Genomic DNA, 67,590 nt, shown 5'->3' with positions numbered 1-67,590 from the left:
TTGAAGTTTTATTTATTTATTTATTTTTACTAAGCACATGTATTCTTTTATTAGAGAAATCTGTTCAAGATATTAACGGTTATTAAATATGGATACCTTTTTAGCAAAATTTTCAACATTAACTCAATACTATTTATTGATCACTCATGTTCATGGGACTGCAATGTCATGTCTTTTGTCCTATGAAGGTATCAAGTTTGACTGTATATTGTACAACATGTTTGCAGATCGCTTGACTTGATATTTTAAGTCATCGTCTGTGATATATGTGGGGATATATTAATTATTTTTAATTAGCAAAACATTGCCTTTGACTCAAATTATTCCACGAAACATAAATTAACTATTTCTAATAAACAGCCAAACATTCCATAAACATAGGGAAAGGCAACGGAATACAAAGAAACGAACAAGGCGCAAAACAAGAAAAATACTTGATTCAAATTACTTATATTTATTTTGTCTAATTATATACTCCTCTGGTCCTTATTATAAGACCCCATTTGACTTTTTATTTGGTCCTAATTATAAGACCCCAATCCATTTTGTCTCTTATATTTATGCATTTTTTTCCAAGATAATCCTTCTAATAATGATAGTTTTAGCCAATATACTTAATTAGCAAGGATATTTTAGGAATGACAACACTTATTTATTATAAATAACCAACTTAACTTGCTTCCTTAATCTCCTCAAATAAGTCAATTGGGTCTTATAATTAGGACCGGAGGAGTATCATCATATGCTCTATTTTTTTGATATAAATTTATAATTAAATGATATTAAATATTAATGTTTTAAAAATAAAATATATGACTATATGTGATCGGAGAATTAAATATAAGAAACCCGACCAACAAAATTATTCACAAAACAATTTCTAGGGACACGTCATCAGAGGCGAGGCCAGGGCTTGGGGGGGGGGTCTGGCTATAAAAGCAGAGCATGAAGAGTCTTCAAATCAAAAGCTGTTTATATATAACTGAAAATATGTTATACAGATTTGAAGAAGAATTATATTGTAACTGTTCAAGTCCTATCCGCCAATAAAATTTCTACAGGTACTTCTAAAAGAATTTTCTGGACTGAGATGTGAGTAGTGCTAAAATTGAAAATCATACATAATATAAATTTTGCATAAATTGTCTGCGATCCGTTTGGTATCCTATAGATATTTTTTTTTAGAAACTTATACCTTATATTTGAAACATTATCAGATAATAAATATAAATATTTTTCCTAATTAGACTGTGAGAAATTGAAAAAGAATTTCTAATGGAAGTGGAAAATGAAATGGAAGTGAATAAGGAAATATTAATGAAGGTGACCCATCCTAATGCTTTTTGAAAAGTCACTCATCTTAGTCCTTTTTAGGAGGTTATTTATCTTAGTATTTTTCAATAAGTTATCCATCTTAGTACTCTTCCGGTCTTTAATATAGAACCCAATTCATGAGTTGGTTTTGGTCTTAAATATAAGACCTATTTTTCATATTTATCAATTTTCTCTAAAATACCCCTATGAATACCCTCAACCATAATCAAGTAGAAGAGGAAGAGGGGGTATTAAGAAAAATGATTATGGTGTTTTAGGAAAAATGTGTAACTTTTCTTATAATTAACTAACTTACCTAACTTCTTTAATCTAATTAAATTAGTTAAATGGGTCTTATATTAAGGATAGGAGGATTCCTATTTTCATCCAAAAATTTCATAGAATGTCACTTGTCATATACAGTACTGTTCTCTCCTAATAACTTCACAGGAAGTCAACCCTATTAGTAAAACTTCAAAAGCATTTAAAAAGCTTGGGAGCTATAATTACGGATGAAAACAATCTAGCTCAAATTTTAATTAAACAGGTCTGTGCTCGTAATAAGAATTTAAAACCTGAACCTGTATGCGGGTTTTTTTTTTTTTTTTTCCGGTTCAAACTCGAACCTTCAAAAGGCCTACAAGCCTAAAGCTTTTTTAAATCTATACAAATGTAGGCTTTTAGTTGACTTTAGATTTAAAAGCCTAATCCTTCTATCTTAAAGGATCGTTAAATAAATTTTAAACGCGATCTACTACCTTTGCTCTTTAATATAAGACCCTATTTGATTTTTATTTTGGTCCTAAATATAAGACCTCAATCCACTTTGTCTTTCATATTTATATATTCTTTTCCAAAGTAGCCCTTCTAATAATGATAGTTCTAGTCGATACACTTGATTAGCAAGGATATTTTAAGAAAGACAGCACTTATTTAGGACAAATAACTAACTCAACTTACTTTCTTAATCTCTTTAAATTAATCAACTGGCTCTTATAATTAGGACTGGAGATAGTATTTGTTAAATAGGTTAAGCCATTCCAAGCCCTTAAAGTTATGGGCCCTAGCCTATTCCAATCTTTAGGTATGAACCCTCATTAATCGCCCCTCTTGCCCCGCTGCCCATAATGAGGAACGTGCAAACCCACACTCCACGACATACTCAGACGCGCCCGTGTGTTACAAAACAAACATATGGTGATGCCAGTGTCAAATACTAATTCCGACCTTTAATGCTCCTCTACTGCTAAATGTAAAATATTTTTTATAGTATAATTTATATTATAAAAAGGGTCTTATATTTAGGATCGGAGGAGTACAAGAATTAGTTAATTAATTTGAGTAAATTAAAAAAATTAGTTAAATTAATTATTTATAATAAATATGTGTTGTTTTTTTAAAATATTCTTATTAATCAAGTATATTAGTTAGAACTACCATTATCATAAAGACTATCTTGAAAAAAAAAGGATAAATATGAAAGACAAAGTAAATTGAGATTTTATATTTATGACCAAAATAAAACTCTAACGAGCTCTTATATTAAAAATTGAAGGTAATGGCATTGATCGGTTGAAATAGCAATCGGCATTTTAGGCTAGGATGCTAGAGGTGAAAACATAAATTAATTAAATAATTTCAATATAAATGTTTGATCAATTTTTTGATTCCATACTCAATTCAATGTTTCTATCATTTTAAAAAAGTTATAATTAATTACTATTAGTAATAATGAGTTAGTGACAATCACGGTAAGGAAAACCATGAGGAATGAATATCTTTCCGTCGTATAAAAAAGAAAAATTTCATGAGGAATGAAGCAATAAGAGGGATAATGACCGCACAATAACAATGTGCAGCCAACTTAATCAAAGCCAAAAAGGACGATGTTTTCCCATAAAAAAAAATGCTATTCTGATTTTTAATATAGAACCTAATTATTAAGTTAATTTTAATTTTAAATATAAAACATATTTCTCATATTTATTTTTTCTAAATTACCCCTACAAATACTTTCTCAACCATAATCAAGTAACTGATGAAGGAAGGATATTAAGAAAGATGATTATGGTGTTTTAGAAAAATCATATTATATTTCTTATAGTTAATTAATTTACTTAACTTTTTTAATCTAATAAAATTAGTTAAATAAGTCTTATATTAAAGATTGAAGGAGTACATTTATTAATATAGCAGTGAGATGGCGGCAACATGATAATGAAAGGAATACGAATTTTGCACGATTTCTTCAAATTATAAAGATGTAATTTAAATCATTTAAAAATTTGGACGATTCATCTTATATTTTTTTTCTTTGAAAAAAATTATTTTTGTTTTAATTATAACTTCTATTATATCAAAATATATTATAATCATAAAAACCAAAATAAAATTGAGTCTTTTGAGTTTTAATGTGAATAATTTAGGTGAAGGGTGAGTACTACCCGAAACTCCTGACAAATGATTTATTCTTTTTTTTTTTTTAAACAAGTCGGAGAAAGTGATAGATAATTTATCCTTTTAACGTATAGCAAAAAGTAAATTGATATTCATACCTCTTGGTAGAAATGAAAGGTTAGTTTAACCAAAAAGAAATGAAAACTTGATTGAGAATGCTACGATTTACTGAAATTGTGTTTTTTGGACTGGCGCAAGAAACATGGAAATATTAGAAAATACATTGATGATTGTTGAACGGCAAGAGTTGACGTACTTTTCTAATTTTTAATATAAAGTCTAATCATTGAGTTGATCCTCATTTTAAATTATAAGACTTATTTATCATATTTATTATTTTTTTAAATTATCCTTTTTGATACTTCATGAATTATAATCAAATGGGAAAAGGAGGAAAGATATTAAGAAATATGATTATGATATTTTAAAAAAAAAAATTCATGTGATTAGCTAGTGAATTGGATCTCATTTATAATCTTACGTCGTTAGTGCTTAATATTTTAATTTCCAAAAAAGAGAGCAGATAATTAGCTAAAGAAATAGAAGCAGACCAAAAAGGATACTAAAAGAAAAATTATCAAAACGAATTTTTTTTTTATAGCTCACGCATTCATTATATTTTATAGAGATTTCAAACTCATAATCTTATACTTAAAACAAACTTGAAAATGTAGTTTGAGCTAGCTTAGACACAAACAGAATTTATTGGTAAATAATATATTTAAATAGTTGAATTTTAAGAAAGTATAATGGCATTATGTAATTCATGAACTCATCTTAATTAGTGATGAGGATTGTTGTTGTTATTTTATATTCTTTTAGTTATTCATAAGATCAAACAGTATAGTGAGCATAATTGCGTAAATAAGAATAATTCATGTAATTCAGCTAAAAAAATAAAGAAAAATTTCATGTAATTAAAATGTTGAGCTTAACTGTGGACCGCCTATAGTGTCCTAGTCTCTAATATTTCTCATAATGACCCAAGCTCTAAATAGTGCAGTTTTAAATTATTTTTTTAATGATTTTTCCGCAAAAAAAAAAAAAACTGCGCACTTTTAAAACATTTTTCTTTGCAAAATGAAAAACAAAATTCAAAACCGCACCATTCCGTGTCCATGAGATATTAAAATATTACTTATTTTATATAGAATTTAATGAACAGAAAAACAAAAAAAGCATTTGAGGGCGCTTGTCCATTATTAATACTACCTCCGGTTATTGATATAAATACTAGTTAACTAATTTGAGTACATTAAGAAAATTAATTAAGTTAGTCATTTGTAATAAATAGATATTGTCTTTCCTAAAATACCCTTGCAAATCATGTATATTAGCAAAGTTATTTTAACATGTATAACTACTATAAGAAGCACATTAGGAAAAAAAAGATCAATATAAGAAATAAAATAAAATTGAGTCATATATTTAAAACTAAAAGTCAAACTAGCATTTATATTAAGAATTAGAGATAGTACATCAGTGACTAAAACGTGCAATCAAGAAAGGAAAGGTTGGCCAAATTTTCAAAACTAGTTGTCATTTAAATTGACGTCTTGGATTAGAGTTTGTTTTACGTGTACGATAAATTTAATGCTACTACACAGTCGAGCAATACCATCGCTCTTAAAAGGTACTCTCATATGATAAACGGTAAAAATAATTACAATTACGATAAGCACCTTCAGTGGTCATTATTATCCATCCATTATTTGATCCAAATGGTGTTATCGTAAGAAACAAAATTTTAATGGAATATGATTATCATGAAATAAAAATTCAACTTTATGAATTAAGATTCAAATCCAAGTAAAAAAGATATTCACATTTAGTATCTAACAAATATATCGGATTACCAAAAAAATATCCAAGGGCAGTGACTCCCTGCAAATATATCATCAAATATATGATTTAAAAATAATTGCAAGTTCGAACCTTCTAAAGGATATAATGGGTTATGACAAAAAAAGATGACACACCCATGCAAGTTTCTAAAATTAAAACTAGCGCTTGCTTGTACTCGCTTTTGTAATCTCATGTGCTCTCCGAAAATCAGTTTAAAAGCCTAAAGGCCAATTTGAGTCTAAAAATTCTGGGCCAAAAAAAAAACTTTGAGGCTAAAAATTATGTTTGCATTGGCGTTAGAGTTAAATGAATTTTTTTCCAAAGGCCAAGTTAAACCTAGAACCACATTTTGGAGCTTTTGAGGTTATCAAAGCCAAATGAGCATCCAAACTGACCTGTTTTTAACCCAAACTTATTGAAACATAAATTAAATTACACTAGTTGACTTTTAGTTCAATTTCAGTTTGTAAAATAAATGGACTATTGAACAGCTCAATCTTATTTTGTTTAAAAAAAAAAGGAAAAAAATTACTTTTATGAAAAAATGAATAATATTTGGATGGGCCGGCCCAAACTCTTAGAAGATTACACAAAAAAAACTAAAACAGCAAAAATCTCTGAGCAGTGACTTCAATCGTTTTGTTTTTTTCCGGGTTTCTGGCTGAAATTTATGTCAGTTTGTTCCAAACCACTATGAATTGTTCCTGAGTTCCAAATTCATGATCCTAAGCTTAAGCTTCCAGGGTCATAAATTATGGTTTATCACCAGAATTTTATGAACCAGACATGGATGATAATTAATATATTTGATTCCAACAAATAAAGTCAAGTGATGTTAAATCAAGCCAAATCAGGAAGAAAAGTTTGGTTAATATGACAAACCAGGGTAAGCCACAAGCAAGGGCCTTTCAATCATTCAAACTCAGTCCCATCTTATTGTATTTGATTTATTTTATACAAGTTGAAAAAAAAAAGAATTTAACTCAAGTGTTTTATAAAGTTTCTCATTTTTGACTAACAAACTGATAGTTGAGATAGTGAGAGGTCTCACCCTGCAAAGAAGAAACCATAAATTCAAATATCAAAAAGCGCACTTGTTAAAAGAGGCGAAAACCCTTGCACTCTAAGCTTCCAAAGGGAAAACCCTTAATCAAATAAAAAGAAAAGTTCTCATTTTTCATAACATAATTTGTTTATGAAATTCTTTTTCGATGATAACATATTCAAAAATTATGATGTGATTAGATAAAATTGAATAACATAAATCTTACCATCTGCCAAGCATGGGTTAATTTCAAGTTTGAAAAATAAATCACATTGTTCATAACATGTGATAAAATAAATGGATGGCTTAAAATGTCAAAGTAAAGACTATCTGACACTTTTAGTTTATCATTTTAATTATTTATTTATAAATACATTTTAAAAATACAGTAAATATGAAACTCTCATACTTGAATCTTTTTGGCAACAAAAGAAAACTCTCTCTTACCCTATCCAAACAAAGCCTTGGAACATTGGGAGCAGTTTCGTAACACAAAATCTCACTTTTATTTCAAAAAAAAAAAATGATATGTTACAGAATCAAATTCAAAACTGAACAAAAATCTTTGCAAAAACCCGTAAACACTTTGATATATGTTCATTGCTATATGTGAATGATGCTTTTTATCTTTTCTGGAAATTGAGGAACCTGATGCCATAGGCAAACACTAAGAGGAAGATAACAACAAAAGCAACATGAACCACAGCAACTTGACCGAGGAAGTCATACTTAAACCCCATTTGCTTCTCAAGATATGCTTTAACTGATATGGGTTTTCCTCCGGGTATCTCTACTAAAGACTCTCTGTCTCCCACTTGGGAAGTCACAAGCCCATATATAGTCCAAGCCACTGGGGATGCCCAGTAATACCATCTCCACCATATTGGTATTTGCTGCACAAGTTAGATCAACCCAAGTTTCAGTTCAATGGACAATGGAGCATGATAAAAAGTACCTATTTGGAAAGTAATTATACTGCCTACGGTCTTAGATGTAGAAGCTAGTTAACTAATTCATACAAACTAAGAAAATTAGGTAAGTTGGCTATTTGTAAAAGTTCATACCGGTTTTCCTAAAATATCCCTCTTTTAATGATTTAAATTGAAGTAGTATCAACATGGCCATATGATGTTAAACTGTAATTAGTATGGCATTAGGTAGTTATGGTAGTTATAAAAACTAGGAGTTAGTTATGGTTGTTATAAGAAACTAGCCGTTGGGGGATGAAGACTATATAAAGGGGGACGAAACTGTAACTCGGATGCCACGCCTATTGTGAACAATTCAAGGTAATATTCAGCCTAAACTCCTCTATTCTCTCTCCTAAATTGTGAACAATTTAGGGGTATATAAGCTCATTGTTAATCCTAATCAAGTAGCTCAAACTGTTTTTGTATGATGGATGAGTTTTAAGCAATGATATTTTGCTTGAGACATAGAATTTCAAAATCTGAATTGAATTTTATGCACAGTAAGATGAAGGATCTTTTAGTTGTGCTGGACATACCGTTCTTGGGATGAGAAATCCAGAGAAGAGGTTCCAGAAACTGATGAAGAATGACATAACAATTGCAGCAATTTGGTGGTTTGGTGTGAGAGCTACGGTCATCATGCCATACAGAGTGAAGTAGACAAAGCATGTGAAAATAAAATAGTAGAACCACAAGAACTTGTCTGCCTGAGGTTGGAACCCGATCATTGAGTAGAGGATAGCAGAATAAGCTAAGGTTTGGATGGCAACATAAATTATCTCTATTGCTACCTGCAAGGCAACAAAAAAAATACCAATTGTGTGAATTTGCTTTGGCATTAGGCTTGTCAAGTTTTGTTTCTCATGCTTTTGGCTATATTTTAAAAGTTTGGTTACATCAGGAGGCTTCTTTTACCTGAGCTATTGCATAAGGCAATTCTGAATACATTCCGGCTGCTCTTTCGCGATAGAAGACAGTTCTCTCTATTGCAACAACTGGCTGTACAGAGTTGGTGTTAGTGGCTCCAAGGAAAATAACAGCTGAATACATAGCTCCCAACAGATTCAGAAGATCTTGTTGCTTATGTCTGCAAAAGGAAAACATTGATGATTAAGACATACATGTTAATAATGCCAACGAGATTTTTAATTGTTCCCTTATTCTTTGAAATTTTGAGAGAATTAAAAAATGATGTCTTTTAGGTGATCTTGCAATATATCAGTAGAAATTTTTTGTCAGATTGAAACATAAGTGGACTTACGTTTTGTCTCCTTTATTCCAAAATATAAGGCCAAACATGACACCAACAATTATTGTCATGAAGAACCTGACAACATTATACTGTGGATTTCTCCAGTAAGACCAGTACTGTTTCCAGAAGCAAGCTTTGCATTGAGTGATGAAGGACTGGGAGTATTTTGTTGGGAAGTAAAGGTCCTTAGTTCCAGGCACTTGTGTGCTTAGCTCCTTAATAAGTTCTTCATTCTTGCTGTAAAATAGTAAATATGACAAAATTCAAGTCTCTGAGAAATTTAAGATTAAAAAGGCAAGCAGGAATGCCCAGGAATGCAGCACTTAGTGCCCCTTACTGATATAATTCTGATTTTGTGTATAATTCAGCAAAGTCTACATCAAGTTGAGACTCAGCTGCCGGAGTACTTATCTCCAACATCCACGTGGCAGGATTATGCCCATCTCTAATCTTAGGAACTCCTGGAATGGCCTGCAAAATATTGTGCAGATAGGTAAGATTACAAACAGCTTATTACAAAATTCGAGAACTTTTTATGCAGAGACTAGAAGTGAGACTTACTTCAAAGTACTCTATAAGGTTCTGAGAATGTTGACCAAGAGGTCCACCATATATGATCTGACCTCCTCTCTTCATTAAAAGTAGCTAAAGGAAAGATGATTTTAAAGATGGTAAGAAATTTTTTTTTTTCAAAGCAATCATGGAAAAAACAGTGTCATCTGATAAATTTTGATATTGCACCTCATCAAAAGCTTCAAATATGTCAATACTTGGCTGATGAATTGTGCAGACGACAGTTCGTCCGGTATCAACTGTATTTCTAACTGTACGCATGACAATCGCTGCAGCCCGAGCATCCAAACCTGATGTTGGTTCATCCATGAAGATAATGGAAGGATTGGCAACCAATTCTACTGCTATTGTTAGTCTCTTCCTCTGCTCAGTTGATAAGCCATCTATTCCTGGAAGGCCTACTAGAAAATTCCTTATTGGTTGTAATTCCACGAGCTCCATAACTTCCTCAATAAACATCTATAACAGAGAAAAGAAACCATAAATAACGGGAATAAACATCTATAATTTTGATTTTCAAGTCAAGTAGTCTAAATGGAGAAGTTATTGGTCATTCATACACTGGATTATCTAACTCAATTGGTGTATTTCAAAGTTGTTTTCTTGTGTCATGCGTCTTTAAGCCATTTGAATGATGTATGATCCTTTGTTCTTTTTTCTTTCACAGACAGAATAATTACAAATGGCAAGTTGTACAACCTAACATTCATTTACACATCCAGTGGCCAAAGAAGAAATACCTTTCTTGTTTCTTTTTCAACTTCTTTACCAAGGCGCAGCCAAGCAGAAAAAGCAAGAGATTCATAGACTGTAACATTTGGAGAATGAATGTCATTTTGTTCACAGTAACCACTAATCCGAGCAAAAGTCGCTTGGTTCTTCAGGTAACCAGATATGGTGATGTTTCCTTCAATATATCCGCCAGTTTTTCTACCTGCAAGCACATCCATTAAGGTAGTTTTTCCAGCACCACTCACACCAACTAATGCTGTCAGAACTCCAGGCCTGAAAGCACCACTTGTATCTCTTAATAGTTGCAGCCTAGTCTCCTCAATTCCTTGTTTTTTCATTTCCTGACATAAAAGTTGAAATTTTCTGTCAAATGAACCTTTTACAGGAGCAGAAACTATTGTTGCAAAAGCTACTAAATTTTGTTATGGTTCTTAGCATTACTGCAACCTTATGTTGAAAATGTTTCAGTATGAGAGAAATCTAACCACCGCGAGTTAAACTTGACAATATCAAACTGTATTTTATTTGAGTAAAATGATGATGAGATACAATATAATTTAAAAGAGAGAAGAGGGTATTGAGATATACACGTGGCATATTGATGTAGTAATTGACATGACTAAAAGCCAGAGACAGGGGTTGGAATGGCAGCACCATCCCCTTCTTGGTTCTTGCATTACTATCTGTTGCTTTAGGAGTGTAAAGATCTGGGACAACATATAACACAAAGGTTCAAGAAGCTAAGTATTTAATTATGCCATTAAATGTGAGTGGATAAACTAGAAATATATGCTAACGAAGTTGAAATCCATTCATTGAAGGAGAGAACGAATTCTTCTAGTGGTCCTCTAATATTTGAAGGGCAAAAAGTGAAATTCTATACCTTCAAATTTGGCAGCTTTTGTTGCAACTTTTTTTTCCTTGGGGGATGAAGAATTCATGCTTGCATTGTTGTCTTCTTCTTCCAAAATGATAGATTTAGAATTTCCCAAAGCTGCAATTTCATTTTAAACAAAGTTTAGAGAGTCGTTTCAATTTATGGATTATTGTGAAGGCTCTCTTTGCTTTTGTGATGTGTGTCCTTTCTCTAGTATAGAAACTTACGGTTTAAATATGTCAAAGCCAGAATGAATAATATGTTGAAAAGTAAGGAAAAGCCTAGGAGGGCACCAACAGATATCCAGTACCAAGACTCTTCTGTGAACAAGCCTCTTGACTTGAGAAGAGCCTTCCCAACTGTAGGCTCTGAAATTCTTGTGTCATTATTGGGCTGTGAAAAAAGAAGAAGAAGCAAGAATTAGCATTTAGCAATAAACTGTACTAATGGAATGTCATAGACTAGAACAAGAGGTGTATCCTTAATCCTAATAGTTAACATCTTACATTGCCCCATCTTTTGTCTAGAAACTCATTGATGGCTATGGCATTTTGTCCATACATCATAGGAGAAATATAATATCCCCATATCATCCATGGTTCAAGGTCATCTGCAAATGGGGGAAAAAAAAAAGAAGCAGAGAAATAAAAAAGTTTCATAAGAAGCATCAATTGATACGTGAAGAGTCTCATTCTTGGATATATAGTAATGTTAGAGAGAATTATAAGATTATTAATGAGTTTTCACTTGACAGCTTCAAATGGTGCTTGATCATATGTCACCAAGTATGGTTATTATGAGTTGAATTATGATTCTTTTTTTTTTGGGCTTTTTTTAGTCTCTTTAGATTATTTTGAATATACTAGAAGAAACATTGAAGGGATTAACTTAATTATTACCTCTAGAAACAATGAATCCACCAAGGACAAAAACAATTAGTAATGTGAAGGTGCCAAGTGTATTTGCCACAACTTGTGTTCTTCCAATGGCGGCAATGAAGCGAAAGAGAGAGAGGGCCATTTGATGCACACTGAAGAATGCCAATAATTGACGGAAAAACCTGTAGCAAATAATTTTTATTGATTGTTAGACAAATAATCTTTATTTTGAACAGAGGGGGGAAAAGAAGTAAATTGCAATTTTCCCCGTGATGAAATTGTTTTATCACTTTTATCACTTTAGATTAGGCATCAGGGATGGACCAGAAAGTGTTTTTTCTTTTTCTTAATATTAAATTGTATGTGTGTTGGTTGTCCCAATATTTGAAAATGTTATTTTTAATATCACTCAATTTTTATGCTATACCAGCATTAATCAATTACACTGATATTGCAGAGGGTACACAAAGGTAGCACAAAGATTTTATATAGATTACACCAATTGCAGATCAATTTTTTTTTTTTTTAAAAACAAAGTCAGAAGAATAAATTTTAAACCCCACCCTATTACCAATTAAGGTATGTTTTACTTATTTACTTGTATTTTCTTTTTGTCCATTTTACTCTGGTTTCTAGATAATACAATTTTTAAAACATTTCATATAACAAAGAAAAAATTTTGTTATTTTTCAAATAAAAAAAATGTAAAGTATTGAATAGCCTATAATATTTAACATAAAATTCAATTTTTTTTTTCAAAACAATAAAACTCACAAGAGAATAAGCATGGTATGTATTCATACTTGGAATACCAGCATATTATAGGTATAAAATGAATCGTAATTTTAAAGAAATGACTTGTCTGAGAGAAGACAAATAATTGAAATCTCATACATACCTACTAGCTGCTGGAGCAAAGCCTATGGTATAATAAGTAAGAATGATCCATAATCCTGATTCCATCAAAGAGAGGGGAATCCTAAGGACCCAAATAGGCAAAGCAAAAGCCCAAGCTGGATAAAACATGAAGTCTCTTTGCTTGAAGAAAATTGGGAGTCTCATAATAGTCATTGCAAGTTCCGCCATTCCATTGAACATCACATTGATAAGACTGAAGAACAAGGCACCCAAATATTTGCCTCCATCTTCCATATGTCCATGCTTCATTTCTGTTCTCAGAAACACTGTCATGGTTATCAGAGACATTATTATAATCTGAGAAGTCTTAAATATGTATATAAAAGAGTTTCTCTTCATCAATAGCCACTCCCTTGAAAAGCATGCCTTAAAGAGTTCCACTTGAGAGATCCCATATTTTTCTTTCACTAATGCAGCTCGATGGGTTTTTGTACGATCAAAAGGAGCTTCAAGTTCATGATAAAGCCTTTTACCAATGGTATAGCTTTTGAAGTGATTTACAAACTCAGGCACACTAATATACTGGTAAGGTATGTCCCTTCTAAACCAGTATTGTTGCTGATCTTTTCTTGAAGTAACTTCTTGTAAGAAATCTGCAGCTCCTTTTCTTTCTGGGCATTTGAAGCCAACACTGTGGAAGAAATCCAGAATGTTCTCACGTGGGCCTTGATAGACTATTTGGCCTTCAGAAAGTAAGATTATGTCATCAAAGAGGTCAAAGGTTTCTGGTGCAGGTTGCAGAAGAGAGACTATCATAGTAACATCCATGATATGGACCATCTGTCTCAAGAACCTAACAATTTGGTAGGTTGTGGAACTATCTAAACCAGTTGAAATTTCATCCATGAAAAGAGCTTTTGCTGGTCCAACCAGCATCTCACCTACATCAGTGTAAGAAAAAAATAATGTTTTGGTCAGATAAACACAAAGGTAACACACTTAAGAGCCATTTGCGCATTTTTACCTGACATTTATTAGTATATAAGATATATATATAGCTACTTTAAGAATCTTATCATGAAGAACAAAACCTTGATTTATGAATACATACCAGTAGTTAAACGCTTCTTTTGTCCACCTGATATGCCCCTTCTCATCTCATCTCCCACCAAAATATCAGCACATATTTCCAGTCCAAGAATCTGTTACATTGTATTATAAAGTTTTATGCAGGGAAAATTTTCTGCTGACTAAAAAAGCTATATATATATATATATATATACATGGACTTCAAAGTTCAAACCTTGAGAATATAATCTGTGATAAGGCTCGTTTCTTGACCTGCCATTGCTGTGGCTTTCATGAAAGCATCTATCTCGGGGTCTGGTTTGATTCCGGCCTCTCTTTCTCTCCTTGATAATTCTGATAGAAGATCATACCTTGTTCCAACCCCCAAGCAACGTCCTGAGAAGTCCAAGGTCTCTCTCACCGTCATCTCTCCATGATGAAGATCATGTTGGCTAATGTAAGCACATGTTCTTTCTGGAACAAATTCTGATAACTCATGACCACAATAAGTAACTCTTCCAGAGACCTGTTGATAAATTGCATCATCTAGAGTTAAATGTTGGAACTGCTTTAGACACAATATCTTACTGGCTTTTGGTTTATTACAATCCATCATGAATGGCTTCAAATTAAAAAAAAAAAAAATTATAACATCATTCACATGGGATAAATGGTAAGAGCCACTTTGTACAATGTGTGTCAAACGTGTTAGGTGGAACTTTACTTTTGAAAGGTGCACATGCATATTTTGTAATTAAAATGTGAATTTAAAAAGGGAACTCTGAAAACGACATAAAGACAGGACAGAAAAGTGGTATATGTTTTATATCACAGCAAATAAGTGTCAAAGTCATACCCTTATATCTTTGCCCAGCTTTGCCGCAAGTGCTTGAAGCAACGTGGTTTTCCCTGATCCTGGAGGCCCTAGAAGTAAAGTCATTCTAGAGAGAGAAACAATTAGCTAATAGAATTCGACTTTTACTGAATGAAAACCCATGAATAATGAAGTTGAAACATGAATTTGCCAATTATTGGTACCTTGATGGTCTTACAATTCCACTGACATCTTTCAGAATCTTCACAACCCTTTTCTTAGATGGGAAAACTTTGATTGATCCCAGAAATCCCTATTGTCCACGATCAAGGAAAAGACAAAATGTTACCAAATTCCAAACAAAGATAGTAGTGGAACAATGAGTAATCTTAAATCTCTCAAGATAGGTTCCTTTCAAATTGAAATACCTCTACCGCATTCATAGTAGAATTCAGCAGTGTTGGCAATGCCCTTGTACCAAGATATGCATCTCCTTCTACTGATAGATTCTCAAATCTGACTTCAATCTTGGGAACCTCAATTGAAACCCTGGAAAAGCAAAACATGAAACTTGGGAGTCAAATTTTACAGAAAACTAACCAGATAACCTCAAAGAAAAGTGTCTTATGGAGATCAAAGTCACCTATCAATTCTGTCCCTTAATCTATGGAGGAACTTCTCGTTGTCTTCATCGACAGTCTTCAGTATACTTTCCAAGAGAATCTTCTTCTCCTGCATGCCAAGCTTGGTAATGTCAACTTCTTCATAGTTAATTCTTCCATTGTCAAGAACTTGCTTGAGAATCCCTTTCTTCATCCTATCATATGTGGGGAGTCTCTCTATTGATGCCCACTTGAGTTCTTCTTCATCATCATCCTCCTTCCTGCTTCTCTGAAACACATTTTCTGGTCTCCCCATCAGGTCAAACAGACTCGAAGATGTCCTTCCAGATTTCGACCTCTTCCTTCCTTCACTCATTGACCTCACAACATCCTCTGCACTCAAAATTTCTGCAGCCATACTGATCAACAATGATTATCTTGATTTCTGATTCTTCTACCTTTTTCTTGCTCTGTTTTGTGAGAACAAGAGTTTTTTCATCTGAGCATTGATGAAGAAGATTCAGAATGAAAGCTCAGAACTTGAAGTAATATATGGAAACTGAGGTCGTTCATGGGTAAGAACTAGAAAAGGTTTCTGAAACTGAAAATGGGGGAAACAATATGAAGGAAGCACTATGGAGTGCTGTGTTATAGGTTAGGAACGAAGAATCTATATAAAGCCACTCTCAGAATATTTTTGTTTCAATCATAAACTTCGAAAACAATGGAAACAATGGAACTTTCCATTGGCGCGGTAATATGTAGATTATAGAGTCTGTGTTCATGAAGTAAAGGAAATGAAAGAAAGCGAAGGTTGAGAATCTTCACAGTTCATAATCATAAGATACTTTTTAATTTAATTAGTGCTGGCAAAAAATTAGGTGCAGTTTTTTCCAATGATAATAAAATTATAAGTTTATTTTTCACTGTGATTTTCACTATTTAATTTCTAAATAAAAGTATAATAATCAGTGGAAATTGTCGTAAATAATACAAAGTCGTTAGCAGCATATGTAGAAAAATATAGCTTTGCATCATTGCGTGTCAAAGTCAATCATGCAGGGATAGGCTAGCAAGTGGTGCCAAAATGTACGAAGATTAATTATTTATGATTTTATTTAATCATAATATATAAAGTAGTTACCAGGTTCTTCAGATTTTGGTGAGAAACACTTTGATATTTCTGTCCATTCATTTTCTTACTTAACAATTTCGTATTTATTGTTATTTCTTTGGCCCCTCATGTCGGCATATTTATGATGTTCCTATATTTAGAGGTGCAAATTAGATTTTATTTAATCATAATATATAAAGTAGTTACCAGGTTCTTCAGATTTTGGTGAGAAACACTTTGGTATTTCTGTCCATTCATTTTCTTACTTAACAATATCGTATTTATTGTTATTTCTTTGGCCCCTCATGTCAGCATATTTATGATGTTCCTTCTTTTGTCATAAATGTAGAGCTTAGATAATTAGTACGTTTCTTTAATATAAAAATTAGTTGATTAATTTGAGTAGATAAAAAAAACTAGTTAAATTAGTTATTTATAATAAATATATGTTGTTTTTTCTAAAATATTCTTGCTACTATTATTATAAGAACTATCTTAGTAAAAATTGAATAAATATGAAAGATAAAGTGGATTAGAGTGTTATATTTAGGACTAAAATAAAAGTTAAATAAACTTTTATATTAAAGACCGGATGTAGTACTTTGTAAAAATTAAAAAAAAATGGTTAAGTTCGTTATTTATAAAGATGTGTGTTGATTTATTAAAAATATTTTTTAATTATTTGTATTAAAAACCATCCCTTTAATTGTTGGCAAAGAAAACTATCCCTTTAATGAAACTGTTTTTAGTAAGCGCAATAAATAAGGATAATTTTAGTAGGAAGAAAAAGATAACTAAAAGTATTTATAAATTTATGAAATAAAATAAATTAAAATATTATATTTATAATTAAAGCAAACCTCTTGATCCAACTCTGAAGTACTTAGAAAGAATTACACATATACTAGGTTTCATGCTGAAATAGTAGGGAGTTTTTGGGTATATAAGCACTTTTATGTATAAAGCCTCCTCCAAATTCTTTCAAGAATATTGCATGGATCGACTCAAAATTGTAGAATTTAGTACTTGAAAATTAAATTAGATTTTTTTATATAAATCTATATATAATTAGAGGCGTAAAAAATTTAATACAACTAAATAAAACTGAAGACTGAAATTACATTTGGAAGCACTTATGCTTTCTTCCTGCGAAAGCACCGAATTAAGGAAGTTAAATCATGGAAGTAATCATTGTTGCCTTTACTCATTAATTAACTAATCCCTATGTTTTTAAAGTTATCTCAGTTAGTTTTAAAAAAATGTAAAAGTTAAAAAGCATAAATCAAGTCATTATAACCACATCAAACGTCTTTTTACAAAAAAAAAAAAGCATGAAGTTCTAAGTTTGAATATTCTATAAAAAAATCATGAGTGCGGAGTTATAGCAAAAATAAATAAAAATAAATAAATTAGTGTCATTGTGCTAATTGAGATTTTAATGGGCCACGCACAAATATAGTTGTAGCCTTGCAGGTCCTAAAAAGATAAAAACAGGAAAAAAAAAATTATACAGACAATAATAAACAAAGAAATTTGAACTGTACAGGGATTTTTTTTTAATTTTAAAAAAAATCAAGCACCTATTATTACTAATTATATTCAGATTTGAGCATTTTCTAACAAATAAAAGTACTTTTCATAACATAATATTTTTCATCCAAAATGATAAAAATTCTGAGATTTGTTTAAAATTTTAAATCGAGTACCCAATTAAAGTACTGATAGCCACAAATTTTCGTGAGTACAACGTTGTCTGCGTGGACATTAGTACGACAATATTATTCAGGTCAATGAAAAATAAAAATTTTAGATTATTCTACTAAATGAAATAAGTTTAAATTCGCACATAAAATTTGCAAACACTACAATTTTTTTAAAAAAATAAAATACATATTTAGTCTTTTAATTCTAATATTATTAATTTTTAATGACAATTCTTCGTGTTAATTATTTGTTATCTTAAAAATTAATTTTAATATATCAATATCAACAAATATTTTATCAATATTTAAAATTTTAATACTGACATTTTCTGAAATAAAATTAACGATACTAGAATTAAAATAATAAAAAAATCACTCCATAAAATTAAATATTAAAAATATTTACCAAACAAAAGACTACAAATACAAGTTTTACCTTTTAAAGAAGACAGATTGGAGTGACGTGGGATAAGGGGAAAACAATGTGTGTGTGCGCGCGCGCGCGCGCGTGACGTGGGATAAGGGGAAAAAAATGTGGGCGCGCGCGCGCGCGCGTGACGGGGGATAGGGGAAAAAACTTTTAATTAAATTCGCCCATCCTCGTGCTCCGCGAGGCACCAACCATATCGTTTCCTCTATTTATTTATTTATTTTTGCCAGCGTTTTCTCTATTTATTTAATTACAACTTATTTTTGTCTCTTAATTACAAGCAATCTTAATATACATATTTAATTCTCTACATTTTTTGCATCAAAATTTTCTAATTACAATATAATTACAATTGCATTATAATTAACAAGCGTATAGCTTGATCATGGACTTTTAGAACATAAGCAAAAAATTTAAAAAAAATCAATATTTTTAGAGAAATAATTATTGCATCGCTTTATAATTATAGTATTTAAGAGTTCTAAATAGTACTACAATTTTTTTTAATTTTTATGTTATAATGCCATAATTTTATTAATATCATTGTTTTCAATAATATACTCCCTCTGGTCATTTTCTATATGAGAATTTTTTTTTTGGTTTCCCTTGATCATATTTATAAGAAACAAAAAAATTTTGTTTGGAGTATTTATTAAAATTTTCATTTTATACCCTTATCGAAAAAAAAGTATCATTGATAAGATCAATTATTAAGTAAGGTCATTTTTTAAAATAAATTTGTATTTTCAACATATTTATTAATCCTAGTAACTTTACATTTTTCATCTTGTTGGTCTCTTATGAAAGGAATGGGAATTAATTTCACATATAGTTCCCTTATTTTTAACTATATTTGTCAAGGCAATTAAGAACGTGTGAGATTTTTTGCTTTGCCAACAAATTGTCAAAATTAGTTATAATGTTGATATAACTGAAATTCAAGTTTGTCCCCAAAACTAACGAAGACCACAAACTCACAAGTCACATCAATTTCATATATTGAAGAAAATAATGACTCTCTCCCCAGTTTATTAGAAACAAATGATTTTTGGCCATAGATTGTAAACATTTTATTAGTATTCGATTCATCTGTACTTTCATAAATTTGTCAAATTAAATCATTGTTCAATAGGAAGTTAAGCAATTTCGATAAATTATTAAACAGTATTAAGACGTCTGGGTAAGAGATTAAATAAAAAAGAATAAAGAAGGGGAAAAAAATGAAATGGTCACAGGCGAGGTTTGATTGTCATAATCATACAGCTGTACATAGTTTTATTTAATTAATTTAATTATGATTAAATTATATAAAAACATGATGACTCATCATATATTATCCTTTGAACATATATATATTTGCGTGTATATATTATTTCCGGTTCTTAATATAAGACCTCATTTGATTTTTATTTTGGTTTTAAATATAAGATCCCAATCTATTTTGTCTCTTATATTTATTTATTTTTTTTAAGACAGTCTTTGTAATAATAATGTTTTAGTCAATTCACTTAATTAACAAGGATATTTTAGAAAAGACAATATTTATTTATTACAAATACCTAACTTAACTAGTTTTTTTGATCTACTCAAATTAGTCAATCAGTTCTTATATTAAGGATCGGAGCTAGTATATATTAGCTGGGCATCATTAGGCATAATGTGGATCAAATTGGAGAAATCGTGGGTTGAAAGAGAGGGCTTTGCCTTAAGAGACACCCCAAACAAATTATTAATTATTTTTATATGTGTGCATTATGATTCAATAATTATATTTTTGTATTAAAGAAGTTTGGGAGAGCTAGATCGTAGAGAGTCAATATTTTTGTTTTAAAAAAAAAATTCTTATAAAAATACTTATAAATTACTTAAATCAATTTTTATATCGATACTTAATATTCTTACTCACATCGCGTGCTTACTTATAGAAAGACTTTCGTTGGCCTAATAACTACTTTTTTGATGTTATACGTATAATATAATAATTAGATATTTAAAAAAAAATTTGGATAGTTGGGTATTTAAAATATTTGCCCGTTTGTCTGTGTTCATGAGTGTTACGGATAGATGTTGGCAGTTTTTTCTTCTTCTCATTTTTGAGAAAAATATCTCAGGTTGTTAGGATAAAGTTTTGGGTTTAAAGTTTAAGTTGTGACATCAATAGCTAATTTAAAGAATAATAATTTTAATTATATAAAATAACAAAAAATTTATTAGGGCTTAAAATATAAACTTAATTTGTCAAAATACTAGTGGTTAAAATTTTTGTTGTCATTTCATATAATTAAAGTTATTATTTTCTTAAAGTGGAGTCGCAATTGAAATCAGAATCACCCCTTACATAGAAAACTCAAGCCAAACTTTTTTAAAATACTAGTTGTTATTGTTAAAAATTTTGTTGCTATTTTAGTGAAGTACTCCTCCGGTTTAAATATAAACCCTTATACTGTATAAAGTCTTATATTTAGGACCGTAAGTATTTTTCCCCCTCAAAATGACTCTCTTCCCAATAAATCTTGGGAGAATTGCAATAAATACATTCACCAACAAAAAAATTTCATGACAACTAAACAGCTTGTAATAAAAAGTTCTAAAATAGAAAATAATAAAATGTTTCAACTATTCACTTGTTATTGAGATTTTTAAATGATTTTTTTTTTTGAGATCTCATAATAATTCTTCATAATTCTTTGGTGGCCGGCAACAAAGAGAATCTATTTTTACATACAAGGGCGGTATTGTGCTTGTTTGGGATCATGGTGGAAATTCTTTATAAGCACGTTTCACGTAAAGTAAGAAAATTTTTATTACATGCTTGTCTCATATTTAGTAAATTACTATTAAAAAACTACTTATAAGTTATTCCAAACGGACCCATTATCATTTGACTTAATTCCAAACAAATCTCTAAAGACTCCAGAAAAAGGCCATTTAAGGTTGATTTTTGCGGCCCACAAGGTTAGTAAATGGATGGGTTGGTTAGTAAAATAAGTGAGCCTGTTTTGAGATGAGTTTTTTCAGCATGTATTGGCCAGCCAGAGGCTAATTTTCTTTATTTTTTTAATTACAACTTTTTATTTTAATTGTAATAAAAGAATTATTATTTTGCCCTCAATTGAAGCACAACCTTATTTTATGAGAGGAACTTATTCAAGGTATGATTTTTTTCTTTATTGATTTATTATTTTTATATTAATAGAATAATTATACAAAATACATGTGTTTATTTAAGGACCATACTCACATCAAATTTTTTTATGCCCGTTATACCAAGTTTTTCAATCACACATGACCTTATATTTTATTTTTTATCATATATATTTATAATTAAATTATAATATTTCAAAAATAGGATACATGACTGTGTGATTAGATAACTTTGATATTTTTATTTAATTATATCAATCTATGAAAATAAAAAAATCAGTTTGAATTTAATCTATTTAAATTTATGATTTAATTTAAAATTTTAAATAAAAAAATTGGAAATAGCACAAGACAGGCCTTTTCTTGCCCCGGGCGCTAAAGACTAGTGGAGGCCCGCCAACCCTTCCCATGATATGTATAGCCAACTGATCTTAAAACAGGCTTACTCTAGCCCGCCCCCCTTAAGACTAGAGGAGGCCCAACATTACCAGCTCTACGTCTTTCTCCCCATCAAATTCCTTCAATTCTCACAATCGTGTTCAGAGGCTTTATCCTCAACGTTTCTAATTCAATAGAAATCAATCTCAAACCCTGACTTGAAAATATTATACCCAAAAAAGATATACATATATTCCTCCAACCCTCCGAAGCTGGAACAATGAACTAAACCGAAGCCCGACTTGAGGAACAATTAAGACAAAGGTCACAAGAGAATCAAAAGAATCAGATTTTTCCAAAAAGCAGGACATTCAGTCACAGATCTTCAGGCCAAAAAAGAAGTCACAGATCAATTTTGAAAATCCTGTATACTTTTCTTTTTCGCATTTTCTTAGAATTCATTCTCTAAATCTACTTAGATCTAATCTTAGTCTAATTGTACAAAAGATTGGGGAGGTCAATATCTTCATACAGAATGTACATACAATAAAAATCTATACAAAATTACATTAAAAAACCAGCATCAACAGATCTGCTGTGTACATTTCCTGTAATAAAAATTGACTGTAATAATTACCATCAGCAATTCCTCTACCCGTCAATCAAGAAAGTATCCGGCCGAGACATCTGTTGATTCTGCAACTTGGGCTGCTTCGGCTATTCTAATTAACACTGTGGCCTTGTAAGTTGCCAAATCAGCGTTCTCCATGAGAATCTGGGCTCTTTTGCGTTTCAGTATTGCTAATTCCATGGATTTGTCTGCAGAAGCCTTAGCCTCTTCAACTCTGAGCATGGCATTCTTTTCTTCCAAAGCATCTTGTTCAGCTGCAATTGCTGTAAATGGATAGAGAAGATGAGACATAGGTTTATGACAAATAGATGCCTGCAATGTAAATGCTAGTCAGGTAAAACCACAAGATGGGAACAAGATCATATCCCAACACCAAACAATATACGCATGGTAGGCTCAAAAAATAGAAATGCATAAAAATAAAACGTTCAAACAGCCAACCAAACAAGACATGCAATCAAACAGCCTTTGCAGCTGCAAAGGGTATGTTCGGGTCAGACAACAATGTTTTATATCTCAGCGTAAACAAAAATTTACGTTATAAAAATTCAACATCAATCATACTGTAAGGGGAGGAAACAAGACAATTTCTAGACCAGTGTGGTCCAATAACAGCACATCTAAAGACGATAATTCAACATCAGTCAACCAGTGACAGAAACAACCCTCAGTCCATCTTATAGCTTGAAACGTATTAAATACCTTGCAGCACACTTGGTTGTTTGCCTCTACCAAATTGACTTGGTTGTCTCTTAAATGACCTCCTCTTCCTTAGCAAAGGCTTTGGTATAAGCGGGGCTTTCTTTGTTTGATGACCCTGTCCGCAAGACATTATCCAGCCAAATCAGATAATGAAGTAGAAGAGCAGTTTAAAACACCATTTACAATCAGGGTTCCAACTTTAAAATACGATCAATAACTAAGACGAAAGAGGAAGTGAGGAGAAAAGCAACTTCTGTAGAACCAATTTTCCAATTGACTCAGTAGAAACCTATCAGTAAATAACCAAACTGTACCAAAGACCCAGTGCGCTTAAAATGTACAGCACCATGCAGTGGAGCTTTCACCCAACCAAAAAAAAAAAAAAAATCATTCTTTAGCCTAGAACTTGTTTCCGCTCTCATGGTTTTAAGTGTGTTGTTCAACCCTCACATAACAGTGGTAAGCACATGAACTGTCATTTAACGGTTTTAGTTATGAAATTATATTTCGCTAAGTAAAAGCATCTGGACACTCAATTTCTGAGATACAGTGAAAAACTTTTGACTATAAAATTTCTCCATTTTTAGCATTGAGGTCATTGTTTCTATAAATGTCTGGATACAAGATGCCAACTTCGTAGCAACACATACCAGAAAAGGGTTGAACTTGAACACTATAAGGAACAAATTAATTAAGGATCAAACTACACATAAGTTGTATCTTACCCAAAAAGAAAGTTGTCCTTTGTCTTCCTTTCTTAGGTTTGTAATTCTCACAACATTTTCCCCTCTTAACTTCCCGTCAACTCTTGTTAGATTATATAATCCTTAGGTTGTTCTAAAGTGAACTATTGAGGCATAATCAAAATCACTGGCTTGAGTTTCCCCTTCCCAGCAGAACAGGCTTCAGGCACACCATAACAAATGCACTGATGTATCAAACAAATTTACATAGAACGGTTGCATCGGCTAAAGTGATATCATCCCAAAAAAATTTAAATATTAAAAAAAAAAGGGGTATGAAAACCTTCAACTGACACAGAAACAAGAAACATAATACCTACAGCCTCAAATCACAGTTCAGAGACACAGGCTCCAGGATGTAATTACATATACAATAATACTTGTCCATGTAAGCAAATTTTCTATGCTGATGTGAAAATACAAATAATAATCCTTAATTTGCACAGGCCCTAAATTTTTCCCACCACTGCTGACAAAACGAGATGGCAACAATAACATCTACAATGCGATAGATACCATAAAACCATCACGGATATACTCTCTGCAAGGAATACATCATCTGAAACACAAGGCAATTTTACCTGGAAAACCCTAAGCAGCAATGAACGTTTTTGCTTCCGTTTTTTCATCCAATAACTATGTACAGCTTCCAAAACTCCATTGGTACCCAGATCCCGAAAAAGATTGGCAGGCAATTTCTCATCAGAAAAATCATCAGGATTACAATAATAAGCCTTCTCTAAAGCATCAATCATTAGCTCAAAATCATCCTCAGAGACGTGCTCTTGAGACTCATTATTGAGCTTTTTCAGCCATTCCTCATCTTCAGAGTCCATGTCATATATTGCAGTCCTCTTGGCCAAAGCTCTAGATAACTCATCACCATCATTCATTGAAATATAGTTATCTGGTCTGTGAAAGGTAATACTATTACTGTCTGCATAGCCAGAGACTTCACGCACACCTGGTACTGGAATGAATTTGGCAACAGGAGCTAAAATATTGCGATCAGAGCACTCTTTATAAAGATTTTTAAAAATAACCCAGTCCTGTCGCCTATCAAACTCTAGCTTCCAACCATTGTCCAATGAAAACATTATCACATGGGTGAACCGATTGGAAGAGCTGGGTCTCATAACTTTTTCTGCCCTGAAAGTGCATCTTGCCAAACCATCTTTCCTTACAGTGAGAAGCCAGTCTTTGGAAGTTGACATTTCAAGAGTAACTACTACTCCCTCTACCCTGTAACATTTGTCTGACTCCGTGACTAATAGATTAGCAGAACATAGAGAGGAATCCAGGTCTTCAATAGAATCAACCATGGAAGAACTAGTCTCTTTAACGCTTCCAGGGGAATAGCTGTGAACCAAACTTCTTAGCTTCCTCCTTGAAGCTACCCGAGTCAAAGGAGTGTTGTTTTTCCTGCCATCCCCTAAATCAGAAGCCAACGCCGCATGAGTTTTGTGCACACCCAACAGCGAAGGATTTCGAGCTTTCCTTTTCCTAAGAGAACTTCTCCTCCTCTGAATTCCTCTAGAATTTGAAATATTTCTGTATTGTCCATTTCGGCCAGCTATTCTGGAACCCCTAGCAGGTGCGTGTAACAACAAATTGTCCTTGATTTCAACGCCATCAGAAGTGATCGCTACGCTCCCAGCAGGTGCTCTCTTGACAGAATGGCATGAATGCTGCTGTTCACTCTCAAATTCTTGGCAATCGCTATCCATCTCATCGTCACTATGCACACTAATTAAATTATTTACAAGTAAAAATGACCTAAAAAAAGATCTCGAAAGCATTGCAGAATGCAAGTGCGTGAAAGAAAGGGGGACGGCAGAGAAATCCACACTGAACAAGGGGTCAAATCCTGTGATCCCAAAAAATTTGCATATTCCAATTTTCGTAGTAGGCGGTCCCTGAAGCAGAGAAAAACAAGAATTAAAAAAAGAAAAGATAAAGTGCCACCCTCCGGACAATAAATAACTAAGCAAAACTTCAATATTTTGATTACGTGTTCCATCCAATTCATTCGAGTAAAAAAAGCCATGAAATTGGCTTACCCAAAACACCACATTTGCAAGATGGCAAAAATTTTGTTTGGCCGATGAAATTGCATTAGTACAGATGTAACATAAATCAGATCATCAAGCAAAGCTCGGGAAAAATTACCTGTAGGAATTGTATACCATGGGATGCATAGGCACCACATAAGGGCTCAACAAGAATAAAGGCCGAGAGATCCTTAAATGTCAACCCAACCCGCCGAATGTACCTAACACCAGAGCCAGGAAAGACGAAAGCCAATAACTGTTGTCACAAGAAGGCCTCACAACAACAAAGCACACTCTGATTCTCTTCACTGAGCTTCCTTCGTTGCCGACGAGAAAAATGCAAGCCCCACCTCTTATTATCTTTCAGACTTTGCTTGGCCCCTCCGTCAGCTGAAAAGTCTGAACTTTCGGCGACAGGTATCTTCCTTTTTCTACTATATACAAGACGACACATTTTACTGGGGACATTTCTGTCGCGTAAAGATCTCCCTTCTTTCACTGACTTCGTCTTCTTCGCACCAGAGTCTGCATGTTTTCCTATAAGTGCGACTTCTTGCCTTCTTTTAACAACTCCACGAGGCCACGCGTCGCCTTTCCCAGGAGTCTTGACCGGCTTCAGCCACTCATCCGCATCGTTACCCCTCCTGATCTTCCCCTCATCGGATTCCGGCCAAAGGCACCTCCCGGACCTCAAGACCCTGGCAGAGTCAGCTCCCTTGACGACTCCAAACACCCTCGTGGTTCGTCTCATCCCAACCGCCGGCATTGCCGTACGGTTTCCAAAAGACACAACTCGAGACTCGATCTTACCTAGGCTTCTGGGTCACCGAGTCGAAGCTGAGTTGACTCACAGTGAAGAACACAGGACAAAAATCGAACCCGGCGGATTCCCCAGCGCCTAATTGTCTCACATACACTGAAAACAACGGAAAATCAACCCACAGACCAACTGTTCCAAAATAAATCGGACCCGAAATTTGACCCGAACAAACCGTATGGGCTAAGCGCAGAGAGTTATTAATATATAGTGACAGAGAAGAGCCGCCATGGCAGCGAATATCAGAATCTTCCCCGGAAAAGTAACACAAGGATCGAGTCAGATATAAATCAAAGACTTCCAAGAAAATAGAGGAAAAACAGTAAGATAGGTTCAGAATCGAAAGAAGAAGCGAATCGCATAGTGAGATCTGCTTGGGATGAGGAGAGAGAATAGAGGATCGAAGGAGCTGTGGCCGCAAAGAGAGAGAAGAGTGGAAGAGTATCGGCTAGGGTTTATGATTTTAAAACCACTGAGGAAGATGGGGGGTAACCACTCACCGACTAATAAGATCCGTTGGATAAATGAATGAACGGACAAGATTTGGTTAAATTCCCAAACAGGTCGATGGCTGCGAAAAGCTTTTTGCGCTTCAGGGCTAAAAAGCATAGAGGGAGAGAGGGAGGCCGATGATATTTTAGGACACGTAAGAGCGAAATTGGGGTTATGAAAAGACCGATTTAGCCTTGAGGAGGATGCAGCACGTCAGAGCCCAGGGATTTATATATAAATATTTTTTTATTTTTAGAATTCGTCCTAAGTTGCTATTAAAATTTCTTAATAATTATTTTTTTAGACCTCGTTGTAATACTTTTTTTTTTATATTTTCGTGGGAGAATATGTTGAGCAGAATTTTATTATGGAATTGTAAAGGATATTTACTTTTTTAAACTAATCAATTTAAAAATTTTACAAAATTTTCTTTGGATTTTATAAATAATAAAATTTTGAACAAAAATAATTATTTTAAAATTACATTAAATAAATTTTTGAAAAATGATATGATAAAGTAGATGGGAGAGAATACTATCTTTCTGTACATAAATAATCACATCCCAAAATTTATAACAAGAGAATTTGAAAATATAAAACAGTGTCATTTTAATTATTTGTCACTTTTTGTGAAACTTTTCAGTGGATGATTTAGCTAGCACAAACATAATATTTCTAGCATGAGATAATTTAAAGTATGAAAACAGAACTTTTATTTTTCCATTACATAAAAATCAATTTAATTATAAAAATAAATGCAATAGGACAAACAATAATAATTCAATATCCAAGCCGAACAACATGTTTTATAAAATCACATTTAAAAAGAGTTCTGAGAAGAAACGGATATCCAAAGAAATAATATAAATGGCTGATGCTTGGTTTCTTTTGATTTATAGCAAAAACGAAAAAGAAAAAGCGAAAAAGAAACAAAATAAAGCTGAGAAAGTTTATATGGAAATTGAGCGGAGTGAGATGTTGCGAGGCAACACGACACGGACGCGCCATGCAAAATATGGTTTATCTAGTTGGATTTTCAAAAATAAGCATGGGTATTTTGGTCAACATGGGAAACAATCTTTCTCTCTTCCCCAAAAATGGGGGGAACAAACAAAGAAAAGAAATGTCACTTTTAGAGGAAGCGGAGAGATTAGAGAGGCTAGAAATTGCCTAATGTCCCCTCCATTTTTTCCAATAAAAGTTAATCAAAAAATTTATTTTGATTATAAATATAAAAATTTAGTTTATTTTGTTTATAAAATTTATAATTTTTTTAAACTATCTATATCAGTTACAAATAATTAAATAATATAATTTATGAAAATAAATACACATTTTTTATACATAGCTATCTTAACTAATTCTATTAATTTTTATAAGTTAATTATTTAATTCTTATATTGACAATTAAAGTTAATAGCATATATATAATAATAGCTTTAAAATTCAAGTGAACAATAGACTGAGTGATGAGAGTATAAAATTGGGTGAAAATAGTAATCAGGATTTCAAACTCTTCTGACGTCATAAGAGCGACAAAAAAAATATTAAGCTGGCAATAACAATTACAACAAACAAAATTACTTTCATAAATTCCCCCCTCCAAGAATGCCACATATGATACCCCTAAACTTGAGTTATTTCAATAAAATACCATTAAATTTTGCCACGATTTATATTTGGTATTTTTTTAATTTATGTATATGATTTTAAAGGATATTTTTGGGCTAGAAAAATAATTTGTATATAATTATTTGGTCTCTAATACTATTTATTTATTTTTTAACTCAAATTTCTAACATTATTTAGCTAAATTTGGGCGTGGCTGGGTGCTAGCCTAACTAAAGCAATTATTAAGTTCTGGATCTTATTTAAGAAAAATGCATTAGTAAAAAGAAATATCGATTATTAAAAAAACACTATGAAATATCTAATTAAAAATGTTAATATTTCTTTTAAAAAAAAAGCTAAAAGGTCTTTGGTGGTCATATTATTTTATTGACCTCATAATGATTTTCTACACATTTTTATCAAAACCCTATAAACAGTAAAAAAATTTTTTTACCTAAATACTATAGGGTGAAAACTATTTATCAAAATACTACATTGAAAATTATTCACACCTAGAAAAATTTTAATTTTATAAAAAAATCTTTCTTATCAATAATGATTTTACTTTTAATTTAATCTCTCCTTCTATTATATCACTTCATCATTGTGACAATTTTATGTTTTTAATTAAAAAAGTGAAATTACTCATGCCAGCAATAATTTCAGTTTTTTTTCCTCACTTTCCCAATTTAATGGCATGAGAATCAAAAATTATTTTTCTTCTGCTCACTCAAATCCCTTTACAAATGCATATTCAATTTTTGTTAACTATACACTGCACTGAATTTTTCTAGTAATTCAATTTAATCTTACAGAAATGATTTTAGCAATTCTTTATATATACACACACATATAGGGGAAGGCAATGAAAAGTAATAATTATAATAAAGCATAATTGCGCCATACTGTAACTGGGCGGAAGAATAATTTGGTCCCAATCCTATTAAATTAAATAATGTAATATCCTCAACTTTGACCATTTGACGCAACTTATAAATTAATACATAATCAAATGATACACATGAATATTTAAAAAAAATGTCATGTAACATGTACTACAATTAAGTAATTTTTTAAACTCTTTTTAATTTTTTCAAATTAGCTAACTATGTTTTATATTAAGAATTAGAGCTAGTATAAATTAAGGGGTTAACATATTTTTTAACCTCTTGAGTTTGTCATTAGTTTGGTTTTAGTTCCTCGAGTTTCAATCTATAGATTTTGATTCTTCAAGTTTCATTCTATCTAAAACACTGGTCCCAATAATTTAATAAAAGCCTGGATCATTTTACCCCTTAAAAAACTAATACTTATAGTTTGAAATTTAAAGAACCAAAATCAAAATGAGAATAAATATGAGGAACCAAAAATTGTGTTAACACTAAATTAATCTTAAAATTGTTTTTTTGTACAAAAAATGTTCTTTGTTAATTATACATTGCCTGAAATTTTCTATTAGTAATTTAACTTGATCTTGCAAAAATGATAAAAAAATATTACTATTTTTTATTTTTAATATATAAGTTAAATAACAAATTTGTTAATACCTCTCATGCTATTCACTATAAATGTCAAAAAGTGACATCATTCAGTATGAATGATCTCACTTTTTTTGCTTAAAAATATAATTGTCAAAAGTGATAAAATGATATGACGTAGGAAGAAATTAAAGTGAAAACAAAACCGTTCTTAGCATAAATAAATTTTTTGCTTTTAACAGGAGTGCTGTCTTTATAAATTAAAATCGTTTTTGACATAAATGATTTATAATATAAAATCTTTTACTGTTTATAGGTTTGTAATAAAAATAAAAATGCCTGACTTTCTCCCCTTTTTTTTTTCCCCAGGAAAAGATAACTACTACTTAGTACTACCAAGCAAAAAGACTGATCCTCTGCCAAAACGCGGGATCTTCTGCGTTGCGTTTTCACGAGCACGAGCGCCAAACCCTTCAGAGAAAAACGCCGGATGCAAGCGAATCTGCAAATTTCTATAAGCAATACAGAAGACAGAGGAGTGGGCTGCGAAGGAGCAGAGAAGAAACGCAGCGAGTGATCCAGAGAGTAGGAATTAGGAACGAACCAAGAAGACGATTTCGTCCGCAGTTAAATCTCTCCTCTCTTTCCCTTCAACTTCCGTTGATATCTAGTTCTTCTTCTTTTTTTTTGGCATTTTAAGATTTTCTACCGGAAATTTTTGTGTTGCACAAACCTTTATCTTTCGATTAGCTTTTGTTGTTGGGGAGGTGGTTCTTGATTGAATTTGTAGAAGCATTTCACTAACTTTCTTTGTCATTTATCGGGCTCTTCGTGTTTTTTGTTAAAAATTCAGGTTGACAGGCATATATGGGTGATAGACAAGTAGTGGAGCTGCAGCACCCAGTTGATCCTCCATTGCCCTCTTCGCCTCCTTCGAGGGATGATATGGTTGCTTGCGTGATGGCTTTGGAGGCTGCTTTGCTTCCTTGCTTGCCTGCTAGAGAACTTCAAGCAATAGACCGCTCTCCCCACCCTTCACATCAAAGTGAGTAATTTTCTGCTTGTTATCAGGATTGTACCATTTTCACTCAGTGTTAACAGCCCAACTATGTGAAATTCTTCATTCTGATGTCTCAAGTAGGAAGTTAGGCTAATGACTTTCAAAGTTTAAATAATTCCCTTGGTATTCTAATTCATCGGATGTTTTCTTTCACATCGTTTTCAATAATAAATTGGGTTGCTAGCAGGCTAGCAATGGCTAAGTTGTCACATGTACCATACAGAAATAACCATTTCAATTTGTTTGTGAAGTAATTAAATTGACTCTCTTCTAATTATACTAATTAAGTTGACCCTGTTAAGCTAATGCTAGTTAAGTCGAGAAATTGTGAGGATTGTTAATGGGCCACGTTTTCATTTAAATACTTTCTTATATATGCTTTGGCTGAGAGAGAGTTTATGAGTCTGTACTCTTAGCTTCACTAAAGGCAACGTAGTCACAAGTAGTGGTCTTGTTGCAAATACTGCATCAGGGGAGTTTCAAAAGCAACCACCATATGAAATGTTCCCTGTGCAGTGAATACCCACACAAGGGCAGGATGTAATTTTTTTTTTTTTTAAACACTGAATGGTTTGCCGGGGCCCTTGTTTCTTGTGTCAGATATCTTGTAGGGTCCTATATACAACAACAAGTCTTATTTCACAGGATGTAGTCGGCTACAGAGATTGCATAATGATTGTGATTTATTGACAAACAACTATTTAGATATATCATTCATCTAAATGCCCTGCTTTGGGTCTTCTTTGTGGCCTTCATTTACCTCTCTTTACATTCATCAAAACGTGCTTTGCTCATAATGCATCCTAGCATAGTGTGCTCGCCATCTAACCTATTTGATTCTTTTTCCTTTGGACATTGTTTGCAGTTGACGTAGAGAGGCATGCCAGAGATTTTATGGAGGCTGCCAAGAAGCTTCAACTTTATTTTATCAGCCTGCTGCGTGAGAGTCAACCGTCAAAAGCTGAAATGCTTAGAAAGGTATCTAGTACACAGAAATAGGCATTGTGCAAAGTGCTCGTACTTCAGCAAGTTATTGAGATCCTTATACATTGGCATCCAAACTTGAAAGTTTTGTGATATCTTGTCTAAAGCAGGAGATTGCTGTGATGGAAGAGGAACTTCAGAGAAAAACGGAGCTGATTAGAAAGCAAGAGAATCTAGTTCAGGGGTGGAGAAACGAGTTAAAAGATCAGCTGGACAAACACAGTACTGAGTTGGACAGAGTATAGTGGAAAATTACGCTTATCTCTTTACCTGGGGACAAAAAAGTGTATCTTTTAGATGTTTGTTATCAAGTTCTATTCATTGGGGGAACAAACATGAATATGTTATTACAGTTTAGCTCTGAATGATTTGATCTTTTAAGACAGTTCCTCCACATATTTTGTTGTTACTGAAGAAGCTGATAGCAAGCATGTTTGCCACCCCTTATCGTTTGGTTCAACCTACTAATCTAGCTTTTCACCAAGAATGGACTCCGACCACGTTTTCATTTCTTGATCACACTTTGTTAAGTTGTTCAGGATTGGCCAAATTATCACCGGTGTTACCTTAGTTTGTGATAGGCAGAAAAGCTACGGGAAAAACAAAATTTGAGGAGATCACGTCAGACGGAGAACATGAAAGTAGGCAGAATTTTTCTGGAAAATTTTTTGAATTGGAAAAAGCTACTCCTTTCAATCCACAATATAAATTATTTCTAAAAGAATTTTTCGCTTCATTATATAAGTTACTTGCAGAATTAGTGCTTATTTATTAATTTTAATGCTTAAGTGTGATTTTTTTATATTTTTTTACTCTCTCAAAATCTCATTTAATACGAGATGTTGCAACGGGATCACACCCGTCAAAAGGCTTGAGCAGGAGCTAACCTCGGCTTTGAGTTCCCTACGAAGCCCATTGTTGCTGCAGCAGCCTCACGGTGAAGGACCCCACAAAGCGTGAGGGGTCCACAATGGGGGCCACTTCATAAAAGCTGCATCCTCATATTTTGGGCTTAATTGGGTTCTGTTGTGGGTTACAGGGATACTGTTCAATTTCACTCACGTAATGTCTGGCCTCCTAGATCAATGGAAGCTACGTTTTGACGTTCCTTTGGCATAGAGGTAATAAGTTCTTACACGATATTAAAAGTTTAAACAGTTGGCAAGACGCTGGTTTATAACCCATAAAGCTGTGAATTCAAATTTTGTTGTTAATGTAAGAAATTTGTTAGTAAGTGATTTATAAGCATCTCTTTAAGCTTGGAGGCATAACCGGTTTTAGTAAGTCTTCGGAATCCAATTCACCTAAATTTTTATTGTAACAAAAAAAAATTTTAAAACCAAAATTGCCTATATTTAATATACAAGGTTTCATTTTAAAAGAGATTTTTAAAAAATCGCTTTGATAGTTCAAACCCAATAGGAGGAGAAATGGTGAAAGCAACACATATTTTTGGAACTTGAGGAGTTTTCATAAGATAAGTAAAGTAATTTGATTTTTTTTACTTAAGCAATTTATATAATTCAATGAGCCTAAAAGGGAAAAGAAGAATCCTTAGAGCTATACATGCAATTCAAAATCAAAAGAAGCATAGGATTCCAATTTCGAGAAGTGGTTGGAGAAAAAGAGAGAGGAAGAAAGAAAGATCAAATTGATCATTGTACAAAGTTGTTTCCCAACTATTTCCATTTTCGATCCGCCCAAACCTAAAATTGTTTTTCTTTAAAATGAAAACTTTCTAGTGGACCAAAAATAGGTGCCATTTGCTAATAGCTTTAGGAGGACCAGAAGCTTCCTAACTCAATTCACTGCCATTTACAATGTAATCATAATATAACATGGAGCCTGACACGATTTCCTGTACATTGCATAATTACTGGAATAAATCATACGGTTGATGGCTTATGGCTAGTTCCATTTCTTATAGATTTTATATTTTATATTAATGATGAGTATATAATTTTATCAGAAGATAAACACGCATGTTGAAGCATTTATAAATAATCGAGACGAAGTGAAATTTTGATTTAACAGGTTTCATCCAAGGGATAATGTTCTTGAGACTCTAAGTAGCATCATGCTTCATATGGCAATGGGGAGAATTTTAATTTCAAGAGATATCATGAATAAAACATGCTCACAAAATGAGATGTGGTCTCTGAATTAATGATGTGATGCCACACTTATCTATGAATGTAGCCAGTGAATAACGAAATTGTTCTAGTGCAAATTAAATTATTGAGAGAAACTATTAGAAATGAGATGAAAAACCTGACGTCCAAAAACAAACTTAATTTTAAGGGATGTTTGGTAACTCTCAAAAGCACTTTTAAAAAGCACTTTTTTGCAAAACGAGGTAACCTCCTCTACATATTTACTTCGTAAACTGTAAAAACACTTTTAAAATCATAGTTTGGTTTCCATCCAAACACCTCCCTAGATCACTAGATTTAGAGGTCAATTATAGTGGCGATCACTCAGCATATTCCAGCACAGAGCACAGTGTCTTAATCCAGGCACTTATTGTGCAAAACAAAGTAATATTAATCAGTATAAAATCTAGGAGGGAAGTAGTACACTACAAGCATTGTGTTCTACTTTTAAATAAAAGAATTGTTCACCGAGTCTAGTATACAATCAATTGTAATCCTTCAGTCTCTTCTTGAGTGTGTCCATGGATCTCTTTCTCGCGCTTGTTTTCGTGTTTTTATTCGAAAGGCTTCCGAATATCCCATCAGGAGAATCCCTAAACTTGTCACAAATCAGAGAGACTCTCTTGTGATCCAAGGCATAGTAGTTTCTCTCTCTTATCACAGGATTCATGAAGTTCTCAGGCTGGCTACTCAACAAAAGATTCAACAGTTGTCTTGCTTCTACCAAACATCCCTTGAAACTCCCATCTTTGTAAATCTCACTCAACCCAGAAGCATGAAACCTCTCATCAGCAAAAGCCTCTAACATTTTAACATCATTGTTGATGCTTATTACAGCAGTTTCATTAAATCTCTTGACACTATCACTGAGGAAAGCAGCCACCATAGAGTTAGAAATATGCTCAAGTGCTTCACTCCCAACTTTGTACATAGCATCCAATGGTAGCATCTGTTGTGCTGTAGACATAAGAGAGTCAAGATAATATATCACTTCATTCACATAGTCATTACCATTCTGCTTTATTTCTTCTGAAGTCCAATTTATTTTCTCCATCAGAGCCATATATTCATCTATCTTTGAAATGACCAAACTCAATAGAGCAAGATAAGCTGCATCCCTTGAAGTCTTGAGCACCACTTTTGCAGTTAAAGCAATCTGAGGTTTCAAACTGCGAACTGGGATTCCACATAGATATGCCACGTGTCTAAGGAAGAAATCACAAGCTCTTTCAAGAGCAGCTATGTTTGCAGCTATCTGCATTGCTTGAGACACACTGATATTGCCACTGTTAATAGTATCAAGCAATATTTCATTCAATACATCAATCAAGAACCTGTCCAAATATTTCCTAGCAGCATCAAATAAGCTGGCATTTATACCATAAGACAAGTAATCAACAGAGCCTTTAATGTAGGATCTCACTATTCGACAAGTATCAGGTACCATGGAGGAGAAAGGAGCAACATAGGGAAAAGCCGGCATGATATCTGTGGTTTGAAGATTAAATGATAGAACATTGTTCTCATAGTCACTTACTTTCTTTATAACCATTTGATCATATGAGTCGTTGGCAAGGAGATCAAGAATTTGCTTTCGACATTCTCCCAAAAGAATCCCATGATATTTCTCACAGCTGCTATCAAGAACCTCAAGAAGAGGACCAACTTCATATCCATACTGTCTCAGAGTGGATACCAGGAGTGTCACATAATCCTTCACCAAGAGAAGATGTGTAGCAGAACGCATAATTGAGAACTGTTTCTCTAAAACCGATGTGATTTTCGCTGAAGCAGTCTCCCACATTGTTTCAACCTGATCTGGGACTAATAGTCCACCTGCAGTTCTTAGGACTCTGTCCTCTACCATGAAGTATCCTACAATTTGAGCCAAATATGCCTGGTGTGAATCAACAAAAGATTGTGCTGAAGATATTTCCAGGTCTGAATTCAATTGCAACAACCTATTCTTATAGTAGTATTCACGAAACTGCTCTCTAAGGCCTAGACAATCGTGTATATGGCAAGCACGATAAAGAGGCGTGAGATCAAACTTGACAACAGAATCCTCATCAGCTTCCTCAACCTCCAAGCTATAAATTTGATCCTCTGACCCAGAGTTCTCCTCAGCCTTCCTTTGTCTTTCCAGCATTTCTTCATCCTTTTGGCGAACCGATGCAGCATGACTGATCACTGTTTGTCCAATAGTTTTAGCAGAACTCCTTAAATGTACCAACCATTCATTGACTTGGCTACATACTTTCTTCTCAACGTGAGATTTTATCACAGGAATCCTCAGTTCTACCACTTTCTTCAGAGCCTTTGCTGGGATATTCTGCAGATAATTCTTCTCAAGCAAATCCACAGTCTTCAGTGCAGGATAAAACTGGCCATTAGATATGTGATTGTTACACTTGACGCAAAGTTCCAACACCTGAATACAATACTTTGACATCTTTATAGCTTCAATCACATTCTGCTTGACGGAATAAGATTCAAAAAGGTCCTCAAGGTTCACAAGAATGCTACTTCCAACCTGCTGTAACTTGAAATTATCACTCTGAAGCTCACTCTTGAGTTCTTCAGCATCAACCAACACGCCTCTGAGCTCATCCACTGCAATAATGAAGTCCTCATAGTGTGTCTTACACATCTCCTCTATTTCAGCCTCCTTCTTCTTCACTACATGTTTCAATTGGTGAAGAAGACCCTCAGGACGCCCCATTTCAAAGGCGTGCCTGACAAGAGGACCAAGATCTTCTCCATTTCCGATCAAAGTCGCTAGAACCAAGTCCTCTCCCTGTCCAGCATCACCATTCTCTGTCGCAGTTCTCCTTTTTCGCCTCTCCATTTGCACTTTGATATTCTAGGAATCTGCAAACACTCTTCTTAAGCACGGCCAAAAAACAAAAGCAACCTTTTCCGCACACAAAAGTAGTATTAAGATGATAACAGTAAACTAATAATTAGCTCTAGAACTATAAAGGTTATCTTTAGTTTCTGCACAGTGTATAATAATTCAGCAGGGACCAAGTTTATCAGTGAAAGTAGGGGATAAGAAAAAGGCCAAAAGAACTGCCCACACATAAATTTATATCCAGAACCGAACACCATAAAAAGATCCACGTGGAAGAAATTAAAAAAGAAAAAAGGCAGATTTACCGGAACAAGACATCCCAAAAGAGAAATTGACAGGAACAAACTAACTAACCAAAACTGGAGATAAATTCAATCGCAAGGTAGTGTGTGGATAACCCAAGAGAAAGAAATAGGCCGAATGGGATCAAACAAACATACCTGGGCTACGTGAGAAATCCCCAAAGGAACAACATGGAAAATGCACACCAAGATTAGCCCTTTTTCATGTTTGATTCCAGAAAAGAACAATGGAATCCAAATGTTGTTAGCACTAGGAATGTTGGTTTGGGATTGGTGACGAAATTTCCGAAGGGCCGGTACGAGTGTGGAGAATGTCACGTAAGGACAATAGCATGGGGAAGGCAGCCTGGTAACGTATCAGCGACCTCTTCGATGTGATTCTCCCATTCACTACTCGCAACCCAACCTCCATACGTTGTTTTTAATATTTTCATTAGCTACTTCTGGATTCAATATTGGATCATTCGTTGGAACAATTCAATGACGACTAAATTAATAGAAAGACAAAAAAAAAAACTATGATTTTAAAAAATTAATAAATATTTTACAATTTAAAAGTTAAGATATAAATAAGTATGTGATATTATTTTTTTTTTTACTTTTATTGTATACATTTATTTTATAATTTCCTAATGGACACGCATTTCTTGCACTTTTTTTTGGCAGTTTTTCTTCTCTAATGGTTATAGTTAACATTAGATATACACAAAATATATATTATAACAACAGTATAAGGTGCTAAAATACTACATCCAGTCTTTAATATAAGATTTCGTTTGACTTTTATTTTGATTCTAAATATAAGACCCCAATCCATTTTATCTCTCATATTTATACATTTTTCCCAAGGTAATCCTTCTAATAATAGTAGTTCTAGCCAATACACTCGATTAGCAAGAATATTTTAAGAAAGACAATACATATTTATTACAAATAACTAATTTAACTTATTTTTTTAATCTCCTCAAATTAGTCAATTAGCTTTTATAATTAGGACGGAAGGTAGTATTTTGTTATTTGATATAAGAGATGATATAATATACAAATTTTTGTAAATAGACGTGCATTCTCTAAATTGAGTAGTAAATTTTTTTATTTTTTTATTTTTTTTTCTTATAAATTTAATGGGGGAATATAAGATTTAAGAACTACGAATGGTTGGTTTAGTTCTTTTTGTATTTAAGGCATCATCAAGTAACATGGGTGAATATTAATGCTGTCAAAAAATGCTTAAGAAGTGAGAAATCAATGTCTCTTATTAATAGTATGATACTCATACCTATATTTACATGTAAGTTGGCTTAGTAAGGGTGTTAGTTGGCTTAGTTGATAATAAATAAATATTACTTTAATTTGTCGTATTACGTTGGATTTCCCTTCAGAATTTCCATTCAAAGCAACTTCTCAAATTAAATTTTCATACTATCTCAGATATTTTGTTTTTAACAAATCTGTAAGTCCATAATTTATTGGAGAGTTCCTATTCTTTCTTTCTTCCTTTTTCTTTTCATGTGAACTCGTTGCCATTTAATGCTTTAATAATACCTGTTGTTGCCAATGTGGCTTCCACCATAAAAACACATTTTCATTTTTAAGAAATAATAAAATGATCTCCTAATGGAAAACCACAGTTAAGAAGGACACAATTTGGAGAGAAAGGGAACTAGGGAAGCAATATTTAAGGACAGAAAAAGTTGAGTCTAAAAAACGCAAACTATGCTGCTGCAGTCGCATAATATTATAGAAATCAAGAAGTTATTACAGCTTAAGATTAAAGTATAAGAACACACTATAAAATTAAAAACTCTTCAAATGGCATGATATACAGTTATTAATAATTGTTAAGTTCCCACAAGTATTGATTTGATTCAACAGGCCAACTACTTCCCACATGGGAATTGAACCAACCAAACCAACTGGTTTTTCTCTTAGGCAACAACAACAGTCTCAGAAGACTTATTATTCTCATTCTCAGATGATACTGCAGTTTCAGAAGGCTTGTTTTCGGGCTCAGCTGGCGCTTCATTTTCAGCAGCAGGCTTGGCTTCAGCTGGTGCTGCAGTTTCAGCAGCAGGCTTGGCTTCAGGCTCAGCCGGTGCTGCAGTTTCAGCTGGCTTGGTTTCTGGCTGGACCGGTGCTTCGGCTTCCCAGAAGGCGGTCTTCTTCCCGGTTTTGGATACAGTCTGCATAACTGCCTCTGGCTGCACATTTCCTTTCACTGTCACCTTCTGTTCCTTCATATCAATGTCATAAGATTCTACACCTGCAGATAACAACATTATAATATTAATGGGACATATGAAAAGGAATAGCTAGTCTCAATAGAGCCATTTATTCCAAATTAGGTCAGCTCTGCAAATTCGCTTCTATCACACTCTTCTACCAAGAGAACCAAAATGATTGAGCCAATAAGAATGAACTGGTTAGATAAAAATCTGTTGTAATAGATCAAGTAATGAGTAAGAAAAAAGCATATCTTCCGGGCTACGGGTGGAGCAACAAATAAAGCAAAACAAGTTCAAGAGAACATTAAATTGGCAAGAAGTTGGGATGCTAAACCTTGAAATTTCTGGTAACATGTCATAATTCCTCAAGTGAGGTAAAGCAAGATGTCAAATTGAGCAATAGAATAGAGAGAACAGGGGGAAAGAGGAAAGGATAGAAACTACAGGAAGTTTCAGAATTAAGGAAACACACAACAGCCACTTGAAACCAAAAATTGTTGGCGAAGATAAATGATAACTAGTTGAACGATAGAAATTGCAGAAACTCAAGTGTCTAGAGCACGGTATGCATGATAGTCATAAATCCACTTGAGATGGGAATCAAATAGAAGAAAGAAATAATTTACACTGGAAAAGTGGAAAGTTAATTTAAAGAAGAAGAAGCAGAAAAGAGTTCATGGTGGAAGCAAAGTATACCTTCCATTTTGTCTAAAACTCTTCTCACTGCACCAGCACATCCTTGACATGACATGCCAACTTTGAGGACAACAGTCTACACCCACACAGCGAAAATTTTAGGTCAATATATAATGAAAAGGGGAGAACACTACCCCCTAACCAACGCAAACACAAAACAAAAACATTCAAAATTACTTTAAAACTCGAAAACATTGAAATCATTTTAAGAAGAGGAAACAAAGGCAAAAATAGAAGTAGTGCGATCGTAAAGCATAACACAATAACCCTTTGTTGCTTCACACTTTAATGGTCATATATGTGATGTACGGATAAGAATAAGAATTGAGAGGTCCACATAAACCACGAGAACCAGGATTATGGGTTCATATTCAAAAGGAATATCTAAAAGATGAAATCAAGCCCAAAAACTTTTAACTAAAATCGAGCTAATGATACTAGTGCATTGTGATTAACTTTAGAGATCATAAAAAATATTCTAAGCCATTCAAAGAGCTCCCAGTGGTTCAGGAGAACTGAAAGCATAACCCATCAGTTAAAGCACTTTAATCCCCCAAGCCACGGCTGAAAACTGCCCTGTTCAACAACTTTGTAAAAACACCCATATCAGGATACCTTGATCCTTCTAAGCTATTTCAAAACCTAAAACACGACCCATGAATTTCCCACAACCCCTAATTCAAATTTCATTCCCAAAATGGTATCAAACTCCAGTTCAAGGAATCCTGATTCCTGATAAATCAGCTCAGAAGCACACCCCAATTCAGCAAAAACATTCAGAACAATAAGAGAAACTCGTACATGGAATAGAATTATAGATTAGAAACAAAGACATGAAGAAATAGAAGGACCCAAAATTGAATTATCATGATCACGCCCAAGAAAAGTGATGAACAAAACCAGGCGGCGAGAGCATGAACTAGAAGAAAAATAAAGGAAGGAAAATAAAGGGTAGGATGAAGGACCTGAGCCATGGTGATGGGTGTGGAAGAAGCTGGAGAAGCAATCGAGAACGAATGAATAGAAGATGAATTCTATGCGTTGTTTGTGAAGATGATGAAGCGCGAAAGAATCTTATATAGACACAGACCCATGATGGTGCGAAGGAAGAAAGTTTGGAAGAACGTCTCCATAATTATAAAAATTAATAGTTTTTTAAAAGATACTTGGTGGACAGGTGGAGGTTGGCCGGCTTGTGTTGGGTGACCAGCAATGGCCACTTGAGATTCGCACTTTATGGCATTCGAATAATTGTGACATTTTCGTAAAGTCTTACTCTAATTACAGACACTCCTGTAATGTAATTCTTACGTGTCTCACATTTTTAATGGAATGGGTATCTATTTTGGTCTTTACAACAACTTGCATGGCGGTTTGCAATTTTTGTTGTTACTACCTCCGTTTTTTAATACAAAAATCCCTTAATTAATTTAAATATATTAAAAATATTAAATAAATTAGTTAATTAAAACAAATGTGACATGATCTTTTTTAAAATATTATTGTATTACACCAAATTATATATGTGAAAAATTTGAGAATAAATTTTTTATTAAAAATTTAATTGGCAAATAATCCATGGGATAATGGATTGCACAAAAGAAGATAAGTTGTATACCAAAAAAGTTAAGTTGCATAAAGAAAAAATGATTTGCATAAAGAGAAGTTGAGGTTATATGGTATAGAGAAAAATGATTTCACACTAGAAAAGATGGACTGCACATAAAAAAAAGTTAAGTTGTATATCATAAAAATTGAGTTGCACAAAATTCTTAGGTATTATTTACCAACTAAGCTGTTAATTAGGCATTTATCCCCAAATTTTCTTGTCTATATATGTATATAAATTTATAAATTAGATCAATTAGATTAGAAAAATGATAACTAAAGTGAATTAAAGCTTTCTATCTAAGATCAAATATAATTGCGTATTAAGAAGAGAGAATAGAAAGAAAAATTGTTAAAAAAACACAAAACTAGAATTTGTTTTAAGCCAATCTAGTATTTTAGTTTTCTTCGTGCTTTGTTGTTTGATTTTGGAGAATTTTCCCAATCCAATGAGAGAATGTCATATTCAAGGCTATATTTTAGTTTGTTTGCATGTCTTTTAATACAAAAAGACAGCATATTAAAAATTAAGTAAAATTATATCATGATAAATTCTTATAAAGATATTGGAGCACAAAGAAAAACCAAAATAAAAATAGCAAAAAAATGAACGCCAGAATGAGAGAGAAGAGCTTGGAATTACATAACTCACACTCTAATACTACAAGATATATAATAGGCAAACATAAGCAAAAGGGGAAGTCCACCACACAATATTTTATTATTGAAAGAAAAGTAATACAAAAGTTTTCAAAAAATATGTGTATAATATATCTTTCCATCATATTTTTTATTATAATTATAGTATTGTATATTTATTTAGTGTCTTATAATTTAATAATATGAAAACTCTCATGTTTACTTGTAACCTCATCATATTAGTGCCTCTGAATCTAAATAAAAAAATAATACTCCTCCTGATTCTTAATATAAAACTTATTTTGTAGTGCAAATTACATTGTAAAGTAAGTCTTATACTACTATTAAGGACTTGAAGAGTATATCATATCTATTTATAATTGGAATGGGAGTTTAAAATCATTTATATTATTTATTTATAATTCATAAATAATGTGTGACTCACTATATACTCTTTCAATCCTTAATATAACACCTATTTAACTAATTTGATTAGATTAAGGAAATTAGGTAAGTTAGTTAATTATAAGAAATATGATATGTTTTTTCTAAAACACCATAATTATTTTTCATAATATCCTTACTCGTTCACTTACTTGATTATGATTAAGAAAATATCCATAGAGATAATTTAGGAAAAAATGATAAATATGATAAATAAGTATTATATTTATGACCAAAATTAATTTAACAATTAGGTTCTCTATTAAGAATCAAAGAGTATATTCTTAAAATTTTGAATTAATAATTACAATTTATAAAAGATCCACAGTAAATTTAATTTCATAATAAATTGAAAAGCTGACCAATCAAACAAAACAAATGAGTCTGGGAAAAAACTTAAACGAATAACTGTTCATATTGCTGCGAGCAAACAATCACTATGAATGAACTAGCGACTACTTATGAAGTCTAATAATACTCAAATTTAATTTGAAAATATTGGATAACAAATCATTTTGTTATTACAATTTCTTCAGACAAACAAAAATTAAACAAAAATTTTATGATTTTAAAAAAAAAAATCATTGTGAATCGCCAACACTGATGATGTTCTCAATTGAAATATGCTTATACTTGGTAAGTTCTTGTCGTGACGAACTTGCTGTCCCCTTTTCTTTTCTTTTTCTTTTTCTTTTTTGCCTTCTTTTTAAGAAAACGATACTTCTTTAAAAAGTTTAGCAATTGTCATAATAATGTTCTGCAATTCAAATTCTAATACATTTCATTAAATAAAGTTGAATAAAAATCATTTTCAGGTTGAAGAGAAATAATGTTTTCTTAATTTTTTTAAAAATATTTATTTCATTGAAAGCCACATATTTTTTGGAAAAATTACTAGATCCCAAAACCAAAAAAGTTATAATTACTAAAAATTTTAATGACAAGTGAAGAATACGAATCTTGTTAATATTTTCTGTACTGAAATTTATCATTCACGTATTATAAAATATTTTTTTTTCCTCTTATGATCATACAGTGATTTTCCCGACGTTTTGCCATACATAAATGATACATATGAGTATAATATGTTGATAATTAAATTTCATACAATATATTGATCAGATATTGAAGTTGATGATTTGTCACCGCGTTCATCAGTGCTACCATAAGACAAATAAAAGTCTTAAATAAAAGAAAATTTTATAAAAGTAGTGATCAAATATATATACATATATATATATTTATCATAGTAATATATTTTTCGTTAGGTGGCATATATATATATGTATAGGAAATAAAAATAAGTTGCATAAATAAATAAGAGGAAGTAGTTAGAAGAATGATGAGAAGGATTTGGTGGATTGGTTTGATTGGCGGTACAACGTCAGTACCCTCTTCCCTCATGTGAGAACCTTTTGTGCTGTCATATATATGTTGTACTCCTAATTACTGTTGTACCAAATACAACAAAACTAAATCTTATCTATTTCCTTATTACCAAAAAATATTTATTCATTTATTTAAAAAAAAAAAAGTTAATGCGGGCTATGCTTATAAATACTACTTTTAGTTCTTAATATAAGAACTAGTTAATTCATTTAAGTAGATTAAAAAAATTAGTTAAGTAAGTTCTTTGTAATAAATAGGTTTTATCTTTATTAAAATATCATTACTAATCATATGTACGAATTAGAACTACTATTTGATAGAACCTTTAACATATGCACTACTATAAGGACTGTTTTTAAAAAATAGATAAATTTGAGAAAAAAAATAAATTGCAGTTTTGTTTATTTAAGACTAAATTGAAAACCAAATTAACTCTTATATTAAGAATCGGAAGTGATATTAAATAACAAGACACTAGAGGTGACATGAATATTGAACTTTATAATATATATTCGTAGAGGATAAGAATCACAGAACCTGCATCAGAGGTTCAAGTTTGAAGTTGTGATCCCGCGAATTAAAAGGCCTTACAGACACTTTAAGGACATGGTGTTGACATTTTCCATTAATCAAGTGCATGCTCAGTTCTTTGCTTTTTTCTTTGGCCAAAAAATTTAACAAAGTGGATCTTTTCTGCGTCTGTATGTGATTTTATTGAGGGACCATTTTATTCTTTTTAAATTTAACAATGGGGTGATTATATTTTTAAATACAAGTATTTAGATGGCTGTCATTCACAACCTCCTTTTTCTTCCCTATTAGATGAGTAAAATATAAGATTATAAGTAGAATTGAATTCGCAACCTCTCACTTATTGGCAAACTTTCATACCGCTAAGTTACAAGGTTATTAGGATAACATTCATAATTTTTAAATATTACCATTTTATACAGATAGAAAATGGGAATATTGCATTCAATTCCATTTGAAAATAGTCAAATCCCACTTCGGTCCACTAAATTCAACAAATCTGAAATATCTAAAGAATTCTTGTTATTCACTTCAACCAGGGAAAGAAGTTGTTATCGTTAATGCCCTATCTGCAACTGTAGATATCTAAAATATTACAGTGAATATCTGATCCTTAATATAAGACCTTATTTAATTTTTATTTTAGTTCTAAATATAAGACCCAAATCCATTTTGTTTCTCATATTTATATATTTTTTTCTGAGATAGTTCTTCTAACAATGATAATTCTAGCCAATACACTTAATTAACAAAGATATTTTAGAAAAGACAACACGTATTTATTACAAATAACTAACTTAACTTCTTTCTTTAATCTCCTCAAATTAGTCAACTAGCTCTTATAATTAGAATCAGAGATAATAAAAAAGTGTATATTATTCACCTCAACTAGGGGAAGAAGTTGTTACTTGTTAGTGTCTTGTCTGTTATTGTGGATAGCTAAAATGTTGTTGGCAAAAAAAAAGAAAAAAAGAGAGATTTGTTGAGATTAATGAAACAAAGGGATTTAAAGGAAATTCTTCTTAGAAAAATATCATAACCTCCAATAATAAATTACACTCGCAACCCAAATCAATTCGCTAGGCTTTTTAAAAACCGCCGGTGAGATACATACTAAGTACAAATTATCATTAGGTCCATCAATCTTGCCAACCATCGATAAACTAATCAGATTAATCAACCAAAATTAGTTTTAAGTCATTCTATATCGAACAGAAGGAAAATCTCACTAACAGTCGGAAGATAGTAAGAAGTCACAGCAAACCGCATTATTACTTGATGTTAGTTTTTTTTTTTTTTAACCAGGAGAAAAAACGATGCTACCTCTGAATTAAAATATAGAATCTAATAATTTGTAATACACTACAAATTAGGTTTTATATTTTTATATTAAAAAAATAGATTTTATATTTAAGATGGAAAGTAGTATATCATGTGTGGAACAATGACGGGGACGTCCCGTTTATTCAACCATACAACTCTCTCAAGATCAAAAAAACCCCACTACCAAAAAAGGAAGCCTAATATAATGTTACTTCTACTTCAAGTAAAATCCTCATTATTCGCTTTAGTTATCACACCTATCATACTTTTTTTCCCAAAAAAATGAAAAGAAATTGGTCCAGAGTTCTTGTAGTGGTTGGTTCACACTAGATCTCCAATTTCAACCAATCCTAACAAATTTCGTTGTCCACCCATTTTCTTTACTTTATTGGTCGAACCATATTCTTCAATTACGTCAGACTTAGTCAAAGGTGGCCCCATCGAAAAATTTCTGGGAGAAAATAATATTTTGTAAATATATATAATTAGAAAATTATTAGATACGATAATGAAGATATGCATTAAACATAAATGTACCATCATTTGGGTCAGAGGTGAGGGCATGAAAATTAAATTAGTAGCAAGTGCTCCTCTTATTGGGCCAACTATGACAGACACTTCTCTATGTTACTTTTCTTAGTGGGCCTCATGATGGGCCGAGACGCCACTAAGTAGTAACCAAGAATAAAATCTAAATAAATAACATTAGTGTACCTAAAATAATAAATAAATAACATTACACCAGTTTAACGGGAAGAAAAAAAGAAAAAGAAAAAGAAAAGTAACACCAGAACGGCTGATCAAAAGGTTATATGTTGGATTGTAGCAAAAAAAAAAAAAAACGTTAGATATTGGAGAAAAATGAAGACGATGAAGCAGATTAAAAAGAATCTCATTATGCGGTTTGGGCCAACAGCGTTAAAAAGAGAATTATCTTTTTCTCCAGGCTTGGGCCTTCATTGCAACCCCAAAAAGCAACGAGAGAATCCTCTTTTCTCTCGCATGCCCAACCAACCCTGCCATTATTACATATCTTGTACTTCCAAGCCAATAATCTATGCCTCTCAAATTCATTTTCCACCATTGCCTATTGATTTAACAATATATATGTATGTATATAACAATGGCTTTTTTATCCAGATATGACAAACAGTAAAAAAAATTACTCGGATGCTATAAGATAAAAAATATTTACTCAGATACTACTAGGGCAATTCACGGGACAGATCGGGATCGGGACAGGCTCGTTCCGGTTCCGTCCCGATGAACAGTAACGGGACAAATTTTCTGTCTCGTGTCCTGGTCCGTCCCGGGGTTGTCCCGGTCCCGGTCGGGACGGGATGGATCCGGGACGGGACCGGGACGTCCCGAACCTCTTTTTTTATTTTTTATTTTATTTTTTTTTGTATTTTTTTTAATTTTTTTAAATAAAATCTGATTTTTTTAATTATCTTTTTTTGGCTTAAACCTTATAAAAATATTTTTTTATTTTCTTTTTTATTTGTTTGGGCACTCTTAAACAAAAACTCAAAATATTACATATAATAATCATTAAAAACTCTAAATAAAAGCTTTTAACACAATAAAAACTTGCTAAAAATTCTAATCATCAATAATCTCAAATCATTAACAAATATAAAAACTCTAAATAAATATATCTATAGTTCCATACAATAGTCTCAAATCTTAAAAAAAATATGAAAAAAATAATATTATATAAATGAGATAAAAAAATAAAAAAATAAAAAAAGGACCGGGACGGGACGACCCCGTCCCGTGTCCCGTCCCGTCCCGGTCCATTTTTTGTCCCGTCCCTGTTTGTCTCGTCCCAAAAAATTTCAGCAAGGATCCGTCCCGTCCCAATAAGACCGGGACCGGAACGGGCCGACCGGGACGGATCCTTCTTGAACACCCCTAGATACTACACCTGAAATTGTTCAAACGATGAATGGGTTTAAATTTGTACAGAAGTCGTTCAAACCAAGAACAAGTTCAATGGGACCCACATCACAAAATAATGGAAGTTCTTGGTCTAAACAACTTTAATGGGACACACATCACAAAATGAAAATAATTCTCGGTTTGAACAACTTCAGTGGGACCCACATCACAAAATGAAAGTTGTTCTTGGTCTGAACAACTTCAGTAGGACCCACTATACACATTTGTCTTACACTCCACGTGAATTCCATGAGTTTTTAGCTTTTTTATTTTTGACTAGACTACACTTCTACCTTTTCCAGCCACACGCAAAGTGCTCATTCCTTCTCTAAATATTCCCATCAAAATAGATTAGTCATTCATTGTCTCTCACGCGTGAGTACTTTGTTTTGGCATGTGAGTGTATAGTATGAATTTTGTTTATATAAGGCATTCGGCATGCCCACTCATCAGAAGCCTTCTCCTCACTTTTCAAATTCTTCTTTTTCTCTATATAAGGCATTCGCGTGAAGTAGGTGAATACGTTTTATCTCAACTTTAATCCTTCGTATAATTCAATTCTTCTTTCTCTATATATAAGACATTCACGTGAAGAATTGAATACATTTTATCTGCAACTCCTTCAATTCTTCTTTCTCCTTCCACACTTTTGCATAAAGTTGGTGGTGTGTGTGGCCTTGCAAATATTGTATACGTTTTATCTTAACTTGAAGCTTAAGTTTTCTTCTGACTAAGGTACATTTTCTTGATTAATTTTTTTTTTGATATGTATTTTGCTAAATGATGGATAGTCAATTTCAAATAAATATTCCATTTTTTATTTATTTTAGGACATAAAGAACATAACAATCTGAAGATAAGGATTAATAGAATACGATATTGAGATTTTTTACCCAAGCGCGCTTGGTTTCTAAGTTCGCTTTCGACTATAGGCCTTTTGCTAACGAGGCCCTCTGTAACGTGACATAAAGACTCTTTTTTTTAAATTTCATAAACCTAAATTCAAACTAAACTAAACGAGAAATATGATAAATGAAGCGAAATCGACTAAAGTATTGTACTACAAAGAAGAATTGAATTGGATGAATTATATCAATATCCGAACCTTATTATATATATAAACAAAAAAAAAGAGGTTCTTTTCTTGATTTGTTCTACAGAAATTCGAGCTCCCCCCATGTAAAAATGACTAAATATAAAATTCTTATCCATCATTTAGCAAAATACATATCAAAATTAAAAAAAAATTAATCAAGAGAATGCACACACCACCAACTTCACGCGAAAGTATGGAAGGAGAAAGAAGAATTGAAGGAGTTGTAGATAAAACGTACTCAATTATTCACGCGAATGCCTTATATATAGAGAAAGAAGAATTGAATTATATGAAAAATTGAAGTTGAGTTAAAACATATTCACCTACTTCACGCGAATGCCTTATATATAGAGAAAGAAGAATTTGAGAAGTGAGGAGAAGGCTTGTGCTGAGTGGAAATGCGGAATGCCTTATAGAAACAGAATTCATACCATACACTCACATGCTAAAACAACGGACTCACGCATGAGAGACAATAAATGACTACTCTATATTGATGGGAATATTTGGAAAAGGAAGGAGCACTTTGCGTGTGTGGTTGGAAAAGGCAAAAGTATAATTTGGTCAAAAATAAAAAAAACTGAAAACGCATGGAACCCACGTGGAGTATAAAACAAATGTGTATAGTTGGTCCCACTAAAGTTGTTCAGATCAAGAACAAACTTTCATTTTGTGATGTGAGTCCCACTAAAATTATTTAGACCAAAAATAATTTTCATTTTGTGATGTAGGTCCCACTGAAATTGTTCAGACTAAGAACAACTTTCATTATTTTGTGATGTGGGTCCTATTAAAATCGTTCTTGACCTGAACAACTTTTGTACAAATTTAAACTCTTTCGTCGTTTGAACGATTTCAGGTGTGGTATTTGAATAAATATTTTGATCTTATAACATTTGAGTCATTTTTTTCACTGTTTGTCGTATCTGGATAAAAAAAAAACCATATAACAATAGGTAGCATAATATTTGGTTAAAAAAAAACTTTATTTCCATGCATGTTCTGAAGTGTTCTTAGAATAAACATCATTAATAGCACGTGCAAAGCATATAAATACACAAAGCACTTCATTCGATTGAAACCAGCCTTTGTAGAATACTAATTGGTCTGAATATGTTATCACAAACAACAAATATTACTCAATTTAGAATTAGAATCCTAAAACTACTTTTTACCCCAAAAAAAAAATCCTTAAACTATCAGAAGTTCCACTTGATCTCATTCATTCAACATTGTCCTCTCCCTCTCTCTATATATACTTTTTGCCAACGATATTTTTCTCTAATAATGGGTGCTACTGCCTTTTTTTTTTTTAAATGTTGTGGGCATATAAAGCTATGGGCTGGTGTGAGAGACAGAGATCAAACTTCAAAGAGCATGAAGCATTATCTCATCCTTTAAACTGCCATTCCCGACGGCACATAGGGCAATGAGCTTGCGAAGTCTGAGAATTCACCCATTTCAGTATACAGTGCAAATGAAAAGCATGATTGCATGCTCCCCAAACTGCAAGATGTAAAAAGAAACAGTTAAATTCCCCCCCCCCCAAAAAAAAGAATAATAATTAAGGAACAAAAGAAGAACATGATGACATCCCCAACAGGAACCTAAAAAATAAAGATAATAACATATTCATCAAGTGTGCAACAAAACAGGCCAATCTTTCTGCAACACTGAGATAGCAACACCTTTGAGGAAAAAACCATCACAAGCTCCTTTAAAGTAAGTTCAAGCAATTAGTAATAGACTAATTAATTTTGAAATTCTGGATCCAGTCATGACAGGACTTGAACAATAGAACCACTAGACCAGCAATAGACTTAAACTCTCGATAAGATTGACACCGGGAGGTGTGCAGGTCACGCCCTTTCAGAAGGACTTGACTAATGACTATAGCTCCGTTGCACCACAGGTATCTCTACACCTAAAGCCACAGCCACAAAGTTAAGTCCTATAGGTCAGGCAGGAACCTACTTTTCAACCACATTGGCGAGTTGGCAGCTTGTTACTCACCAGTATCATGAATCAACCTACTGCCTATCTGATCTAGAGTCCAGGGCAACTTTAAACCAAGTATATACCTTTTCTTTTGATGCTCTAAACCAAGTACATATTAACACAGAGGAGAGATGCAGATAGAAAAACAACTAACAAGCGCTTCTGGTGTGGAGTGAAGTTTGAGGAGGAGGAGAACGTCAGTAGCATTTTAATCTATACACAGTTTTTGGGGAGAATCAAAATTAAGTCCCAAATAAAGAAGTTAATTATTTTCTTAGTCCCATTTACAAGCGGTTGGGACTTGTGGGTGATTTACTTTCTTATTTGGAACCTGTATGTAATTTTCCCTAATTCTTTTCAAGTTGTATTCAAAGTAGGAAAAGATGAAGGTGGACTCCCAGATAATCAAATAACCAGCAATCAAGGCTATTGCCTCAGCTGCAGGTCTGAAGATTCAAATTTAAAGAATTCAATCATAATTATTTAGCATGAGTATGAAAGAAGTAATAAAAACCATATGCGATATCATTTGTAACTTACTCAAAGGGCAGTCATCCCCAGGATGTTTACAGTCTGGGCAACAGCCATCAAAGGCCATCCTACAAATCCCACATGTTTCATCCTGAGCGTCCCAAGTCCATGACGCAACAGCATGCCATCTATAATCAACACAAGGGGCAGGAATGTGAACATTTTAAGACAGGAAAACCATCAACAGTTAAATATGCCAAGGAGCTTCCATAATTAATTAATAGTCCCTAGCATTTACGTGCAAATATAAATTGCAACTACATATGACAAATTAAAAGCTAAAATTTTACATAACAGATCTTCAAGATAGAAAGAAAACATACTCTTTTTGGAAGCCCAGGGGAAATCCAGACAGAAAACTAAGTCAAGCAAAACATTCCGCAGAACATTTGATATACTTACAACAAAATTTTTCATAATTAAACACAAAAACAAACATGTAAATTCAAAACATGGAAATTCTGCTACAACCCAATATAAGAATTTTAAAACTAACTACATTGAAACCTTTATAGTTGCCTGCATCAGATGGGAATCTCAGTTTAAAAGTTCCTGATGCAGTTTGTGATAAGCTATTATCTGGCATCTCAGTTCTAAAAGGAGGTCATTTTACAAATCCCATGGTTCCCTCAAACAGATTTAAAATTCCCAATTTACATGCAGCACCAGCCACAGTGAACTATCTATATCTGCACTGTAATTTCAACATTCCAATCTAAAAGTAGAGTAAAACCACTCTCACAACTATATAAGACCCCAGAGAGGAAATAAGACTACTAAAATTCACAATCAAAAACGGAAAAAAAATAAAAACTGAAACAATGAACACAACAAAAAGTAATAATAAGACTAGCATTGCAAGGATACGCAAGACCTTGACTTTCATCTTCTTTCCCCGCAATCTACAAAAGGAAGCACAATCAAGGTTGGAACTTGAATTTATGAAAAATAACGTAACCAATGAAACAAAATAAAACGCTTACACAAGCCTATACAGTATATCTCAAACCTGTCCAAAACTAGTCTCAATCAAAAAGTGACCAAATCAAGAACTTAATATTTCCTAGCAACGGCGCCAAAAACTTGATGCTACCAAATATTAACGGTGTACAGGCAGTAAGAAAAGAGATAGTGGCATATCAAGATCGATTCCATGAAAAACTCAGTTAACCAATGATTAGGCAATAAAAATCCTCTTTTTGTTTGAGTTGAAAAAGTCAAGATTGAATTTGAATTAAGTGAAATAAAATTCAAATTAAACAATGCAAGAATTATGAAATTAACAAATACAAACGTCAAAAAAAGAACAACCCAGAGTTACAAATTAATTATTTGCTTCTTAGATATTATCCCTACTGAATTAATTGTACTTAAACTTAATTAGTTAATCTAGAGTCTTACTAGTTAAAAGTGCCTATCATCAACTTATAACTCTATCTCAATTAATTATGTAATCTCTCACAATTATCCAAGGCGCAAATTAATCCAATTTCACTCTAACTTGATTATGTGGAGCCTCTAGGTATATGTCTATCCAAGGTGCAAATTAGTTTAAATCCAATTCCACATTACTTAATCACAAGGCCTATTTCAGATTCCCCTCATCAAGTTCAATCCTAAATTCCCAAAACAAGCTCACTGGTGCCAAGCACTGAGCAAGTTAGAATTAAAAACAAGATTAAGTAAAACAAATTAAAATTAAGATAACTAAACAGTGGGAAGAATCTCTAAATCACAAACAACTTCATAGTTCCTCTAGGTTGCAAAGCAAACTAGCCACACATGACTTTGATCAATCTCAGCTCAACAACATTAACTCCAAAATCAAACATCATACTGGATAAAGAGAAAAGGAAAGCGAACAAAACACTGATGCAAATCTCTCTTCCTCAAGCTCCTCTGGTTCAGTTCGACGGGTTTCTATCTTCACGCCAGCACTGCTTCTCCTCCACCCAAGGCCGTCGTACTTGAAGAAGAAGATGAACAAGCCAGTCGCGCCTTCTCTCTCTTAATTCTGAACCAAAAACAGTAGAACTCTCTCCCAAACTCTCCTCCGTCGAGATCGCGTTCTGCAGCGAAGAAGAAGAACCCAACGGCGTCTCCTCCCACGCAAACTCGCCTTCGAAGGTTGAAGACAAAGAGCTCGAACCAGTCCCGTCCGTCTCTCTCGCTCCCTGAACCACTCAAGCCGAAGAAGATGATCGATGAACACTAATTTGAGTAATTTCCGCCTCCCCTCTTCGATGAACAGCGCTCCCTGTCTCTCAACTCGATGATTTCGGATTTCCTTCTTTGGTCTCCATCAAACGCTGCGTCCCCTCCCGAAGCACGTGTAACTCGTGTTTAGGATTCAAAACCATCAGCCCCAAACGGTGCGTTCTACTTCTGAAAGGAAGAAAAGAAGAGAGAACAAATAAAAGGAAAAACTGAAAAGAAAAGACAGATAAAATAAAATAAAAAGAAAGGAAATAAACTACTCCCTATCTTTCAACTCAGTGAACCAGTCAACTGGCCGGTTTGGTTGTCCCCTATAAGGCAAAAAAAAAAAAAAAAACCAAAATGACCTAGAGTAACCCAATTAACTTGACTAATTTGGTGGGTTAATTTGGTTGTCTCTTTTTTTTTTTTTTAAATGCTATTTTGATGACCTTTTTTTTCTTTTTTAGGTAGTTGATAATTCTTATTTAGTGATTGAAGGGTTGTGAGGAGGAATATTTTGTTGGGAGAATTACAATCAAGTTCTAAGAAAGGAAAATAATTACTAAAATGTCCAAATAACAACCTAAGCAGTCTATAATAACAAGTTCTAAAGTAGAGAATAATAACCTCTTAGACTTGTTTTGTAATTTTTTTTCCTTACTTAAGACCTTATTGTAATTCTCCATATTTTATTATCATTTATCTATTTTGATATTTTGCTTGGATCAATACCTAGTAATTTTAGTAATATGATATTATGATTTCAATTTAGGGAAGGCATTGCATAAAAAGTTGACAAGAAATTACAAGTATATGATTATTTTATTAATAATTCAATGTATTAAATTGACATTTAATCCTGGGATGGTTTGGTGAAAATTTAAATGTTTTTTTTTATTTTTTTATTTTTCACCCATTTGACTCTTGGTTGACTTTGATCTAACCTAATGACTCTTGACTTACTGTCTCGACTGGTCTGTGTCTTGATTATAATCCTCCAAAATCACTCAAAATACTCTTTAAATATATTAAAACTTGAGAGTTATCAATTTTAACACAGAAGAATATCACAAGGCACAGACTTGGGAATATACAAATAGTAGCCAAACCATATCAAGGTCAACATTTTACCCCACTAATTTAAATACCAAAACATATCGTTGGCAAGCAAGAAGATATTGACAAAAAAAAAATCAAAATAAGCAGTCAAATAGTTAGACCCATACCTATTGCAAGAAATACCCCACACGCTGGAGCATTCATTGTTTAACATGTATTTTTTATCAACTTTGAAGAATACATGATGAGTTGCTCGCAACGCACAACATCTTAATCACATAAAATGAGGCGCGGAGCACATACCAACAAACTAAAAATTGTGATTATGCCTATTGGAGTAATGTGTGGAAGAAGAGGCGAGAATGGAAGACTTTTGCAACAAAATGAAGAGCTGTCAAAGTAGATTGGAGCAAACCGGATAGAGACGATGAGGATTAGAGAGCGGGAGTAGGAGGCTGAAGGAAATTTCGATCTGGCCTTCCTCCTGCCCTCTGTTATTATGGTCCACTACCTGTCCTCTGCCAGGAGGCTGAAGCGTAATGTTTAGTGAGTAAAATGAAAACTACAAGGAAACAATAAATCATGCAATGACAAAGTTTAAAAATTTTTATTAGGGAGCAAAAAAAAAAGAAGAAGAAGAAGAAAAAAGTCTGGCATATATTCTAAATAAATACTAAAATAAATCTTTCTTGAGAAAATATAACCACAAATTTCTAGATAGAAATAGTAATTAGTAGGATTAAAAATATCGGGATTCAACATTTTATATATATTATTTTATTTTTTAATAAATTCATATTCTTTTCATCTCTAACCCTCTGTTTGGACTGGGGAAAAAATTGGAAGGAAAGAAAATGGAAGGAGAGAAAATAGGGAAAAGAGAAAAAAATATGATCACCTCTCTTCTATGGATAAACAAGAAAAAATAGAAAGGAAAAAATGAGTAAATATTGAATAACTAAAATACTTTTCCTCTTATATCAAAATGTATCATGATTGAAATCAAATTAAATATTATAATGAAAATCATATTAACATTAACATCATCAAATAATTTAAAATCATATTATTTGATAAAGATATTTTATCATGTTATTATATTGTAATATCAAATAGTTTTATAAAAAAATTATTTTTTAGAAGAAAAAATAGTATTTGTTTAACGCAAAAAAAAAAAAAACAACATCTCTCCTTATTGTCCCTTTAACTTCATTTCAGAAGCATTTTTGCAATTTTAGTTATTTTACTGTTCAATCAAACAAACTTAGGAGAAAGACATGAAATAATAAATGAAGTAAAAATAAATAGGTATTATTTTACTAAAAAAACAGATATAGCGGTAGAAAGGAAAAATGTTTTTTCCCTCATTTTCTCTTTGTATGTGGAGAGCAAAGTTTGGAGGAAAATGAGGTGTGAGATCTACATCATTTTCTCCTTCACTTTTCGTTCCTCACACTTTTTTCCCTCATCTAAATAGGAAAAAAAAATCTTTTTTCATTTTCTTCTTTAGTTTTTCTTTCTTCATTATTTTCTCTCCACCCAAACATAGTATAAATCTACACATCCTATTAAAGTGAAAAAAAATAAATATTTCTTATAAAAATGTAATAATTATTTTTTTAAAGAAAGTATTGCTTTTGAGTTTTTTCCTTCAAATATTTCAGAGGGTAAGTAGTAAATCAAGAAGGTTGTTGTTATCCAAATCTTTCCCTTATATGTACTTCTAATTAAATATGGGTATTTTAAAAAAATTGAAAAATTCATTGAAAAAAATATATTGAATTTTTCATTTTAAATATATAACAATTTTTTCTGAATATTAGAATGGTATCAGATTCATTAAAATTCAAATTAATTATTTCAACCCTGTCACTATTAATTAGAATTACAATTAATTCTATAAATAATTCCCAATAATAAGGATAATTAATCTTAAGGTCCTTATAGTTTTATCTGATTTTTAATTAGATCCCTGTTAAATTTTTCTTTTTCTCATATCCTTTTATTTTCTCCTGTTTTTAATTAGGCCCATCTATTTTTTTATCATGGCCGTCATCAATGCAGCTGATGGTCTGAGTGCGGTAAGGGTCAACACCTCTATCCATTATTGTAATATCCTAAATTAATTTTTAGGATTTATGTAAAAATATATATAATAATATTTTATTATAATATAAAAAAATTCAATAAAAAAATAAAAAAATATTTTATTATTATAATAAAATAATAATATTTTAATATATTTTTTTTTAAAAAAAAAGGTCACAGCTTTCCATCGAATTCGGTGGAAAGCTGAAACGTTGAAAAGGGAAGGAAGAAAATGGGGGAGAGGAATTTAATGAGGGAAGAAAAAAATGAAAGGTAGTTGGGGAAATGAAGAATACAAGAAAGAGAGGGAAGTTGAAAACGTGAGTGCGTGCTACGCAGGAGAGAAAGAGAGAAAGAGAGCTTAGTGTGTGTGCAAGAGCGAAAGGAGCTTACCGGTGAAGGAAAGAACGAGTTTTGAAGATATTTTAGGTACATAAAATTCCTTCTTTCATCAAACTTTCTTTACAAATATTTCCTGTATATTTTAAGCTTCCTATTTACATTATTACTATAGTGATTGGAGAAAATTTTGAGACTTATATATGATATAAGTATTGAGTTTTGATAAAAGATGACTATAGAAATTTAGAAGTGAATGAGTTGTTAATTTTAATTAGTTAGATTTGTCCATTTGTTGGTTTTTAGTATTTAAATTAATTTTTCTAGTTGAAAAATCTGTTATATATGATTTATATTATGTTTTTACCGATTAAATTCAAGTTAAGCAATTTATTTGGATTGTTTGACATATTATTAAGATTTTAATCGTCTAGTTTTATTTATTGGGTGACTGGAGGTTTTAAAATAATTATTGTAGCTAAATAGTTTATTATTTACAGAAATATATATATGGTAGTTATACCATTAAAGTTTTGACTATATTATTTAGTTATAAATATTTAAAGTATTATTAAATTTTTAGAGTTTGATTTTGAGGTTTAAACTTAAAAAGAGAGTTTTTAGAATTTAGAAAATAATAATTTTATATATTTAGAATTGTGGAAAATCCTTTTTATTAAGGTAAATAATTTGGAGGTGGTAAATAAATAAATTGGGTTGTTAGAAATTTTAAGTTGTTTCTAAAATACTTAATAATTTTTGAGTTATGAGAGTTGCGGGAATTTAGAGTAAAAATTTAATTAAATTAGAAATTTAAATAATATAGAGAAGTTTAATTAATTAATTATTAGTTTATATTAAATGTGGTTATATTAATTGTGTAGATTAATTATTGGTTGAGCAAAGGATTGACCTTGTGGTAATCCTTAGTATTGCTTTGACGAGAGGTAACCACTTTCCACTTGTTATATGTGCTAATATGTTGTTTGTATGAGTATTTTGTTATTTTTGAATAATATTTGTTATTTGGAATTCGAGTAGAGAAGTTATATCTTTTGAGCTATGAAAATTGTCTTGTGGGATTTTTGGAATTGTGATTGAGAAGTTTGGAAAAGATATATGGTTTATTTTATGGATTATACTGGGAAAAGATTGAGATATTTTTGTTATATTGTGAATGGTTGGTTGTTATTTGGATTTTGGATTTTGGATTGAGTGTTATCCGACCACGTGGTAAGGCCGCCATTGGTGCACATTGGTTGGCTTCTTCCTTCATCCCTAGAGTAAGGGATAGACCCTTGTGGCTTTTTATTCGTCCCCCAAAGTGTGGGATAAGCCTGTAATAAGGAATGGATCTTTGTGACTATTTAATCGTCCCCCAAAGTGTGGGATAGGCCTATAGGTCGGTTTGATCCCCTATAGTGAGGGATAGACTTATGTGGCTTGTGTGTTAGCTCCCGTAATGAGGATTTGGATGATTGAGATTATTTGAATATACATATTTGTATTTTCATTGATATATATATTAAAATTTAATAATTATCCCACTTGACACCTCACGAGCACATGTTAATATGTATGATGAGTTGGAAAGTTGGTTACTGAGGCGTTTGTCTCACCCCGTGGTTTAACATTTTCAGGCGATAGTTCAGGTGGTGGCCCATCAGGGAAGGCTCCAGAGGCATAGTGTGCTGTTATAGCTTGTATAGCCTCCCTGCTTTTGTTCTATGTGCTGACTTGTTATATATTGCCACATAGGGCTCATCTACTATCATGATGTAAAATAATACTTTTAATTACTACTATCTGGTATGACAAGGCCGCGAGGAGGCCCAAGACATCTTAGACTCTGCATGTAACGCTCCTTCGAAAGTGTTGACTTTTGACTAATGAGCTCTCTAGTTTATATTAAATTGATTTATCAGTTCGTATGTTTGAAAATATAAGTTTGGGTTGGGCTAATGGTTGAATGATATTTCTGAACTTTGAAAGTCCAAAGCCCAAGTGAACGATCGATGTGACTCGTAATATAAATTTATTCCTTTTAACCATGATAGCGATTTTAAAATTTTAAGGTTTTTTCTTTTCTATCATGGTTAATCGTTCGAATAGATTGAAAATTTTGATCTAAATGGGTTTTAAAAGAACGGTTGTCACAATTATCCTACTGCCACAGGTGCGCGATGAAACTGATTAGTTTGAATTTATTTTTCAGCAAATCTTGACACGATATTTGGTGTAGTGACTTGAGTACAGCCTCTTTCTATTTTACAAAGAGAAACAATGTTTGTAATGTGGATAAACCCGCCATCGAAGTGTAAACCCACTAGCGATTTTGTTTCACTTTCATAAAGGATCACCTTATTTTGTCATTGTCGTCATCAATACCACTGATGGTTTGGGTGCGGTAAGAGTCGACACCCCTTTCCATTATCTATACATTGAAAAATTTGAAAAGGAGATTATGATAGATGGTGTAGAGACTTGAGTACAACTTGTTTCCTTGGTGTATATAGAATGCATTTATATAAACATACTTTATTAATATAGAGTAGTAATATTCATACATTGTGGATAAATAAAGCCGCTAACGAGGTTTAAACCCACTATAGTACACTTGTTTCTATTAAGAATCACCTTGTTTTGTCATCGGTTATAGTTTCAGGAGTAAGACACTTTTGGAAGAAAGTCATTCTTCCTTCTCTGAGAATCTCAACTATGAACGCTTGGAGTTCATCGGTGACGCCGTCTTGGGCCTCGACCCTAGCAACTATCTCTTCTATGTAAACCCACTCTTCTGCGGGTGTAGTTAAGATTCTCAGAGAATGAAGAATGGCTGAAATTACCCACACTACACTGTACTTCCCCTCCATTTTGACATCTCAACTCTATCGTGTGTTTTTTTTTTTTTTTTCTTTTAACCTGCCTCTATCGTGTGTTTGCACATAGCAAAAACTACACCCGCTTTAGGGTCACGTGAATGGCTTAAGAAATCAGAAAGGGTGGGTTGCACAGTGTGAGAGAGGAAGGCTCCAATTAAAATATAAATGTGTGTACATTACACTCTGTTCTCATTAGGGGCATTTTTGTCAAAATACGAGTCAATCTTTAGAAAAAATTAATAGTCAATGCAATGTAGAGAGAAAAAGATGAGTCTATTTTTACAAATCTGGGTCTATTTTTAATTTTGTGTCATGCTTGGATGAAAGAATATTAAATAGTGCCTCTAGTCTAAATTAATTTGTGAATGTTAAAGAAGTTAGTTAACTTAGTTATTCGTAATAAACAAATATTACATTTTCTAAAATATCCTTGTTAATCATGTATATGAGACAAAGGGTATGTTTGGATTTGAGATCTTAAATTTTGGACAAAACTTAATCTCCAACTACTATAGTACAATTATTTTAAGGTAATATTACATAACACGTTTTCCTCCTACTGTTTGAGAAGGTTTCTTAATGATAAGTAGCTTAGTGCTAGGATGTAAGATGACTAGTTTTATAGTTTTTTATTCAAGTTGAGGTTGCCTTTGTAATATTAAAAAAAAAAATTCTGTAATAAAATCTTAAGCATCTTGTTTTTGTTCAATAATTCCATAAAGGATCACCTTATTTTGTCATTCTGTCATCAATGCCACTAATGGTTTGGGTGCGGTAAGAGTCAACATCTTTATTCATTATCCTACTACCATAGGTGTATGATAAAACTGATCAGTTTGAATTATTTTTTCAGCAGATCTTGACACAGAAGGTGTAGAACTTGAGTAGAGCTTGTTTCCTTGAATAAATAAACCCACTATTTGGTTTTTAGGTTACACATATAGCCCTGATCTGTCATTACGTGCGACTATCTCCATCATATTTAATATAATTAATATAATCATTTGGTTATTAACAATTAATTAGAATAATCAATTATACTTAACTATAAATTATTTATAATTATATTCTAATTTTAGAAAATTTTATTATTATAATTTGAATTTTAATTATAAAAATTAGAATTGAAAAATAAATAATTTATAGTTAACTAAAAATTTAAAAGAATATTAACATAAGATTATTGTAACAATTTATTATTTATGCAATAAAGAGTAAAAACTACAAGGACCTAATTAAAAATAAAGTAAAACAATAAGGTCATGATAAAAAAAATTATAATGACCTAATAAAAAGAAAAAAAATTATATGGACCTGATTAAAAACCGGTTGAATTATTTTTCCAGCAGATCTTGACACAGAAGGTGTAGAACTTGAGTAGAGCTTGTTTCCTTGAATAAATAAACCCACTATTTGGTTTTTAGGTTCTACATATAGTCCTGATCTGTCATTACGTGCGACTATCTCCATCATATTTAAACCTAAACTCCCTTTGAAGCCAACTTGAAACCAGTTTGGAATCTTGTTCGTGCTTCGCGCCACTTTCCTGATGGGAACTGTTGAACCTGAATTAAGCAAGACCCTCCTGGAGCTGCTTCACATCAATGGTAGCGCAGGAGAGTTGCATTTACAGCAGTACCCTCATCAATGCCTTCCGTGCTGCATTCAAGTCTTTACACCTTGCCGTCGGTCTACAATAGCACTTTGATTGACTGATTGAGGGGATTTGTATTCATTGTTATCTGGGGAGAAAAGTTTGGAGGAAAATGAGGTGTGAGACCTACCTTATTTTCTCCTTCACTTTTCGTTCCTCACACTTTTTTACGTCATCTAAATAGGAGAAAAAAAGTCTTTTTTGATTTTCTTCTTTAGTTTTTCTTTTTTCATTATTTTCTCTCTACCCAAACATAGCATAAATCTACACATCCTATTAAAGTGAAAAAAAACTAAATATTTCTTATAAAAAATGTAATAATTATTTTTTAAAAGAAAGTATTGCTTTTCAATTTTTCCTTCAAATATTTCAGAAGGTAAGTAGTAAATCAAGGAGGTTGTTGTTATCCAAATCTTTCTCCCATATTTACTTCTAATTAAATATGGGTATTTTAAAAAAATTGAAAAATTCATTGAAAAAAATATATATTGAATTTTTCATTTTGAATATATAACAATTCTTTTCTAAGTATTAGAATGGTATCAGAATGGTATCAGATTCATTAAAATTCAAATTAATTATTTCAACCCTATCACTATTAATTAGAATTGCAATTAATTCTATAAATAATTCCCAATAATAAGGATAATTAATCTTCAGGTCCTTATAGTTTTATCTGATTTTTAATTAGATCCCTATTAAATTTTTTTCTCCTATCCTTTTATTTTCTCCTGTTTTTAATTAGGCCCGTCTATTTTTTTCTCACACCCTTCCATAGGTCCTTTGTAGTTTCTAAAAAATTATTTATTAATTTATTTTTTAAAATTAATTTCATTTTTAAATTAATAATTATATAATTAAAAAATAATTAATATAATCATTTGGTTATTAATAATTAATTAGAATAATCAATTATACTTAACTATAAATTATTTATAATTATATTCTAATTTTAGAAAATTTTATTATTATAATTTGAATTTTATAATTATAAAAATTAGAATTGAAAAATAAATAATTTATATGTTTAACTAAAATTTAAAGATATTAACATAAGATTGTTGTAACATTTATTATTTATAGAATATTATTATTTATGAAATAAAGAATAAAAACTACAAGGACCTAATTAAAAATAAAGTAAAACAATAGGACATGATTAAAAAAATTATAATGACCTAATAAAAGAAAAAAAAATTATATGGACCTGATTAAAAATCGGTTGAAATTTTAAAGACTTGCATATGAATTATCCTTAATTATAAATCCAAAAACAAATTTTAAAATTTATATGTAAATGATTATTTTCAAAATTAAATGTTTTTTTTAATAATTTTACTTTTAAATTTTAACAAAATTTTTTTAATAATTTCTTAACTTTCATTTTGTATCAGGATGATCTTCATTTAAAAAAAATAAAAAAGCATAAAACAGAAAATAACTGCAAATTGCCAACCTCATTCAGTCATTACGTGTGGTATGTTCACTAGGAAAAAATCATGTACCCTTAAATGATATTAAATATAATATAAGCTATGAAATAAAACTTTTTTAATACACCATTTACACTAAAGTGCTAAGTCTTCGTTCTCGCTTAGTCCTTCTTCCTCTTTGTATATACTTATCATTTTAAGCCTTACTCATTCATTTCAATTCTTCTTCAATCTTTTGTTTTAACGTTATCTTAATTTTTTGTTCTAATTGTAATGGCCATGATCCTATTTGCTCCTGTTCTTTCTCTTTTTTCGCAGTAGAACAGTTTTTTACTTGTAGTATGGGAGCAAATGCCTTGTGACTTTTCTAAAGCTTTACATTATATAACTAAATGGAGGTCTCAAACTCTACATCAAGACAACTATTTAGCTCCATAAATGAAGACTAAAAGGTTATTTATAACAATTTTTTCTAAGTATCAGAATGGTATCAAGGTAATATCAAATTCATCCAAACTCAAATTAATCATTTCAACCCAATCACTATTAATTAGGATTGCAAGTAATTCTGTAACTAATTCCTTATAATTATAAATCCAAAAACAAATTTTAAAATTTATATGCAAATTATTATTTTCAAAATTGATAAATGTTTTTTTAATAATTTCACTTTTAAATTTTTAACAAAATAAATTTTAATAATTTTTTAATTTTCATTTGTATAAGGATGATCATCATTTAAAAAAATAAAAAAAGTATGAAAATAATTGTAAATTGCCAACTTCATCTAGCCATTATGTGTGGTATCTTCAATAAAAATATCATGAACCCTCAAATAATATCAGGTATAATATAAGTTATGGGATAACACTTCTTTCACATACCACTCACACTAAAGTTTTAAGTCTTCATTCTTGTTTCTGTCTCTCTTTTTTTGTGTACATACCTATCATTTGAAACCTTATTCATTCATTTCAATTCTTCTCCAATCTTTTCTTTTAGCAGTCCCTCATTTTTTATTCTAATTGCAATAGCCATGCTCTTTTTTGCCTCTATTTTTTCTCTTTTTCCGTAGTAGAGCACTTCCTTACTTGTAGGTATGGGAGTAAATGACCTGTGACTCTCCCAAGGCTTTACATTATACACCTAAATGGAAGTCTTAAACTCCAAATCAACACATCTATTTAGCTTTGTAAATGAAGACTAAAAGGTTGTTAAAACTATCATATGACGCCAATCATCTTGCAGTGTAATTACTTGACATTTTGGTTTGAATCTCCATTAAGGAAGTGCCCATAACTTAATAATGTCTTGAACATAATTACTTCTAATAGAAAGATACATATGCTTAGCAAAATAAAAGAATTGGAAATGATGATCCAATTAATCCATGAACAGAGCAAATAAGGCAGTGAAACGAAACTCAAGTTGCTTACATGACAATTTTAATGAGTCAAATTCCAATCTATCAATCCATGTATGTGCTGACTAATGGAATTTTAACCTTGTTTTGTCTCATTTCGGTTTTGAGGATGAAGGAGAATAAAACTATAAGAATATAAGAACCTTCGAATTAATTTTTTACAATTATAATGACTGAATTAAAATAATGATAAACTATTAACTTTTCTAATTAGTCCTTATTTTGTTCGCTTCTTCTTTATTTTTCTCTGCCAACTGTAGCAGGGGGCACCCTGATCCTTGGACTGAATCTCCTCTCCTTGATCCTTAAGGGAACGCCGTTCTTTGATCCCCGTTCAAACTGCAATTCTCTTCTCTGCCTCGATATTGTAGAAATTACATGTAACTTGCATGACTGTTTATTGGCGTTTCATCCACCGTGTTCAAGAATTTAAGCTTTTCCCCCCGTAAACGGTGGGCAAGGAGGTAGTTGGTACTTTGGAGTTTGAGCTTTAAATATATATTGTTGAGATTATCGCTGAATTATGGCTGTTTTACTTGTGTATTAGATTGTCGTAGAACCTAGAAGGGAAGCTAGCTATATCGGCGTTTCTTCTTTAACGTCATAAGTATGGAATTCTGTAGTTATATTCTTTTTTCTCTGTTATTATGATAAAAATAGCGTAAGTTAGAGTTTGAGATTTTGAAATTTTACTCGTGTAGGAGCTGGAGGCAATTGCGTCGACTGAAATTAGAGCAGAATGTATTGCAATTTTCTGGAGCATGCAGCAGAGTATGTGAAGCAGGCGGTTCATGAGGATGATGCTGGAAACTATAAGAAGGCATTTACTCTTTATATGAATGCATTGGAATACCTAAAGACCCATTTGAAGTATGAGAAGAACCCCAGGATCAAGGAAACAATAACCGAGAAATTTGTTCAATACTTGAGGAGGGCAGAGGAGATACGTGCCATTCTTGATAAAGGAGAAAGTGGGCCTAACTTGTCTGGTGGTGCAGCTCAATCTAATGTTGTGAGACCAAATACAAAGCCAAGAGTGGGGAAGCTGGAGATAAAGATGATCCAGAGAAAGCAAAGCTGAAGGCTGGTCTTGATTCTGTAATAATCAGAGAGAAACCAAATGTCAAATGGAGTGATGTTGCTGGGCTTGAGAATGCCAAACAAGCATTACAAGAAGCCGTAATATTGCCTGTTAAGTTCCCTCAATTTTTTACCGGTAAGTTGCTTGAGTAATTTTCTTGTATTTTTTTTTTTATCTGTTATATCCTAAAGTTAGGACACTCTTAATATGACGGATATCAATGCTGCCATGAGATTCTTCCTGTATGCTTACAGAATTATATCAATTAAATATTTAACAATGAAAAAACTGTCCTCAATGATCGTATATTAAGTAGAAAAAACCACTAATCTGATAAGCAATGAACTGAGTCTTCCTAGTCAGATGGTTCAACGGTCATCAAATCTATTTATGTTTTTCTCCAAGTGAGGAAGTTCATTGGTGATAAATAAGTACCGACTCAATTGAAATTTTTTAGGCGAACTCTTGATTGGAGATTTGAGTCTTCTAGGATCATCCTCAGTCAAAGAATTTTAGCGTATGAAGTATCCGGCCATTTTTCAATTTTATTCATTACAATTTCATGTAATCTTATACTTGCTTAGGGAAGAGACAACCATGGAGAGCATTTCTTTTGTATGGTCCCCCTGGAACAGGGAAGTCATATTTAGCAAAGGCTGTAGCTACAGAAGCAGACTCAACATTCTTCAGGTATTGTATTCATGCATATTAAATGCAACCAAAGGATTGTATTCCTTGATTTTATTTTTCACTCTTTCAGATAACCTCTGAGGAGCACGCAGATTTATAGAGTTTCTTAGCTCATCACAGCAAAACTTAGGATAGGACTAGAAATCAGCCATTTATTTGCATATGGCACACACAAAAAGGAAAAGGGAAAGGGTAGTTTACTTTTTATAGTAAATTTGTTGTTGTAACTGCTTGTTTTTCAACTTCAAACCTTAAGCTATCTAGTCATAATGCGTTTAACTTTTTATTATTACAAGTAATCAATTTAGCAGTGCTCGCATCACTCTCAAGTATCATGCTTATAAACCAACGGTGGATATAACTTTCATCTGCATAAATGATTTTGGGG

General features: G+C 32.2%; 6 protein-coding genes and 1 pseudogene across 6 annotated transcripts; 2 read left to right on the top strand and 5 right to left on the bottom strand.

Moving 5' to 3' along the window:
* Window positions 1-7,148: 7,148 nt before the first annotated feature.
* LOC114726008 (pleiotropic drug resistance protein 2-like) lies at window positions 7,149-15,934 on the bottom strand. Its single transcript, XM_028912567.1, has 20 exons — window positions 15,328-15,934; window positions 15,113-15,233; window positions 14,909-14,997; window positions 14,727-14,811; window positions 14,106-14,396; window positions 13,914-14,004; window positions 12,843-13,743; window positions 11,966-12,126; window positions 11,573-11,676; window positions 11,294-11,459; window positions 11,073-11,183; window positions 10,778-10,896; window positions 10,198-10,530; window positions 9,626-9,916; window positions 9,446-9,529; window positions 9,222-9,355; window positions 8,894-9,121; window positions 8,548-8,719; window positions 8,169-8,423; window positions 7,149-7,554 (listed from the first exon to the last, which is right to left on the bottom strand). The coding sequence occupies exons 1-20, from the start codon at window positions 15,702-15,704 to the stop codon at window positions 7,285-7,287; spliced, it is 4,383 nt and encodes a 1,460-aa protein (XP_028768400.1). The 5' UTR covers window positions 15,705-15,934; the 3' UTR covers window positions 7,149-7,284.
* A 6,505-nt stretch (window positions 15,935-22,439) lies between these two features.
* Window positions 22,440-27,553, bottom strand: LOC114726002 (uncharacterized). Its single transcript, XM_028912559.1, has 5 exons — window positions 26,475-27,553; window positions 26,301-26,438; window positions 24,713-26,047; window positions 23,389-23,503; window positions 22,440-22,949 (listed from the first exon to the last, which is right to left on the bottom strand). Exons 1-5 carry the CDS (start codon window positions 26,946-26,948, stop codon window positions 22,714-22,716), a joined length of 2,298 nt encoding a protein of 765 aa, XP_028768392.1. The 5' UTR covers window positions 26,949-27,553; the 3' UTR covers window positions 22,440-22,713.
* Window positions 27,554-31,447: 3,894 nt separating this feature from the next.
* Window positions 31,448-33,055, top strand: LOC114726001 (mediator of RNA polymerase II transcription subunit 28). The gene is made up of 3 exons (XM_028912558.1): window positions 31,448-31,625; window positions 32,506-32,618; window positions 32,735-33,055. The coding sequence occupies exons 1-3, from the start codon at window positions 31,448-31,450 to the stop codon at window positions 32,867-32,869; spliced, it is 426 nt and encodes a 141-aa protein (XP_028768391.1). The 3' UTR covers window positions 32,870-33,055.
* A 2,135-nt stretch (window positions 33,056-35,190) lies between these two features.
* On the bottom strand, window positions 35,191-37,625 carry LOC114726023 (exocyst complex component SEC15A-like). Its single transcript, XM_028912594.1, has one exon. The coding sequence runs from the start codon at window positions 37,623-37,625 to the stop codon at window positions 35,262-35,264; it is 2,364 nt and encodes a 787-aa protein (XP_028768427.1). The 3' UTR covers window positions 35,191-35,261.
* A 2,088-nt stretch (window positions 37,626-39,713) lies between these two features.
* Window positions 39,714-41,923, bottom strand: LOC114726009 (copper transport protein ATX1). The gene is made up of 3 exons (XM_028912568.1): window positions 41,820-41,923; window positions 40,855-40,930; window positions 39,714-40,196 (listed from the first exon to the last, which is right to left on the bottom strand). Exons 1-3 carry the CDS (start codon window positions 41,826-41,828, stop codon window positions 39,862-39,864), a joined length of 420 nt encoding a protein of 139 aa, XP_028768401.1. The 5' UTR covers window positions 41,829-41,923; the 3' UTR covers window positions 39,714-39,861.
* Window positions 41,924-50,875: 8,952 nt separating this feature from the next.
* Window positions 50,876-60,912, bottom strand: LOC114726021 (uncharacterized). Its single transcript, XM_028912591.1, has 6 exons — window positions 60,677-60,912; window positions 54,624-54,739; window positions 54,192-54,361; window positions 53,222-53,256; window positions 52,364-52,482; window positions 50,876-51,331 (listed from the first exon to the last, which is right to left on the bottom strand). The coding sequence occupies exons 1-6, from the start codon at window positions 60,910-60,912 to the stop codon at window positions 51,216-51,218; spliced, it is 792 nt and encodes a 263-aa protein (XP_028768424.1). The 3' UTR covers window positions 50,876-51,215.
* A 4,769-nt stretch (window positions 60,913-65,681) lies between these two features.
* LOC114726007 (protein SUPPRESSOR OF K(+) TRANSPORT GROWTH DEFECT 1-like) overlaps window positions 65,682-67,590 on the top strand; it is a 4,528-nt pseudogene continuing 2,619 nt past the window's right edge.

The sequence above is a fragment of the Neltuma alba genome, unplaced genomic scaffold (genome assembly GCF_004799145.2).
Source record: "Neltuma alba isolate B1F8T4 unplaced genomic scaffold, ASM479914v2 tig00012322_pilon, whole genome shotgun sequence".
Taxonomy (NCBI): Eukaryota; Viridiplantae; Streptophyta; class Magnoliopsida; order Fabales; family Fabaceae; genus Neltuma; species Neltuma alba.
The sequence above is the reverse complement of the archived record's forward strand: the minus strand, read 5'-3'. Positions and strand labels throughout refer to the sequence as shown.

Coding starts and splice junctions, on each gene's coding strand:
- LOC114726001 (XM_028912558.1), top strand. CDS start 31,448: ATGGGTGATAGACAAGTAGTGGAGCTGCAGCACCCAGTTGATCCTCCA. Junction 31,626..32,505: donor TCCCCACCCTTCACATCAAA/GTGAGTAATTTT, acceptor CATTGTTTGCAG/TTGACGTAGAGAGGCATGCC. Junction 32,619..32,734: donor AAGCTGAAATGCTTAGAAAG/GTATCTAGTACA, acceptor TGTCTAAAGCAG/GAGATTGCTGTGATGGAAGA.
- LOC114726008 (XM_028912567.1), bottom strand. CDS start 15,704: ATGGCTGCAGAAATTTTGAGTGCAGAGGATGTTGTGAGGTCAATGAGT. Junction 10,531..10,777: donor ACTACATCAATATGCCACGT/GTATATCTCAAT, acceptor CTTTTATGTCAG/GAAATGAAAAAACAAGGAAT. Junction 9,530..9,625: donor TATTTGAAGCTTTTGATGAG/GTGCAATATCAA, acceptor TCTTTCCTTTAG/CTACTTTTAATGAAGAGAGG.
- LOC114726009 (XM_028912568.1), bottom strand. Junction 40,197..40,854: donor AGTTTTAGACAAAATGGAAG/GTATACTTTGCT, acceptor TGTTATCTGCAG/GTGTAGAATCTTATGACATT.
- LOC114726023 (XM_028912594.1), bottom strand. CDS start 37,625: ATGGAGAGGCGAAAAAGGAGAACTGCGACAGAGAATGGTGATGCTGGA.
- LOC114726002 (XM_028912559.1), bottom strand. CDS start 26,948: ATGCCGGCGGTTGGGATGAGACGAACCACGAGGGTGTTTGGAGTCGTC. Junction 26,439..26,474: donor TCAGTGAAGAGAATCAGAGT/GTGCTTTGTTGT, acceptor TTGTGACAACAG/TTATTGGCTTTCGTCTTTCC. Junction 23,504..24,712: donor TGCTGCTTAGGGTTTTCCAG/GTAAAATTGCCT, acceptor TCTTGCGGACAG/GGTCATCAAACAAAGAAAGC.
- LOC114726021 (XM_028912591.1), bottom strand. CDS start 60,912: ATGGAGGGGAAGTACAGTGTAGTGTGGGTAATTTCAGCCATTCTTCAT. Junction 54,740..60,676: donor ATAACCGATGACAAAACAAG/GTGATTCTTAAT, acceptor TCTTCCTTTCAG/AAGTAGAACGCACCGTTTGG. Junction 52,483..53,221: donor GATGAAAGTCAAGGTCTTGC/GTATCCTTGCAA, acceptor TGTTGATTATAG/ATGGCATGCTGTTGCGTCAT.